The 67516-nt window shown below is 59.9% G+C and overlaps 3 protein-coding genes and 1 long non-coding RNA gene across 7 annotated transcripts in view; 2 read left to right on the top strand and 2 right to left on the bottom strand.

The window, feature by feature from the left end:
- Positions 1-1680: 1680 nt before the first annotated feature.
- Positions 1681-26429, top strand: LDLR (low density lipoprotein receptor). Of its 2 annotated transcripts, none has more exons than XM_005279561.4 (18): positions 1681-1923; positions 12529-12648; positions 12944-13066; positions 13618-13992; positions 14660-14782; positions 16963-17085; positions 17357-17476; positions 18128-18253; positions 18804-18975; positions 19488-19715; positions 19928-20046; positions 20773-20912; positions 21661-21802; positions 21958-22110; positions 22389-22562; positions 23068-23145; positions 23677-23834; positions 24626-26429. In XM_005279561.4, the coding sequence occupies exons 1-18, from the start codon at positions 1848-1850 to the stop codon at positions 24659-24661; spliced, it is 2586 nt and encodes an 861-aa protein (XP_005279618.2). In that variant the 5' UTR covers positions 1681-1847; the 3' UTR covers positions 24662-26429. The 2 variants fall into 2 exon arrangements, with proteins under 2 accessions (XP_005279618.2, XP_005279617.2); XM_005279560.4 differs by having other exon boundaries at positions 1714-1923; positions 12526-12648.
- A 9275-nt stretch (positions 26430-35704) lies between these two features.
- Positions 35705-40366, top strand: LOC135977039 (uncharacterized). The gene is made up of 3 exons (XR_010594361.1): positions 35705-35829; positions 38908-39075; positions 39602-40366. It is a non-coding gene; the product is annotated as an uncharacterized LOC135977039 (long non-coding RNA).
- LOC101942402 (serine/threonine-protein phosphatase PP1-alpha catalytic subunit-like) lies at positions 37061-46123 on the bottom strand. The gene is made up of 7 exons (XM_065575713.1): positions 45948-46123; positions 44441-44572; positions 44008-44238; positions 40266-40370; positions 38866-39089; positions 38249-38383; positions 37061-37908 (listed from the first exon to the last, which is right to left on the bottom strand). The coding sequence occupies exons 1-7, from the start codon at positions 46000-46002 to the stop codon at positions 37798-37800; spliced, it is 993 nt and encodes a 330-aa protein (XP_065431785.1). The 5' UTR covers positions 46003-46123; the 3' UTR covers positions 37061-37797.
- Positions 46124-54054: 7931 nt separating this feature from the next.
- The window catches only part of KANK2 (KN motif and ankyrin repeat domains 2), a 20694-nt gene continuing 7232 nt past the window's right edge, over positions 54055-67516 (bottom strand). The window contains exons 3-11 of one of the 3 annotated variants that reach the window (XM_065575709.1): positions 67341-67516; positions 64153-64252; positions 62568-62780; positions 62010-62097; positions 57674-57890; positions 57292-57434; positions 56593-56793; positions 56180-56278; positions 54055-55482 (exon numbers count right to left, since the gene is read on the bottom strand). The exon at positions 67341-67516 is cut by the window's right edge and continues 1270 nt beyond it. In XM_065575709.1, the coding sequence (XP_065431781.1) occupies positions 55420-55482; positions 56180-56278; positions 56593-56793; positions 57292-57434; positions 57674-57890; positions 62010-62097; positions 62568-62780; positions 64153-64252; positions 67341-67516 (1300 nt within the window). In that variant the 3' untranslated portion in view covers positions 54055-55419. Of the gene's footprint in view, positions 55483-56179; positions 56279-56592; positions 56794-57291; positions 57435-57673; positions 57894-62009; positions 62098-62567; positions 62781-64152; positions 64253-67340 lie in introns of all 3 variants that reach the window. The other 2 variants (XM_065575708.1, XM_065575710.1) reach the window with 2 other exon arrangements.

The following is a 67516-nucleotide window of genomic DNA, read 5'->3' on the forward strand; positions in this document are numbered from 1 at the left end:
AAAAGAGAGAGAGAGATCAAAGAACATTTCAATATTTTGATGCTTCTTGCTACAGCTCGAGTGCTTCACATCGGCCTCAGTCACTATTGCACCTCCCTCTGTGAATAGTAAATGTCGTACATTTCTACAATCCCTTTCATCCCCACGGATCCCAAAGCACTTTAACAAACACAGAAAGACAGGCCGGGATTCCCTGTGTGGCCCAGGGAAACGCCGCTGTCTTGTAACCCGCAGCGACGCTCCATGAGCGTTAGATTCTTGCCCAGCTCCACCTTTGCTGGAAACTGTAACTCCTAGAACCCACCACTGAAAGTTTACAGCCTGAGGCCGCTCAGGGGACCTTTAAGCCAAGGTAAAATGATGAGAACCGAGGGGATTGGTGCAAACCCGGGTTCCTGCACCCCCAGAAAAAGCTCTAGATCTCAGCTTCCCCGCAGTGGGTGGGGAATGGCTCTGAAAAGCCGGGGGGCATGTGCCTGCCGCAGCGTCCCCCACAGAATCACTGGGCCTGGGTCCTGTCTCTCTTACTCCAGTTTTTACATCAGAGTAAGTCCACTGACTTTGGGGGAGTTACGACGAATCTACGCGGCTGGACGTGCCGAGAGAATCGGGCCTGGTGTTTCTTTGGGAATATCTCCGTGCCGGCTGCCTCCCCCTAGAAGAGCGGGCATCAAGGCCCCAGGCCAGGCCCTGGATTTCTAGCATGGCATTATCTAGATTTCAGCAGAGGCAGGAGAATTATTCAGCTTTGCTTCATGCTCTTAGCACATTGAGAAAGCAACCACAGCCCTGGATTACAAGCAGAGGGTAGGGAATGCAACCCCCCTGGGGTTCCTGACTGGCCCCTCACACGTTCGGACTAGATGGGGCTGGGCTGGGATTACCTAGCGCAGGGGTCGGCACCTTTCAGAAGTGCTGGGCCGAGTCGTCGTTTAGTCACTCCGATTTAAGGTGTCGCGTGCCAGTCATACATTGTAACCTTTTTAGAAGGTCTCTTTCTATAAGCCTATAATATAGATCTCCACTATTGTGTGTAAAGTAAATAAGGTTTTTAAAATGTTTAAGAAGCTCCATTTAAAGCTAAATTAAAATGCAGAGTCCCCCGGACCGGTGGCCAGGACCCAGGCAGTGTGAGTGCCACTGAAAATCAGCTCGCGTGCTGCCTTCGGGGGCCCCCTGAATCCTCTGGGCAGCCCTGTTGGAGCCCGAAGCCCGCGGGGTAGGTTGCCTACCCCTGACCTAGTGTGAGCCTCTGAATTGAAGGCTCTTTTATTGAGCTTGTGCCACCCCCCCTTATTCCTAAATCAGTCTTAGGGCTCGGCTGCGTTCCTGCAGCGCTGGGCCGCTGGGGAAACCAAAGCACTTTGCTAGCAGGAGTAAGACACCAACATTACAAATTCACTCCTTGATTTGTAGCTATTGGGCTAGGGGGGATCAGCTGAGACCCGGGGGCTGGTTCGGGGGCCATCAAGACAGGCCATCACCAGGGCTTGTGTTGGTAAATGCCCCAGCCAGGGGAAAACACGGTCCCCACCTTGTTTCTTGTGGCCGGGGAGGGAGGCGCTCAGCACCCGCCCCAAGGCCAGGCTGAGGGTGTGTGGGGGGGTGTGTGTGGAAAGGGTTAAGCCGCCTATGTCACATCGTGCGTTCCCAGCTCCTCCCCCGCCTGTGATGTGGAGCGGTTTGAAAATCACCCCACTTTAAACCCCTCCCCTCGGCAGCCCATTGAAAGGCCGTGACTCCAGCCCCACATGCGTTTGCAATCAGACTGGGATTAAAGCGCACCGGGGCGGGCTGCAGCCTGGGACCCCACGCGAGACGGACAGGCGCCCCCGGGGGAAGCGAGCATGGCACGGGCAGGGGTCGCCGCCTCGCTGCTGGCTCTGGGGCTACTCGTCCTGCGTGGAGCCGCTGCAAGCTCAGGTTAGAGCCCGCGTGGGCCGGGGGGGGCCTCCAAAGGGCCCCGATCAGCTGCAACTTGGGGGTGGCAGCGCCCCTGGGAAGCACGTGGGGCGCTTGGCTGGGGGGGGTCTGGCTCGGTCTGGGGGTTCTTGTTGCTCCAGGGGGGGGGGAAAGGGGGTGTCTGGGCGGTTCCACAGTGTGATGTGCAGCTTGGAGCCCCCCCCTCGCCAGGAATCCCCTCTCTGCTTTCCTAGCATCACTGCAGCGAGATGGGGGGGGACCCCGCCTTTCTCAGGGTGGGGGCTTTTCTACCCCCCTTCATTGCGCCCTATGGGGGTTACTGTCAAACCGCTCCCTCCCTGGTCTGTTTCTCAGTCACTCTCCGGGGCGCACCTGGCCAGGGAGGGGCTGGGAAGTCTGGGGGGGCTCAGCCCCTCTGTGTGTGTGGGGGGGGGAGGGTACAGGTGGATTCACCCCCCCCCCCTTCCTAGCCACCCCTTAACCCAGGTGGAAACATCCAGGGCCCATCGGTCTCCACCTGTTGCTTGTGTTCTCATCCCGTTTACACGCCTGGCTGGACTCGAACCGAGTGATTTACTCCGGATTGACACCCGAGCCCCGGATCAACCCCTAGATCTTGCGGGGGGGGGAGGGGGCGCTCTCTGAAGAAGGAGGGGTCAATCCCCCCCCCATGAGTTACTGATCAACTTTGGTCGGGAGGGGCCCGATGCAGTGGGGACGCGCCGGGGGGTTGAACTGGGGAGTTGGGGTTGAGGTGCCGGAGCCCAAAGCCCTGTCGAGGGGCATTAGGAGCCAGGGCCGCCCGGGGGGGGGGGGGGCAAGTGGGGCAATTTGCCCTGGGCCCCGCAGGGGCCCCCACGAGAATATAGTATTCTATAGTATTGCAACTTTTTTTTTATGGAAGGGGCCCCCGAAATCGCTTTGCCCCAGGCCCCCTGAATGCTCTGCACAGCCCTGTTGGAGCCCGAAGCCCGCTGGGGATCTGGGCCCGAAGGGAAGGGCTGCAGGGCAAGGCGGGGAGGGAGGGAAAAGGGCTGGGGGGGGGGGGGGGATGAGTAGCTGATGACCCCTGGCTGGCCTGGGGGGGGGGGGTGGCATCTCGCCTGGGGCTCTGAGGGGTGCTTGGTGGGGCTGTTCTGGGGGCTCTGAGGGGGTGTATGGTGGGGCTCTGAGGCCAATGGGGGGTGCTGGGAGGGGATCTGGGGGTGCATGGGGGGGTCTGAGGGGTGCTTGGTGGGGGGCATGTGGTGGTGTTCTGTGGGCGCTGAAGGGAGGGGTGCCTGGTGTGTGGGGGCTCTGAGGGGGGTAATGGGTTTCACACAACGGGGGGCACTGTCAGGGTGGGGGGAACTGGAGAACATGGGGAGGGGGGAATTTGGCACCGTGGGTGGGTGGGGCCACTGGATGGGCGGGAAGGGAAGGGGGAGGAGCCACGGGCTGGGCTCTCCCCTCGCTCATTGGCCGTGGCTGCAACTGGCCACCGGGGTGGTCCCTCCCCCTCTGGCCAATGGCAGCTGGGCGCTGCCCAGCCTAGGAGCCCCCCTCTCTCTTATGACCCCCCCATGTGAGCCCCCCTCCCCACATGACCCCCTGACTCCCCGGGGTCTCTCTCAATGACCCCCCCCATAGCGTCTGCATCAAACCCCCTCCCCACATGAGCCCCCCACTGTGTACTCCCCCCCCCCCCCCCAATCCCATTTCCCCCACCCCCACAAACCCAGGGCTGCCTCCCCCCAGAGCCCCATGGTGCAGGTGTCTCTTCCCGGCCCCCCCCCCCACACACACACACACCCCACCCGTGGCCAGAGTTGCACCCCAGCCAGGGGGAGGGGGACCTGGGGCGTCAGCCCCTTTGCTGATTTGGGGTTGCGGCTGATCCCCATACTCATGTCTGTGGCCAAGCCAGACGTGGGGGTGGGGGGGCGGCGCGTGGTCACCCTGACTGCAGCAGGGCCCCGGGGAGCTGCAGCCCGGCTCTGTGCTTAGTCACCGATTCTCAAAATCCATAAACAAGCTTCAGGGCCACGGCCCCGAGGCCAAAGCCCCTTGTCAGGCAGCCTGCGGCGTGTGTCTCCGAGGAGCCCTGCTTTGAAATGCCGAGGGCTGTTCTCAATGTGACCCCTCCAGGCCTGTTCCTGGTGCGCCGGCGCGTTTCCGTGTCGTCCCCAGAGTGCTCGGCGCTTTGAGCCAGGGTCCTGCGTCGCTCTGTCGTGTCCTCACTTACACCAGTGCAAGGGGCTAAACCTTTCCCACCTGGCAGCGTCCTGCACCCGTGTGCAGGAACGGGAACCTGTTCGGAAGGGCTTTGTCTGCACCCAAATGCCTGTTGCTTGGAGTGTCAGATGGGCGTTTCCTTGCTTACCCGGAGTGGTGGTTCACTGTAGTCTTTTTATGACAACCCCCATTTTTGGGCAAAGTCGGGTGGCTGGCAAAATTTCATATTCCGCATTCTTGAGTGTCTAGCAGTGTGGTTTGCACGTTGGCGTTTTGGAGGCGTTTGCTAGATCTCTAAATGCTCCTGGCCGGAGACTTGCATGGTTTTGGGGTGGGGAGAGATCCTGAACCCAGAGTTCACTCCTGCATGGGAGGTTTTTACACCGGCCTCTCCTCAGGCGCTGCTCTCTGCAGCCAGGGGATGGGCACTTGGGCTCTGTCCAAGAAAGCCGAACAACTCGGTTGTGTGTGAATTTGTAGATAGTTGTTATGCCTCTGTAGGGAAATATCCACCTGTATGTTCAGCAGCCAAAGGTGTCTCTGTAGCGTGGCCACGCTCGCCCAGTTATCTCTGTAGCCCAAAATCCTAGTTAGCCGAATCCACAGCCCCTGCTTGGGTACAAACACTGGATCTGGATAGCCGCCATTGCTGTACATTGGGGGGGGGGGTACTGGAATGAAAACTACTGTAGGGGAGCACCTGGATATTTACTAGCTGCAGGTGTTGCTCTAGCATTCATCTAACTAGAGCGCCAGGCGGAGTCACTCCCCTACGAACCCAGCCTTGCCTCTGATTTCCCCAGGGCTCGGTAAGCTGTAGGGAACGTAGGGCAGGAAACTCCCATTGACTGTCAACCGAACTCAGGTGCCTTTGTCAATCTGGTCCTAATTCTGTAGAGTAATTCCACAGTTACTTTGTAATTACTTTGCCTTGGCCTTATGAGCTGTTCCTGATTTCCCTCTTTCCCCCACCCTGGACTCCTGCCATCTGTGCTAATTGCCTCGTGCCCTTGGTCTTCTGGAGTGTGATTCCAGGAAAGCATTCCAGGCCCTCTGGATCCGTTCCCTTGCTTCTCCGCTTCCTTCTGAAGGCTGAATGGAGACACGCTGGGTTTCAATTGCTCATGCTCCAGTGCGACCCACAGCAAAATGCCACTAATGAATGCACATGGCTCTTTGGATCGAGTACAGCCTCTGGAGTGAGTGTTACTCATTCATCCTTCTGGGCGCTGGCAAGGGCACGATGCCGTTGCTACAGGGAGGTGATGCTCCAGACTCCTGTGCCAGGCAAAGGGGCTTTGCAGTTGGCTTTGCCAGCGATTTGAGGAATTTGACTATATGCCAGGCATTCTTACAAACTAGGCAGGGGCTGGAGTGATGTCTTATCCTGAACTTGTGACATGAGACAGCTGAAATGGAGAGTAGCTGTAGGCTTCTATAACCAGGACTTGCGAACAGTCTGTAGCAAAGTGGAACCTGCCGTGGAAGTGGGTTAGAAATCGGCTGTCACGTGAAAGGGTGACTTGAGCTGCCAAAAAAATCCAGTCCTAAATCTACAACTGGAGCAAACAGAACATCACAGTTCTGCAGTGACAAGTATTTAAAGTTTGCCGAGCGTACTGGCCTGCCACACGCATCTGCTGTCCGCACAGAGCGTGGAGAGCAAAAGGAATTCTTGCCTCTTGGTGACATGTATATTTTTCTCAACTAGTCCTAGAAACAAGAAATTAACTTTTAATTTGATTTTTAGGGACGATAATTGAGGATGTCGATTTGAAAAGGAACTGGGGTGGTGGTTTTTTTTGAGTTGCTTAAACTTTTTAATGTAAATTTCAAAGGGTTTCTCAGATGGGCGCCTGCGCTGGCCAATGTGGCAGCGTCTCTTCCAAAATACCATCCGCAAACCACCCAGGCCCAGGGTCAGTTGACCATGGGCCGATGGGATGCGGGCTGCCCCGAGGCTGGGCTCAGAAAATCCGTTCTGAGAGTCTCGTCAGCTGACGCCCCTCTCCTGGGGCTCCGCCGTCGAAATGTCTCCTCAATGCTTTCCAGTTTCCCGTTGGCACGGCGATAAAATGGTGCGGCGCGGTTTAGTTGTACAGCACGTAAATCCCCAGCACCAATGCTGGGGATCGGGCTGCACCCCTCGCTGTACAAAGAGATGTAAACCTCGGGAGGGCCACTCTTCTTCCGCAGTCAATAGCGGACGGGGCCTCCCTGGGCGAAGCCGAATGAGGGGCTTTCTCTTGCAGTGCGTTGACTGAAGTATTCCCTCGAGCGGCCTCCGTCTCTTGCTGGGTTGTGCTAATGGGTTAAAGGGAAGTAGGCTGCCTTGACTGGAAACTGAGCAGCAAATTGTGCCCGACAATCCTTTTCGTAACCTTGCTTGGGCCCTGCCAGTTTCCCACATTCAAGCTCTGTGTGGGCTCAGCATTACCGTGGTGTGGCCGAGCTGTACGGTTCTTGCCCTTTGTGACGAACTGGGCCTGTTCTCACTGTGGTCTGTGGATGCTGACAGGGGAGTGTGCTGGGATAGTCTGCATTGGAGGATGGGATCGGCCCGGGGGCGCATTCCTGGGAGTGTAACATGAGAACCCAGGAAGGGGTTGAAGGCCAGGTGACTCCTTAGCCCGGGAAACTGAACAAAGGCTGTGGGAGGGGTCGCTGAAGGCAGTGTGCTGGAAGCGGGCTGGAGAGATGGCTGGGAGACAGAGATGGCTCTGACCCCCCCCAAAGGGGGGCGGGCTGGGATGCCCTGGGACCCCAAGCTGGACTTAACTGAGGGGGTCCTGTTGTCTGTGCCTGCAAGACCTGTCTTGGACAGTATTCCTGTCATCCAAATAAACCTTCTGCTTTACTGGCTGGCTGAGAGTCATGGTGAATCCCAGGAAGCCGGGGGTGCAGGGCCCTGAGTCCCCCTATACTCCGTGACACCCTTACGGCATGCGAGGGGCAGAAAACGTTGAAATCGGCAAGTGACGCTCCACTTGGCTATGAGCCCCTAAAAGCTCCCCCCAGGCGAGTGGACGTACTCAGGCCCTTCTCCTGAAAAGCCCGAAAGGTGGGAGCAGCCCCGAAGCTAAGCGAGTGCATGTATGTTCCCAGGCAGCATCGAATAGGGAAACCGGGGTGTCTCCAAAGTGAAGTGAAACCAAGGGATGTCTCTAGTGCCACTTTGATGGGTCTGACCTTGTAACAGACAGAGCTGCGAGCTCTTGCTGGCCGTAGGACAGGAGCCCGGCCTCTGATCCCCGAGAGTCTGGCATTTGGCATGGCTGCGTGTGGTTAAAGTAGACCACTTTAGAGGTTGATGTCCGAGACTTTGGACCGCGTTAGGCGACTGTCACGTTGCTGGGATCTGGCTTCCCCGGATACAGATGCTGTTTGTTTTCTTGGATCCTTCTGCCCATCAGCTGACGTCTGTGTAGCAACAACCCCATCTGAGGACTGTCTACCCTTAAAACACGTGTGCAGAGTAGAGAGTCTCCCACCAGCGCAGGTGACCCCCTCCAAGAGGCGGTAGCCTGATGGACGGAAGAATTCATCTGTCAACCTAGTGCTGTCTCCACGGGGACTTGGGTCAGTGTAACGATGCGCTCAGTGGGGTGGATTTTCCCCACCCCTGATGGACGTAGTTAAACTGACCTCCTTGTTTGGTGTAGCCCAGGCCTTTGTGGTGTCTGTTTTTTGCAGCTCCCCTCAAGAGATGCAGGGTTTTGGAGCTGTGTGTCAGTGAACTTCCCTAGAGTGAAATCCAATCCAGCAAAGCCCTGTTTTAAAAACAGAAGGGAAGTCCCAGGTGGCGTGTGGTGCCGGAGAGGAGAGGAGAGGTGGTGTGTGGGTTGCATTTTTCAATGCCTTCCTGCCGGAGCCGCAGCTGCCATTTTGTGTCTCCTCCTTCACAGGAAGAACGTTACCGAGCGCCTCTCGGGGTGCCTTACGATCTGATTGCTCTTGTTCGGATGCCAGGTGAAATAAGCCAGCGAGGCTGGATAAAATGCCCGGCTCACGTCCGTTTCAGTGCCACACGATTTGCAAATCAGTGACCGTTCCAGGCCCTGGGAACAGGGGCGGCTCTAGGCACCAGCGAAGCAAGCACGTGCTTGGGGCAGCCCGTTTGCAGGGGCGGCAGCCGGGGGACCCAGCCTGGGAGCTGAGAACCAACAAGGGGCCCTGGGAGCTGTAGTTCCTTGGTTAGCTCCCTGCCTATAGAGCCAGCCCTGGAGCAGGGAAAGAACTACATTTCCCAGCATTCCCTTGGCCACTACCAACAGGAAAGGGGGGGACTGGGGAGGGAGGGAGGTAGCTGAGACCTCATGCTGCAGCATGCAGTGAATGGAGAGCTGCGCTGGGAAGGGCAGGGAGACCATATTATAACATTAAAAAACTAGGACACTCCACGGGGAGGGAGGGTAGCCCCACCCTGCCCCCATCCACTCCCTCAGATTGCCCCCCACAGAAACCCCAACCCATCCAACCCCCCTGCACCCTGTCCCCTGAGCACCCCCTCCTGGGACCCCTGCCCCAACTGCCCCCCAGGACCCCACTCCTATCTAAACCTCCCTTCTCCTTGTCCCCAACTGCCCCCTCCTGAGACACCCCCCAACTTCCCCCCTAGGACGCCACCCCCTACCTGTCCCCTGACAAACCCCTGGGACTCCCATGCCTATCCAACTGCTGCCTGTCCCCTGACCCATCTAACCCCCCCCTGCTCCCTGTCCCTTGACTGCCCCCCGGAACCCCCTACCCCTTCTCCAACCTCCCAGCCCCCTTACCGTGCCACTCAGACCAGCGTGTCTGGCTTCGTGCAGCGCCAGACACGCTGCTGCATAAGATGCTGCCGTGCTCCCCTGCAGAGCCACAGCCCCCTCCCCCAGCACCTGCCTTCCAGATTTGAACACCTCAAAATTCAGGAGGGCACAAGCTCAGTTTGGGCGGCTGTTACTTCATTTCTCCCCAATCAAATGTACTGATCCACTGGAACTTGCTGTAGAAAAAGTAGGATAAAATTGAGCGAGAAATGCTTCCCAGTGGTTATTAGGACTGGAATTGCTATTTTCAACAGCCTTTGTTTGTTTGTTTGTTTGTGTAAAAGGAAGACAGTGATATTACATTGGCAAATTCCCCATAGAAAGAAAGAGTTGGAACAAAAGAATAATAAAGGCACCTCAACTTTTCCTCATTTATGGAGGACAGTCTTATAATAAGCATCCAGATATCCTCTGGTGTGTGGTATCCACACAAGCTGAAAATGGTTCCACTTTACTGCAGTTCTGTAACCATATGGGAACCAATCCTGTCTGTGTTCTGTGCACATCCAAAATTCCTGCTGAATGACCCGCCCTGGGAGTGAGTAACCAGTGACCCAGGGCTGCAGCGGAAGGAGGATGCAGGTGGGGGAGAGCCCAGGGCTGGGGCGGCAGGAGGTGTGTGGCCGGGGGCAATGGTGTGGGGGTAGGGGGGAGCCCAGGGCTGGAGTGGCAGGTGGGTGGTGGTGGTGGGGTGAGAGCCCAGGGCTGGGGCGGCAGGAGGTGTGTGGGCGGGGGCAATGGTGTGGGGGTAGGGGGGAGCCCAGGGCTGGAGTGGCAGGTGGGTGGTGGTGGTGGGGTGAGAGCCCAGGGCTGGGGCGGCAGGAGGTGTGTGGGCGGGGGCAATGATGTGGGGGTAGGGGGGAGCCCAGGGCTGGAGTGGCAGGTGGGTGGTGGTGGTGGTGGGGTGAGAGCCCAGGGTTGGGGTGGCAGGGGGGGTGCGGCGAGGAGCCCAGGGCTGGGACGGGTGGGCATCCAAAATTTTTTTTTTGCTTGGGGCAGCAAAAAACCTAGAGCCAGCCCTGCCTGGGAAGGGCAATGTGGTCAGGACCGGCTATATCCTAGACTTCTAGAAAGGCTTCAGTCTGCCATTATCCCTCCTCATTGGTGCAATCCAATAAAACCCGTAACAAGGTGTATACTAGACACGGACCAACAGCTGCAAAATTCAGCTGGGGGGGTGGGGAGGCTTTTACTTCAGGCCGTCCGATCGCCGGATTTAAACTCTGGTGACACGGCCGGCTGTGCGTGTGAAGGCAGGGAATAGATTTCCATCTTGTGCCAAAGATGTCCCCATGGCTCGGTTGCCTGATGGTGTCTTGTTTGCATAAGGCTCTGGCTGGCAAACACGGAGGCGGCGGTGGAGCCAGGCAGGAAAAGTACTTGCCCTTTGAGCGCTTATCTCGGAAGATGAATAGCTGGGCCGAGCCCCGGGCGCTGGTGGTGTGATCCTGGCTCCTCCTCGCGGTGACGACTGTGACACCAACTCCCCTGTTCTAAGGGTGTGTGAAGTGAGGTCTTGTGAATCAGCTGAAACTCGGTGGCGTGCAGCAGGGCGGAAGCTGTAGTAACCGTACAAGCAGCCGTGGGAGGAAACCCAGTGCGCCGTGAGTCAGCTCATGCCAGAGCTGTGCGTGTGTCTGTTTCACCGGGCGTGTCGCATGCCAGTCAGGTGCTTCCCCCGGGACTGGTCCATGGGGGGGCAGGAGCCTGCCAGGGCAGAATGGCCTAGTGCCCACGAATCACTGTAGTTCAGTGTAGTTCTCTGCGTCCTGCAGCAGGTTTGAGCATTGGCTGCTAAACCCAGGGTTGTGAGTTCAGTTCTTGAGGGGGCCATTTAGGGATCTGGGGCAAAAATCTGTCTGGGGATTGGTCCTGCTTTGAGCAGGGAGTTGGACTAGATACTTCCTGAGGTCCCTTCCAACCCTGATCTTCTATGGGTCTGTGATCACACAATCCTGAGTTGGGGCCCCATAAAATCATGAGATCTTAAAAGTGGCGTCTCTTGGTGTAGGACCTGGGTGGTCCAGCAGATAGAGCACTAGGTCTGGGTTCAAATCCTGGCTCTGCCACAGACCCCCTGTGTGACCTTGGCCCAGTCTCTGGGCCTCTGTTCCCACCTGGATAATGGCCCTACCCTGCGTCCCAGGGGTGTTTGTGAGGATAAAGACATTAAACTCGGTCAGGTGCTCAGCTGTTCTGGTGCTGGGGGCCAAAGAAGGACCTTGGGTATGGCTGACATGTTTGAGATTCCCCCAGCAGCCAGGGGGCTAGATGGCTTCTCTTTTAAATTAAAGCTGATTTTTGGGGGGGAAGGAATGTAAATCACCAGACTCCAGAAGTTGGGCCTTCACAAAGGCTGTCAAATATCCCAAGCATTGGCAGGGCTGAGCCGTTCTGTTCTCGAGTCCGGCTTCTGTCCCACCAGAGCAAGGCGCCTTCTGTCTCCTAAACCCCATGTTCTCCACGTGCTGCCGTTCCCCGGCAGTGCCACAGAGTGTGGCCCCGTTGGGTCCCTTTTAGACTGGTAGCACGCAGAGTGCTTTGTAGCCGCTAGCCAAGACATGGGAACTTCGTAGCAGAAAAGGTACCCTGCTTTCCTACTAAAAACTCCCGGCTCCTTCTGGTAGCTTTCACAGCCAAGCGGAGAATATTTAAACAATCCACTGAAATTCCCCCTGCAGCCCCTTTTCATCCCGTGCAATAGTACTTCTGACCCTCCTCGATCTGGCTCGGACCCTTCGTGGATGCTGTCGTCCCTGACCCAACACACGCTTCTGCTTAGAAAAGAATTTTGTGGGTGTTTGATTAAACCAGTCGGCAGACACAGGAAGAAGTGGGGGTCTCTAGTCTGGTGACGGTGTTTCTTAGCACTGGTTGGACACCAGCTCCCTGTCTCCTGTGGATGGCGAGGAGCGTTAACTTCCTTTCCTCTCCAGCGATGCTGATGCTTGCGTTGGCGAAAGGGGTCGAGGCTGGAGGAGCGATTCTTCAGTGCTCAGCTGGTGTGGGGAGACTGGGAATTGCTAGGTTACGCTTCACGGCCGCGCTCAGTGCCCGGGTGGGTTCTGTAGCACCATACGGGGACACGGTGCTGTAAAAAGACACTGGTGAAGTCTGGACCTACTGAAGCCACAAATTCACTCCCTGCATCTACCATGACGATCTTTAAAATGTGGCTGTGCTCAAGTGGGGGACCCCATCCCCATGGAAAGTGGGGATCCGGTCGGAGCTGGGATAACAGCTTGCGTCCAAAGATCCGGAGAGAGCTTGGTTTGCCCCTCCCACTCTCGGATGGGTTTAGGGGCCGGATGCTCAGTTGGTGTGAATCAGGATGGCTCCCTTGGCGTCAGTGGGTCTATGCTGACTTAAACCAGCAGAGCTACGTTGCTGCGGAGCGGAGGGTCTGGCCCGTTCTCTCCGGCTGCAGCTTCGCTGGAACTTGGCCTATCGGGTCTAGTCCGTCTCCGGCAATGCAGCCTGGTTCCTGATCAAACGTTCCCGAGCGGCTGCTGCCCCCGGGAGCCCGTCTCGCTCTCCTCTCCGCGGCTAACCCGGTGGTCTCTTCTCTCCCTGGCAGCAGAGGAGCAATGCGGCCAGACCGAGTTCCGGTGCCAGGACGGCGAGTGCATCCCCTCCAAGTGGGTGTGCGACGGCAGCCCGGAGTGCAAGGACGAGTCCGACGAGTGGCTGGAGACCTGCAGTAAGTAGCTGCTTTGGGTGGCCGAGCAGGGAATCGAGGGCCGATCTGGCGGGAGGAGACGCGGAGCTTGGCTGGCTCTGCCTAGCGAGAGGGGGCAGGGGGGACCCCCGGGGAGGGTGAAGAGCTGTTAAAGGCCAAAGGTGGCCCAAGAAGAAATGGGGACCAACTGGCCAGGGATCGGCACCGGCCGGAAAGGAGAGGGAGGGAGGGAGGGTCTGGGCCGGCCGGGGTGAGATGCCAGGGCCGGCTGTGCTAGCAGGGATTGCACCCAGTGCCTGGTCGTTGTCTCCTCCAGAGTCGGTGACGTGCAAGTCGGAGGAGTTCGGCTGCGGGGGCCGCGTTAACCGGTGCATCCCGGCCTCCTGGCGGTGCGACGCCAAGGCGGACTGCGAGAACGGTGCCGACGAGCGGGATTGCGGTAAGTGGCGCTCGGAGACGGGGCCGTTCTGGCCCCTGGAGCCAACGGCTCTAACAGGACGTCCTGCACGCCGGGCTTTTCATGGAGCACGGCCTGGCGTCCGAGCAGGCGTGCGGGAGTTTCTGGTGCTGGAGGGACTGGCTTTGTCTAGGGGAAGACTGGGAATCATGATTGGGGGGAAGCGGGGGGGAGGGTCTGCTCCCAGCTGTAGGAGGGGAGTGGGGGCTAGTGGCTAGAGCAGGGGGAACTGGGAGTCAGGCCTCCTGGGTCCTATCCCCAGCTCTGTTGTGACCTCAGGCACCTCGCTGCACGTCGACCAGGGCTGGTGCCTGGGCTGCAGTCCGAGGTGTGACCGCTGCACGCGTAGACGGAGCTGAGCTCGCTCCGGGAACAGCTCCCAGGCTGTTACAGGGGCCAAGTCTCCCTCTCCAGCCCCCCCGGCATGGGCCACTCTTTTTTTTCCCCCTCCCCTCCCGCCTTGCCTTGCCCCTCTCTCCAGCCCCGCCCCCGGTGTGGGCCGCTGATCACCCCCCGCCTTGCCCCCTCTCCAGCCCCGAAGCGCTGCATGGATGACCAGTTCCAGTGCCACAACGGACAGTGCCTCTCCTTGGCCTTCGTCTGCGACGAGGACCACGACTGCGAGGACGGGAGCGACGAGGCCGACTGCCCCGCCCCAACCTGCAACCCGGACATGTTTCAGTGCAACAGCTCCCTCTGCATCCCCAAGCTGTGGGCCTGCGACGACGACCCCGACTGCCCGGACGGCTCCGACGAGTGGCCCCAGAACTGCGGTGGGCGGGCGGCCCCCACCCCGGGGCCCTGCTCGCCGCTGGAGTTCCACTGCGGCTCCGGGGAGTGCATCCACGCGCAGTGGCGCTGCGACGGGGGCTTGGACTGCCGGGATCGCTCGGACGAGGAGAACTGTGGTACGGCGGGCGGGGCCCGGGAGCTGCCGATTCCTAGCCGCGCGGGGAAGGCCTGAGGCCTGTTCCCTTCCTGCTGGTCCAGTCTCCCCCCTCCCAACTGCCTGTAGTGGGTCAGCCTCGGGCGAGGCCTGGGACCGCCCCGGACACTGATCTGGTGTGGGCGCCTGTTGGCTGAAGCATGGTGGGGGCGGGAAAACCTGGCCTTGCCATGAGAACGGCCAGACTGGGGCAGATCCAGCCCAGTGCTCTGTCTGCCGACAGTGGCCAATGCCAGGTGCCCCAGAGGGAGTGACCAGAACAGGGCCATTATCGTGTGATCCATCCCCTGTTGTCCACTCCTAGCTTCTGGCAAACCGAGGCTAGTGACCCCATCCCTGCCTGGCCGTCTCCTGGGCTGACCCTGATCAGGGGATGAATTGGGAGTGGCTCATCTGATAGTCACGTCGCCCACCTGCCTCCTGGCAAGCGACCCTTCGTTCAGCTGGCGCGCGCTCCCACCGGGACCGGCTCCAGCCCAGAGACACCGTGTGCTCTTTGGGGTCGGATTTAAATAAAGCCCCTCGAACGAGCGGGGTAGAAACCCGCCTTGGCTTTCCCCGGGAAACCCTGCGCCGGCTGCCTTTGCGGCTGGGTCCCCAAATCTCTGCCTTCCTCTCCGTCCCCTCAGCGAAGCCCACGTGCCGCCCGGACGAGTTTCAGTGCAGCGACGGGGCCTGCGTGCACGGCAGCCGGCAGTGCGACCAGGAGTACGACTGCAAAGACCTGAGCGACGAGGTCGGCTGCGAGAACGGTGAGTGGCGCGGGGTGGGCCCAGCCGAGAGACCCACGTGACCTGGCGTTCGACAAGCCCAGGGCCGCCTCCTGTCGGCTTGAGCTGGGTCACCGCTGCTCTCCAAGCTGTTCTGAGACCAATAGTTCCTGTTCTGGCCAGAATCTCTCTAGCTGAACAAGCTTCTGCAGTCCCAAGCAGTGCCTATGGGACGCTGCTCTCTGATTTTATGACCATAGGCTGAGGAGTGTGACTATAATGTAACTGGAATATGCTTCACGCAAAAGGTCTCTTGTAAGGTATCATTACAAAGCTTATAATCTACTGCGTGTGATCATCCTATTTGTCTAAATGTACCACTCGTGTATCTGTCTGAAACTAGAACTAGAACTGAGGGCCTATTGTAGTTATGCAAAGTGGGGGCCATTAATGGTGGTTTGGAATCTTGATGGCTCCCGTTAACCAGGACAATTGACTGTAGATGGGTGTGTTTTACTTGTAAGTCTTCCTGTATACGTGTGTGCTGGCAAGTGGGTAATGAAGTCTTACAGTGACATGTGATCATGTCACCTGAACTGGAATCCATCTTAAACCTGGTGCTTTTCTATTGAGAAAGAGGGGGTAGGACCCAGAGAGGGACAAAGGATTCCCGCCTTATGCAAAAGAGATATAAGTGGGTGGAACAGAACAAAGGGGGCTGCAGTCATGAGAAATCCCCTAGCTACCACCTGAGCTGGAACAAGGGCTGGACCAGGGGAAAGGATTGTGCCCAGACTAGGAAGGTGTCTAGTCTGTGAAAGAAACTTCTTGAAACATCTCTGAGGGTGAGATTTTATCTGTATTCAGTTTTATTACTGTACTAGGCTTAGACTTGTGTGTTGTTTTATTTTGCTTGGTAATTCACTTTTCTGTCTGTTACTACTTGGAACCACTTTAATCTTACTTTCTGTATTTAATAAAATCACTTATTAATTAACCCAGTGTATGTATTAATACCTGGGGGGGGGCAAACAGCTGTGCATATCTCCATCAGTGTTATAGAGGGAGAACAATTTATGAGTTTACCCTGTATACGTTTTATAGAGGGCGAAATGGATTTTGGGGTTTGGACCCCATTGGGAATTGGGCATCTGAGTGTTAAAGACAGGAACACTTCTTAAGTGCCTTTCAGTTAAGTCTGCAGCTTTGAGGCACGTGGTTCAGACCTGGGTCTGTGTTGGAGCAGACGGGCGTGTCTGGCTTAAGACAGGGTGCTGGATTCCCAGGCTGGCAGGGAAAATGGGGGCAGAAAAAGGCAAAAAATATCTGCCGGGGGACCCGCACCTTTTCCCTGGCAGCATGTCTGTTCCAGCGTGCTCGGAGCAGCCTCAGAGACGGGAGGAGGCGCTGGGCGTGCGTTCCTGCGTGATTGGTCACCGTCGGGGGGAGAGGGGTTGCAGGGCTGGGTGCACATGTGTGCTGACGAGAGAGAGAGAGAGAGAGAGAGAGAGGGAGACTGATTCTGTCCCTGTCCCTTGCTACTGCAGCTGGCTGGCACGGCAGGGTCGGGCTGTTTGTTATGCACGAGGCAGGCTAGAGGCAGAAATGTAGCAGCCTGCTTACCAGGAACGTTGTTAATGTCCCTATTGTTAGTTAACGGTTCCTGTTCTCAGTCAATCCTCCAGGAGCATAAACCCTGTGACCGTTTTAAGGCCCCTCCATTGCCAGAGTGATGTAAAGGGGCTTTATCCTACGTGGTGGGAACGGGATCCTCCGCTGGGAAGATCTCTGCGCTTTCGCGCTGGTTTCCGGTGCCATAGTGGCTCGGTGGGGTTGGATTTCGGCTCTGGATTTATTTGACTTACCCATTTACAACAAAGGCTCTGAGGGCAAGTCAAACACTTCCCAAGCAGTCAATAAAACGTCAGGACAGTCGGAACCCAGCACTTCCCAAAGTACCCAGCCAGGTCCAGGACAATGATCGATTAGCAAAACTGTGGGACTTCCATGTGGCGTGAGCTGCTGTGCTGAGCTCTTAGCCGGAGGAGAGGGAAGAGTGAACACCCCAGCCCTGGCCTTTCTCTGCATTGCTGGAGTCCGCTGGCAGCCTCTCCAGCTCTTGCAGATGTGGCTGAGTGGGGAAGAACAGCCATCCAGGGCTCATCTGTCTTGCAAGAGAAGCCCAGCATGAAACTCAAGAGAATCTTCTTCCTTCCTTCCAGTGACTGCCTGCGAAGGGCCTGACAAGTTTAAGTGCCGCTCTGGGGAGTGCATCGCTCTGGACAAAGTGTGCAACCGGCAGCGGGATTGCAGGGACTGGTCCGACGAGCCCATCAAGGAGTGCGGTAAGAGTTTGCTCTGTCTGGCGTTGGGCCAGAGGAGGGCATCGTCCGTTCCGGGGAGCACAGCTGGGATCCCAAGTGTCTTGCAATTTGGCTCTCGCCTTTGCTGTTGAAATGCTGGATATTACCGACTCTCGGGTGGGTTTTGAGAAGGGGCGGTCAGCGCCTCCGCTTCGGGCCAGCGCGGTGTCTCGCCGGCCTTGGAGGGACGGGTGGGCTAGGTGACTATGCTGAGCAAAGCTCTTCAGCTCACGCCGAGTCGGTCTCCTTCCAGATACAAACGAGTGCCTGGCCAACAAAGGCGGCTGCTCCCACATATGCAAAGATCTCAAGCTTGGCTACGAGTGCCTGTGTCCTGAGGGCTACCAGCTGGTTGGCCAGAAGAAATGTGAAGGTAGGTTCTCCACCCCTCCGTCACGCTCCCGCCGACTGCTGGATATGGCTTTAAAATCCACTGCCAGCTGCGGGGACCGGTCCGGACCAGTCTTAATGGCCTCTCGCTGGCCGTGGGGGAGATTTCTGCAGCTTTGAGGGGTAATGTCCGCTTTTAAGCGGCAGGGTCGGAGTCCAGTGACCGTTCCCAACAGCACCGCGGCCGGCCAGTGGAGGTCCTACTCCATCCTGATCTAGGCAGGCCTGTTGGGTGGGAACAGGCGTGTGACGGCCAGTCCCCCCCTTGCTGTGCAGGTGGCTTCGCTCAGCGTAGAGCAGCTGGCTTTCCACAGTGCCCTGCTGATGAGTAAGGCGACCTCTGGCTCTGGCCGCCATCCCTAGCCCTGAAATCGGGGCGAGCCGGTTTTTATTACAGTGGTAAATGTAGCTCCCTTTCTGAAGCCCACTCCCCGGTCTACCTTGGCAAGACCCCTTCCGAGTAACTCAAACTGAAATGCTCCCCTGGGATTGAGACCCAGCAAACGCCTGCGGCTCTCTGCCTCCCGGGAGTTAGAGAAATAAAGTTATTTCTTTTTTATTTAAAATCTCTGCTGGGGCATCCTGTCTCTTGCGTTTCGAGGGGTTTTTAACGGCTTCCTCTTGGGGTTTGCAGATATTGATGAGTGTCTGAACCCCGATACGTGTAGCCAGATCTGCGTGAACCTGGAGGGAAGTTACAAGTGTGAATGTAACGAAGGTTACCAGCTTGACCTCACTACCAAAACCTGCAAAGCCATTGGTAAGTCAGCAACTCCCGGTTCTTGGACGCCTCTTGTGACCTACACTCCTGTGTCTTTTGGCCGGGCTGGGCTCTTAAAAAATACTGCGGTGTTCTTGGAAAACTGGGGTTTGCTTCCCAGTGCATTGCAGCATCTGGTTCCTAGTCCCTCCGTGAAGCCAGCTGTTTCAGGGCTGCCCGGTGCCCACCCCAGGGACTGGTTTTAAGACACTTCCCTGCCTTAAGATCAGGTGGCGCTCGCAGAATCTGAGAGAAGGATGTTTGCTTAAGAAAACGGAGTGGTTAATGAGAAACCAACTGGCTATTTCCCAGTGCCTGGCGGTGTCAGGCGGAAAGCGCCCTGTGGGATGGGGGCTGTGGCCACGGTTGTTGCCATGGTGACAGCCGGTGTCTTGGTATTAGACTGTCTATCGCTGTGAACTTCCAGCTCTGCCTGGCGGTTCCCTCTTCCCGTTCGGGACGGGGACCTGGCACATCTTGCCCAGGTCTAAGCTAGCGTGACTGTCTGGCCCTGTCTCATGGCCCCTCTCTCCCTTCCCGGCCCTGCCAGGCACCATCGCGTACCTCTTCTTCACCAACCGCAACGAAGTGCGGCGCATGACGCTGGATCGCAGCGACTACGGCAGCCTCATCTCCCACCTGAAACACGTGGTGGCTTTGGACCTGGAAATCGCCGAGCGCAAAATCTACTGGTCTGACCTGTCTCAGAAGAAAATCTACAGGTAAAGTTGGGGCACCCTGGCTCTGCTGGCGACGGGCAGGGCCCCAGAGCCACACTGAGCCGTGGGAACCCGCCCCAGCAGGGGGTGACAGCCACCCCCAGCTGATCGACCCTGCAGCGAAGAAGCTAATCACGCTTCCCAGTGGAGGGGGGTCCACATAGTGAAACCATGAGCCCCTTCGTGGTAGCCCCAGCAGAGATGCCTGGGAGGTCTCCTCCCTAGGCTGGGAGGGGTGATGCATGCTGGGGAAAAGCTGGCCCCGCTGCTCCCTTAGCTGTCCTTGTCCTGTGCCTAGAGGCCGTCTGTCTTCAGGACCGTTGGTCTGGTGTCTTCTCACCAGTGCCAGAGTTTGCCCTTGACCCGACGCAGTTCCGTGGAGTTCGCTGGCGCTGCGCCGGCTGGCCCGTTGTCTCTGCTCAGCCACGGCCCCGCTGTGAGGACGCGCTTGGTACCGCTCCTCCAGTGCCGCTGGGGCCAAGCCCCGGCTCTAACCCGTCTCCTCTCCCCCACAGCACCCAGCTAGACCAGGCTGACAACTCTACCCACCACACCACTGTGATCAGCACCGGCCTCCGAGCCCCCGACGGCATCGCCGTCGACTGGGTCCACGGGAACATCTACTGGACGGACTCGGCGCTGGGCACCGTCTCCGTGGCCGACAGGGAGGGCGCCAAGAGGAAGACCCTGATCGAGGAGCCCGGCTCCAAGCCACGTGCCATCGTGGTGGATCCCAACCATGGGTACGTGCCTTTAAAGCCGTCTCGTGTGTAACGGGAGGAGGGGAAGCGGCAGTTTCCTCTGTCTGCGTTGCTGAGGGGACGTCTGATGCCCTGGCAGGAGATGGGCTCGAGCTCCATGCCCAGACTCAGAGCTGTCTCCCCCATGTCGCGCTAGCTTAGCGGGTCCCCGGTGAGCGGTGCTTTCTAATCTCCTTGTGCTTCCCTCCTGGCAGCTTCATGTACTGGACTGACTGGGGGACTTCTGCCAAGATTGCCAAGAGCGGGCTGAATGGCGTGGACAGCTTCCCGCTGGTGAAAGATGGCATCGAATGGCCCAATGGAATAACTCTAGGTATGGAGGGTGGGGGGGTGTCTGTGGGTCCCACTGTTCCCCGACAGAAGGGCACGCACAGAACTGAAAGAACATTCCCTTGAGGAGCGCCTGGGGAGGAGAACTCAGGTGGAAACTGATCGGAAACCCAAAGGGAGTTTGACAGTGTGGTTTCACTGGCCTGGGCACAGGATGCAGTGACCCCTTTCATCCCAGCGTTTCTATGGGTCCGAGAACCACCATCGGGGCTAGAGTATAACTAAGATGCTTAAAGCTCCTTCCAGTCTAACCAGCTTAGTGGGGGGCAGTAACCCACACAGAGGGGAGTTTATTGGCCAAGTTTTCAAATCTGGGAGCCCAAAACTCAGCTCCTCAGGGAGTGAGTTTCTTGGGAGCTTCTGAAAATCAGTCCAGTCCACTTACTTAGGAAGATCTAGATTTAGGTGCCTAAGGCCAGATGTCTGAAGCGAGGCTCCTGAATCGATCGATGACGTGTCCCGTTTCAATCGGGTTCCTTTGACCTCTCGGCCACGCGGCGTACGAGGAGTGCTGCTGGGTGTTTGGCAGCGCTTTGGGGAGCGTTCGCACAGACTGGAGCATAACGTGTTCCTTTCACGTGGCTGGATTCTCCGGGGCTTGGCTGAATGAGGAGTCTGACTTGTTTAGAAGGCCTCTTAGCTGAGTGCTTCAGCTCCCTGCGAGATCTCTGCTGTCCTGGAGCCTTCACCGTGCCCGGGTCTCTTTCAGATCTGGTAAACCAGCGCCTCTACTGGGTGGACTCCAAGCTGCACTCCATCTCCAGCGTGGGCGTCAACGGGGGCAGCAGGAAAACGATCCTCGAGGACCAGGAGAGACTGGCTCACCCTTTCGCCGTCACCGTCTTTGAGGTGAGTCTTGGGTCGAAGCTCCTCTGTCTGGATCAGCCTTGCGAAATCCACGGTGGAAACTTGAACATCCCGGGCACAAAATCTAAGTACCTGCCCCTGGCGTCTCCCCACTTTCAAACGCAGCTAGTGACGTGGGTGCCTCTTTGTGACTGCCTGACTTGACAGGAGGCCTGGCTTTTTCCCCTGCCCCCACAGCGAGCGCTGAGAACCTGCCCCCTGAAAATCCAGCCACTTTAAGGGATCTCAATTAGGACCCGCAGGAATTGCTAGTCACTCTTGGAAAACGTTCACCTCCGAGTTAAGCCTGTCCCAGCACCTGCGGTAGCGACACTGAGATTGTGTTGGTGGGTGACATTGCAGTACAGGCTCCAATGTGGTCTGGCACCGCCCCGTTCTCCTGGGGGCTGTGTAGACGCAATGGAAAAGCCAGTCCCAGGAGCTTACAGCTGAAGTGCTTTGCACGTAGGGGCTGGTCCGAATGGGGACGTCGCTAAATCTCTGGCCTCTCTTCAACCCCTGATTCAGTCCGTCGGGTCGACTATCCCACTTAGAGGAGGAAGGTCGGGGACTGCCCGGACCTTGCACCGTGCTCTGGAGCCAGAGGCCAGGCGTTTGCTGCCTCTTTCAATATTTGCTCGTGTCACTGGCACATGCTGTTCGGGTTTTTTTCGGTGGGTGGGTGTTGGGAGGAGCCAGTGGCTAACGAGGGGGGCGTCTTTTTGATTCTCCATCTCGAATCCCCCTTCAGGATAAAGTGTTCTGGACGGATATCCTCAATGAAGCCATCTTCAGCGCCAACCGCCTGACCGGCGCCAACGTCACCCTGGTGGCGGAAGACTTGTTTTCCCCGGAAGATATCGTCCTGTATCACAACCTGAGGCAGCCGGCAGGTACGGCAGGCGCTCATCCGGTCGAACCGGGGCGTGTGGGCCGCGTGACTCTCTGCCCCCGCGTTGGGATCTCCTTGCAGAATCCCTCCATCCGTCTCCGCAGCCCCACCCCGTCGCTTTCGGTGCTCAGGCCTGTACTCTCTGTGCCCTCCCAGGTGTCAACTGGTGCGAGAACCACCCTCTCCCGAACGGCGGCTGCGAGTACCTGTGCCTCCCGGCCCCCCAGATCACGAGCCACTCGCCCAAGTACACCTGTGCCTGCCCCGATGCCCTGCACCTCGCTGCAGACATGAGGAGCTGCGCCAAAGGTACGTGGGGGAATCAGCCAACACTTGGGGGGCCAGGTGCCAGCTCCATGTCCCGCTGCATCTGTGCCGAGCTTTCTGTAGACGGCCCGGTCCTGTTGGAGAGGGAGAGAATGTTCCCTGGTGGTTAGAGCAAGGGAGTGGGGAGCCAGGACTCCTGGGTCCTATTCTCAGTGTGGTTGTTGACCCCCACCATCACACAAAGAAAGTCACTTGACCTCCCGAGGCTGCCAGTAAAAGGGGCAGAGAAACCTCCGCTAAGCATTAAATTCCCCTCCCAGATCCAGAAGTCCCCACCGCCCCCAGCACCACGCCTCTGGCCCGGCTGCTCACCACGACCAGCACGCTGAAGCAGACAGCAAGGCCACCGGCTGCCACGGCTGGGGTGCCGAACACGCATGCCAGGGACGGCCCTGACCTCACCACGTCAGAGATGGTCACTCTCTCCCAGCAGGGTAAGAATGCCTTTCTATTCGCACACCCCCCCCCCAACATCCTCCCTTGTCCAGAACCATAGCTAGAAATGCTGTCTAGTGGTTAGAGCAGAGGGGACTGGGAGTCCTGACTCCTGGGCTATGCTCCCAACTCGGGGAGAGCAGCATGGTCTAATGGTTAGAGCTGGGTGTTCTTGGTGTCAGGACACCTGTCTTCTATTTTTGGTTCTGGGAGAGGAGTGTAGTCTCACGAGTAGACGCCAGGGGAGAATGGGAGTTGGGACTCCTGGGTTCTAATCCTGCCAAGGCACCAACTTGCCTGAGGTCACTGGGCTTCTGTACCTCAGTTTCCCCACCTGTAAAAGGAGTCTGACGCAATCAGCGGCAGAAGAGCTGGGAGTCAACCAGTCGCTCTGTCCGATGCTGTGACCAGTGGGATTTCTGTGCAGCTCCTGGGATAGACAAGCCATACTTTCCACCAGCCCCATCCTTTGCTGCATGCTAAATGGCTTCTCCCCTCTTCCAGCTCGCAACGATGTTGCTGCTGAGACCAACCAGGACAAGCACAGCGGCCCCACTGCGCTCTCCGTTGTCTTGCCACTGGGTAAGTTCCTGTTCCTAAAACGCTGGCTGCCCCGAGCAGCCTCCTTTCTCTGCGAACGAAATCACCGGGGGCTTGGATCCTGGCTGTTCCTCGCCTTGGCTGCTGAGGCGTCTGGCCGTGGCCATCGGGTTCAGCGGCTTGCCCTGGTCTGGGGTCGGGAAGGAATTTCTCCTAGGAATGCGTTGGGGATCCCTGGGGTGGGCGCCTGCCTCAGTTTCCCCATCGGTGCAATGGGGAATAGCAGCGCTGCTGTGGGGATGAACACATTGTGAGGCACTTGTAGTCCCCATCAGCGGGGTCTCAGTACCAGAGAGAGAGACCTCAGTTACCTCTGATCCTTCCTTCCCTCCCACTGGTGATTCGCTCTGACCTCTGTGCTCCATGGGGATTTCACATCCCAGCATCGTCCGTGGTGAATCGATCTGGACTGTACCATTGCCTCGCGGGGGTTGAATAGAACTTCTCGGGTCTTGTGTTTAATTCCAGCAGTTACAATGTCTCTCTTCTCCCCCTCCCCCTTCCCCCCCCCAGTGCTCATTAGCTTAATCGCCTTCGGTGCATTTCTGGTATGGAAGAACTGGCGCCTCAAGAACATCAACAGCATCAACTTCGACAACCCCGTTTATCAGAAAACGACGGAGGACGAGGTTCACATCTGTCGGAGCCAGGACGGATACACGTACCCATCGGTAAGCCGGCTCCCCGCCAAAATCCAGCTGCAAAACCGAGGACGCGAGCCGGGAGGTCTGCAGGTGGCAAGGAGCCCGTGGTCCAAGTATGTCCCCTGTCTGTCTTCCAAGAGCCGCGGGCGTGGCCTGGATGCAGGGCCGGCAGCCAGGAACGTCTGAGCAGAGCTGGGCCAAAAACTGCGTTTGGTTTGTCAGCAACTCGGAGAACACACAAAATAAGATTCTGGGTTTTTTGTCCACTGCTTGTTCTGAAAGGAATTGCTTAGACAAAAAGCTGTTTCAAACCCAAACATTTCATGTGGGACATGCCAAAGTTGGCTGCTTCAAAAAATGCAGGGAAATTGACTCCTGTATTTGAGACACATATTTGCGGGGTCACTGAATCTGCTTTGTCCAGAGTTTTGGGGGGGTGTTTCCCACCCAGCCTGGGGCTTTGGCAAAGTCCCTGCTCGTCTCACCGATAATATTTCACACCTTCTCAGGAGGCTTGGGAATACACTGCCCCCTACCCAATTGGAATCGGAGTAGCTTAGCTGCTGGCAGTATAGGGGCTAGGACACCGTTAAGGGGAGTTCTGCTTTAGCACAAGCAATTTCTGAAGCAGAAGTTCCTGCATCCTGTTTCCCAATGGCTGATACACCCTGGCTAGTCAGAGCTTCACCCAATAGGGACAAACCCTGAAGTCTGAAGCAGCGGCTTCGTTTGGTTTCTGAGGCATAGCTAGATCCCTGCCCCGTAGCTTGTCCGAAGGAGAAACCTTTGGTAACGGCTGAAATGTGTTTCCTTAACAGAGACAGATCGTCAGCTTGGAAGACGACGTTGCGTGAACCTGGGACGTGCCTCCTGCCAGACTTTGCTGCTCGTTTCACGGGAGGGAGGGACGCGCCACGTCTTTCTCCCCCCGGACTTTTTGATTCTTTAACGACCGTCCAACCCGCCCGCAGTGCCGCACCACTTCCTGAGTAACTTGACGAGCCTCGCTGCTTCTCCCCCAACACACTGGTTGCTTGGCGCTCGGGGGAGGAGACGCATGTGGTTTGACTCTTGGGTTTTTTATGTTTTATATATTTAATACTTTTTGTATCCGATGCCGTCGATTTTTTTCCCCCCGGGGACGTACCTGCTGGTTTTCTTCCGTTTGATCTGGGACAGGAGGAGAATTTTTCTTGCGTGTGAAGGAGAAAAGAAATCTGGCAGGTGGAAAGAAACACAACTTCTCCGGATGTAAGCTGGGAGTCCCCCCGCGCCTACAGCTGGTCGATGTCACTAAAGGACTAACGGCAGGGAAGAAGGATGGAGCCAGATCTGTATCAGGGACTGAAAAACCAAATCGGTGCTACCATCACATCTGTACTCCGTGTCTGTCTGCGTGTGCCCCCTCTGGGGAATGGATGTTTGCTTAGATCTGGAATCCCACCTCCCACCCCGACACACACACATGTACCATCTCCCTTTCCCAAGCAGGATAAGTCTTCAGACCCTCCCCCCGCCCCCGGGCAGATATGGCACAACCCAGGTGCTTCTCTCGGTCGGTGACGCTGGCATGGCTCCTGCTGAACAGGACGGTTCCTCGGAGATGGGCCGGTGGGTGCCGATTGTCATCGCCGGGTTCAAACGCTGGAACGTCTCCCCCACCCGCCTTGCACTTTTTTGGGTTCTTTTCAGGGGGGTTGTGTATTTTTTTGCACGGTCTTTTGTTTTTTCCCTCCCTCTTGCGCTGCAGGGTTGGCGGGGGCCACAAGGAGGAAATCCAGGTCGGGTTCAAAGAGGTGTCGTTGCATTAGCCTCTGGCTGGGAGGGCAGAGAGGAACAGCTTGTGCTGGCCGGGGCAGTAGGGAACGTACGCCACGCGAGCGTGGTCTGACTCTTCTTACCGTTTACAGTTGCCACATGCCTTAGCACTTTGCGTCTTGGTAACGTCTAAGCCGGCTGCGCGCCCCCCTCCCTTCTGCTGTGTCTGAATCCTTTTCACAGCCCCACCCCTGGAACTGCCTTTGTATTTAAAAAACAAAAAAAAATGTGCAGGACTCGAGTCAGCTCGATTCTGCACCCTACCAAAAATACCCAGAACGAAACGTCGTCGAAGCCTTCATGAGCAATGAAGCTTCTTTCTACCCATGCTCGAGCGTGTACGGGCATTCCCTATGCACGTCTATGGACTGATAGCCCGGTCCTGCATTGGAGTGACTCTGCTCACAAACGTTCGTGGGATCGGGGCTTAAATGTGGCCTTTCTGGTCTGAGTTGGTCCCTTCCCCGTTGTCTCTGCGGCGGGGGATTCTGCACGGATGAGTTTTAATGATAAAAGTGCAGGGAGGCCCCCGTCATGTTACGAGATCTAAAGGTTAAAGATCACAAAGGGACAAGGCTCCCGCCTTGGTGTAGCACTCCTGTTCCCTCGGGCCGGGGAACAAGGCTACCCACCAACGCGAAGAACGCGCCCCTTCTGGCCTGAAGCTGTGACAGATTCAACTTCTTCTTCTGTCGAAGGGTGTAAATAGCCGTGTACAGCTATACATAGTATCTATTGTGTGTTTGTATATGTTTGGTCGGAGCTGTTTCCTGTATGTAAAATACGATTTATTTATTTTCTTGATGTTTGCGTTAATTTCATCCTTCATCCCCTCTTTCTATTTTGTTTTTGGGGGGGGTGTCTCCACCTGCCATCAAATCTAAAGGGATGTTTGCACTACTGACCGGACTCCGTGCCACAACCAGCGCCTACTGGGGAAAAGTGCCGCCTACAGTCGAAGTGTCACAGATTTAAAAAAAAAAAATCTAAGTGTTCAAATTTCTAGTCTAATATGATCAATTAAATTTTTGGAATGGAAACGATCCGTAGAAACTTCAGTGTGTCCTTCTCTTTGTAATTAGTATAGAAACTGAGTGAGTCACATCTCCCTTTCTAATGGGGGGGGGGGGGTAATGTGGGGGTGGTGTGTTTTTTCTCTCCCTCCAACCCCCTCTTTTTCCCCCCCCCCCTCCAGTTCTTCTGACTCTCAATTCAGGAAAGCTTGACTTGCATGTGCTCAAAGCGAAGGGCGTGCGTTCCTGAATTGGTTTATTTTTATTGATATATAATATAAAAACTAAAGGCGATTCTTACAAGTTCTGTAGACTGCATGTTTCCAGGTTATCTCCCCATTGGGCACACCTACTTGTAAATTGCCTTGCTGATATTAATCATTAACTGTGTGGCATATATTAATCTATATTGATCTGTCAGTTGCCCTCTTTAACAGCATAATCCGTAGGTTTAAATGTAACCGTCTGGCTCCACAGCCAAAGAGAACCCTTACCCTTGCACTTTTATTGAAAAAACCCAAAGACATTACTTCCCAGCCACTTACCCTTCAGTAAGGGGGTTTGATGGTAGCGTAGTGGATGCAATACGATCAATCATTAGACGCTAGCTACCTGGAGCATGACTTTCCTGCTGATTTAAGCAAGGGCTGCTGCATGCGCTGTGGGGCGGCCTTCATTGCTTGCAGTCAGAGATGGGTCAGAATACGCTGCCGTCTGTTTTATTCCCCTTCTCGCCTGTGGTATCCGTGGTAACCAAACCTGAACTTTATTCTGCAATGACTTTGAATACGTCCCCCCGAAGTCTCGCATGTGACTTCAGAATAAGGCTCAGGTTGGCTGCACTCATATATTTAAACCAAGTGACTTCCTCTTAAAGGAAAGAGAAAACCACCCTCTGGTAACTTCATATCAAAGGCAACAAAGTTTAGAGAGAAAAAAACGACTGCAAACTACCCACAACCTAGGTTGTGTTTTGCAGCTTCTGTCCTCTGTTACCTAAACTAACTTCTAATATTGGGCCTTCAATCCACCGTGAAGTGGTGGCTTTCTCTCAAATACGGAGAGCGTTGTAAGGAGGAGAGTTCTGTACTCCGTATCCTGGGGCGCTGCTAAGAAACTGGGGCTCCAGATGTTAATTCCACATGTGTGTTGGCTTTACCAACCAGTGATGGATGGAAGGAGATATATAATTTTTTATTGTGATGGACAAAGCCTTCCCCCTAGGCTCTGGGTCAGGCCCAGAGGACAGAGCCTGCACTGTGGAGAACGTTCCCTTTCCCTTGCAGAGGTGCGTCCAAAAATCAGCGTACTCTTCTCCCAGTCTCCTCTATCACCAGCTGCCCTCTGTGGGAGTCAGTCTCCTTCTGCCGAAAGCCAGGAGCGCTGCCCTGTCGCAAAGGGAAAGGAGCTTAAACGTTGCACTGATGATTTTCAACGTGGAGACGGGTGCCTGGCTTGCCTGCAGCAGGCTTAGTGAATTGGAATTTTTCTGTTAATTGTGTTTTTGCTCTGGTCTCAGCACGACAGGCCCCAGCCCTGCTCCTGGTGCTCGCAAAGGACGTGTGGGTTTCTGAGCTCTAGCCAAGTCTCCCTCCCCTTTTCTCTTCTCCTCCTCCCCCCCCCCCCCTCGAGGCAAGGGAGAGGAATTGAATAGGGACAAGCTGGGATGTTTCAAAGGAACCTAAGGGAATTAAACACCAACTCCAGTGGGATTTGGGTGCTAAGCTTGGGAAAAACCCTGCCTGAAAACTGCTCAGGTGAGACTTGTCCTACCTCTGGTTCCAAGAGCTGAACCCACCTGCCTTGATTCTGTTCATTTTCTGCCTTATGTGTTTTCTCCTCTCTCCCTCCCCCCCCCTTACCTTCCAGATGTGTGGCCTGTTTCTACACACATTCTTCATATGGTGCTAAACTGGTCACCTGGCACTTGCCTCGTTCAACACCCCTGCTTCTAAATGTTTTGGCAAGTTCCTTTTATGCTCATATAAACAATCAAAATGCAAGAAGGAAGTTCTACCTCCCCGCCCCCCCCCAAGCAGCGGCTCTCCCTTCTGGTAAATTCCTCCTTTCCTGATGGCTGGGGGGAGGGGGGGGGCTGAAGTTGTAGGGCCAAGGACGAGTTAGGATTTCTTAGCTGTGAGGTATTGGAGGGGTAGGGGGAGCTGTTGCTAGACTGGCTTCTTTCTCCACGGAGTAGCCCCCAGGCCCATCTGTCCTGCCCTCCCCGTCACAGTTCAGTCTGTGCCCTGCAAGCCTGAGGAGGAAGGTGTGGTGGTGGTGGTGGTTTTGTTTTGGGGGGGGCGCAAGCTTCCCCTGGAGCTGAACTGCTGATAACAATAACCCTAGCAATATGGGGTGCCCTGGTGGAGACAGGCCTCCGGCGTCCCCAGTGCTGTTCTCTAAGGCAGCTTGGACCAGGTTTTGCCGTCCCTCCCAGTTGGCACTGCCCTGGCTTCCCCTTTACACGGTGGAGTTTGAACCGGTGACCTCGGGGGGGTAAGACACTGAGCTGGGGCAGGGAGCAAACGCAAAGCTGGCAAAGGGCTTCCCTCTCCTGGGCGTTTAGCTGGTGCGAAAATCCCAGGGCTCTTGCCCCAGATCCCCTTGACTCCAGTGGAGGCGAGAGGCCACTTGCTGCTGCAGCGCTGGGTCTAGACTAGCAGGTTCTTGGGGGGGGGGGGCGCAGCAGACTGCAGTGCGCTCACCGAGCTGCTGTGTGTGGCTGCACCTGCCAGAAGGGCCGTTTGTTCCCCCCCCCTCCTTTCATTTCAGGCACTTTCTGCTGCCAGTCCCACATGCAGGGCCTGCTCCCCCTCCTGCCAGGGGCCGCTGGGAGCCGGGGCAGAGTCAGGGCACGGGGCGGAGGTCCAGGCAGAGCCGCTGAGGGTGAGGTGCTTGGCCCGGGAGCAGGGTTTGCGGAAAGGCTCATGTGGGACTCTTCTGCCGGCGGGGAGATGTCTCAAGCAGGGCCCGAGTCCCCGCTGGGTGGTGGCCCCGGGGGGCTTTCAGGGCCGGCAAACGCCTCGGGGCTGGGTTTGGGTCGTGCTCTGTGGGCCGGGGCAAGGAGGAACCTGCTCGGAGGGAGGTGGCCTGGCCTGGCCTGGCCTCAGCTGTGTTAAAATCCTGCCTTAGGACCCCCCCCCCCATCCCCCTCCCCCTCTCCCTACCCGCGGGTGTTTGGCTGTTTCCAGACCCCAGTGACTGAATAAAACTTTAAATGCACCAAACCAGCCCCTGGTTTCTTTCCTCTTTATTGAGCTGACGTTCCCATTTGCCTGGGGAGGGGGGGTGAGGAGCTCAAGGGGGGAGCTCAAAGGGTCCTTATTCCCCCTCTCCCCTGCGGTGCTGTGGCATGAGCCTGAGCGTTCACCTACCACCGTGCTTGCCACAGTAGGCCGGTAGGGCCAGCCCCAGTTTGTAGAGGGGGAAACTGAGGCACAGAGAATTGGGAATTGACTTGCCCAAGGTCACTTGCAGGCTCATGGGAGCTCTGCTGAATCAACAGTGTTTCGGTTGAGGTGGGCTGGGCGCAATGAACCTGCTTCGCTTTCTGTCTCCATGGGCGAGGTGGGTTAACACGTGGGAGAGCTGCAGTTTGATGTAGGTTTGCTGCTGGGGGTGGGGGGGGGGCAATTAGACTCTGCACTGCTGTTGTGCAAATATCTTCTGCAAATGATTTTATAGGCTAGTTTGCAAAGGGCGTGCACGGCATGGAGGTGCAAACATAACCGCGCCTGCTGGCAGCCTGCAGCCTAACACAGCTTTCTGTTTGAGAATCCCAAACGCCACCCCCACAAATCCAAAACCAGCGAGAGACAAAGCAGGCTGCTCCCTCTACGCTAGGCTGGGATACAGATCACAGCATTTCCTACTGCGTCTCCCTGCCAGCAGCACCCGGAAACCCCCCACCACGCACGGTGTCAGCCTGCAATTTTAATACGCTTTGCTCTAGGCCAGGCAGCGCCGGGTGCCTGCTTGCCTCTCCCTGCTGCCAGAGAGGGAGGCATATAAATAAGGCTTGAACTTTGTGTCAGTGGGCACTGGACCATCCTGGGCATTGCTCCCTGCCAGGCAGCCTACGCCACAGGGCAGGGGACAAGGACGCTCACCAGCCATCGCTCCCACTGGGGCTTGTCCGTGAGCCATGTTTGAAGAGCGAGAGCTGAAGGGACACCAGAGCCAGCCCCCCAGCTCGCTCGTACCTCTGAAAGGGCCTAGGGCTTTGTCAGCAGAGACAGCCGGGGAGCCTGGGAGTCAGGACTCCTGGGTTCCATCCCAGCTCTGGGAGGGCAGTGGGGGTTACTGGTCACAGCCGGGGGGGCGGGTTGAGAGTCAGGCCTCCTGGGTTCTATCCCAGCTCTGGGAGGGAAGTGGGGGTTACTGGTCACAGCCGGGGGGGGGGGGGGGGGGCGGGTTGAGAGTCAGGACTCCTGGGTTCCATCCCAGCTCTGGGAGGGAAGTGGGGGTTACTGGTCACAGCCGGGGGGGGGCGGGTTGAGAGTCAGGACTCCTGGGTTCTATCCCAGCTCTGGGAGGGCAGTGGGGTGCAGTGCTCAGAGCAGGGGGTCAGGACTAGATCCGGGAGAGATGTTCTGGGAGTTTGGGTTGGGCACGGGCAGGGTTATTCGCAGCCGCGATACCCCTGAATGTCAGACCCCCACCCCTGAACCTGAGCCTGGCTGACAAATGCGGACTTGTTTGAGAGAGAGAGAGAGAGAGTGTGTGTGATGCTCTTTTCTCCACAACCAAGAGAGTGAAAATCAAGTCTGCCGGTCTGGGGTGTACCCAGCCTGTCGCCTCCTGCCCCATACCCCCGAGTGCCTCCCCAGACCATGCCACTGGCCACGACCAGCCTGCGCTCTGGGTACTGTGCAGCCCTAGGCCAACACGTTGTGGGGTCCTGGAGCCTGGGTACCTGGGCCAGCGCCTCCCCACTTGCCCCAGCCCCAAGCCGTGTGTGTGGGACAGGCCAGCCCTGGCCGGGAACACTCAGCCGGCCGGTCACATTCATTGCCCCTTGAAGGCATTGCTAGTCAGCAGTTTATTCCTTTAACCGTTGTTCCCAGGCTGGGCTGTTCCCACGTCGCTCTGGGCTGGGGCAGAGTGAAACCAACCCCTGGAGGAGTAACAAGCGGAGCCAGGAGTTTGCGTGAATTCCCGGCTCAGACACACGCAGCGAAACGTCTTGACCTAGCAAGTCTGGGGCCCGGGCTTTGCTCATGGCGGCCGTTACCCCCCGGCGCCTGTCCCCTCGACGCCCGTTCCCTCGGCCCGGCGCCCATCCCCCCGGCACCCGTCCCCTCGGCCCGGCTCACGCCCAAAGACCCTGGGGCCTTTGGCTCCATAGGTGAAAGGGGTTCTCGGCCCCTGTCTTTTATAGTCCTGTGAGCCGCTGGCATCTTCCCCAGGGTCCCCGCGAAAGACAGTTGAGTCGAGCTGTGACAAAGGCAACGGAAAGACGGCTCCGGGCTCTTCAAATGCAAATTGCTCCGTCTCCTGCCAGCGCCTTCCCGGCCGCCTTGAGGCCCCTATTTAACCCCCCCACCCTGCCCGTGTTTAGGCCAGGCCTGTTGGCCGGGGCACCGCTGCCGGGTTTTTGAGCAGATGCTAATAGTGTCGTACAGGGAGCGGCTGAATTCCACTTATAATACGGCCACGGCCATTTCACCATCTGGGCAGCAACCAGCGGGGTTGTTAGTTTTCAAACGAGCCCTCACAAGGCAGGTCGTGTGCGAAGACTATTGCAATAGTGTGTAGGGGTCAACTGGGGGGCGAGAGGTTCGGTCACACTCGCATAATAACGTGACTCCAGGAGCTGGGGCTTTAGGAAAGCCAGGAAATAGTGCAAGACTTGATGTACAGGCAGTCAAGCGGGTGGCACTGCATCCCCTGCCATAGCTGGGGTCAAACCCAGGAGTCCTGGCGCCCAGCCCACTGCTAATAGCCAGCACTTTAGGGAACTGCTCTGTTCGTTCAGTGCTGGTAAAACCCAGAGGCTCCAGCTAACGCTAGGCCCAGAGAGGGCAGCCAGTATCCAGGTGGAGGGCTAGGACAGTCCATGAATGGCATGAGGGCACCCCCTAGCGGTGGGAGACAGGGTAGCCCTGCTTTCCCCCCTGGGCAGCCAGCCAGTGACCCTGGCAGGGTAGCAGGGTCTAGTGGTTAGAGCAGGGGAGGGCTGAGAGTCAGGACTCACGGGCTCTATCCCTAGCTCGGGGGGGGGGGGGAGGCGGGTGGGATCTACTGGTTAGAGCAGTGTGATCTTGAAGCAATTGCTAGACCATTCTGTGACTCAGTTTCCCCCACCAGCAATGAGGCTGAGCCCAATGACCTCCCCCTCCCCTTTCAGTCACTTCAGGTGATTTGTGAACTCCCTGCTAAGGCCAGCCTGTGCCCCAGCGACTTTCAGTGGCACGTAGGCACCTAAGTCACTTAGGCTCAGGTGCCCATCCCCCATTGCTGGCACCTAAATCCCACGGAGGTGCCGGGCCTGGGGCACATCCGAAACTGGTCCCGCGTGGGTGGCGGGGATGGGCCATAGCATGGCAGCAGCTCCGGGCCCCTGGCCCTTTGCCCTCACCCCAGGGTCTCCCTGTGGCTTCGGGACGTGCTGCCCCCAGCTGGGCACGCGTGGCCTGGGGGTTTCCAGCCCTGGCCGGTGCTGGCTCCTGGCAGCCCGTGTGCCCAGTCCAGGCGGGAGCTTGTGGCTTTCTGTGCCCTGGGCAGTGAGTGTAGCTGGCGCGGGGGGAGCAGAAGGGATCGGGGCTTGGGACCACCCTGATCCATGGGAAAGGACCTTGGTGTGAATCTGCAGGACTCCTGGGTTCGCTCCCTGGCTCTGGGAGGGAAATTGGCATCTTGTGGTTACAGCAGGGGAGCTGGGAGCCATTTCCCCAGCTGTGTGATGGGAGGTGCAGGGGATGATGTCTGTGCCCCCTCCCCACCCCCAGTCCTTCCTGGGCGTCTTCCGCTCGCTGCCCTCCCTGGAGAAGACGGTGGAGAAGGGTCTGATTGCCCTGAACCCCTGGGCACTGCAAGGGGAGTGAGTGTCCCGCTGCGGGGGACCCCCCCTTGTGGGGTGGGAGGTGGGCTCCGCTGGGGCGTCCAGGGAGCCCCATTAGCGGGCTGGGGGAGGGCGATTAGGGAGGCAGGGGGCACCGCAGGGGGCCTGGGAGCCAGGAGGGCAGAGGGGCCCTGCAGTGCATGGTATGGGGCAGTGGATGGGGGCAGGCCGGTGAGGTGTACTGGGGCGGATCTGCAGGTGTGGGTCCCTGCTGGCGATGGGCCTGATGCGGGGGGCAAAGGCGGCCCAGGCCTGGAGCTACCCAGGCCCCACAACCTGTCAGGCCGTTTTCACCCAGGCGCTGCCCCTGCCCCGGTGGGTGGGCTCTGCCGCATGGGGGGCCAGGCATGGGGTACAGCTGAGGAGTTCGCAGCCCCCCTGCAGGCTATAAAAACACCAGGGCCCGGGGGAGGCCGCCAGGCTTTGGCTGCCAGAGCAGGGGCTGCTTCTGGGCGGGCGGGGCTTTAGCCCCGTGGGGCTGGGACTCGGGGTTCAGGGCTGGGACTCGGGGTGGGGGCGGGGTTCGGGGCTTTAGCCCCGTGGGGCTGGGGGCTTCTGCCTCACGGGGCACCAGGGCTCAGGGCTGGGCGCTCCAGGCTTCCGGCTTCAGCCCCGCGGGGCAAAGGGACTTGGGGTTCCGGGCCCAGTGGACCCCGGAAACCAGTTTGCAGGGCTCCCCCCGGGGTGCTGTGGCCCCTTGGTTGAGACCCACAGGTATAGATGAGGGGGGCACAGAGGGATTGGGAACACATGCTGGCTCCCTTGCGTGCTAGTTTGGGGTGGGAGGATGGGGGGGGGCACAGCCGGCTCTCTGGGGCGCTCCGTTGGCGCGGAGAGGGTGGGAGGATCGGGGGGGGCAGAGCCGGCTCTCTGGGGCGCTCCGTTGGCACGGAGAGGGTGGGAGGATCAGGGGGGCAGAGCCGGCTCTCTGGGGCGCTAGGTTTGCATGGAGGGGGTGGGAGGATCGGGGGGGGGGGGCAGAGCCGGCTCTCTGGGGCGCTAGGTTTGCACGGAGGGGGTGGGAGGATCGGGGGGGGCAGAGCCGGCTCTGTGGGGCGCTCCGTTGGCACGGAGGGGGTGGGAGGATCGGGGGGGGCAGAGCCGGCTCTCTGGGGCGCTAGGTTTGCACGGAGGGGGTGGGAGGATCGGGGGGGCAGAGCCGGCTCTCTGGGGTGCTAGGTTTGCACGGAGGGGGTGGGAGGATCGGGGGGGGCAGAGCCGTCTCTCTGGGGCACTAGGTCGGCGGGGAGGGGTTGGGAGGATCGGGGGGGGGCAGAGGCGGCTCTCTGGGGCGCTAGGTTGGCACGGAGGGGGTGGGAGGATCGGGGGGGGCAGAACTGGCTCTTCCACAACACCCTGGATGAGGTGCCAGGGGAGCCAGCTCCACCCTCCATGGGCCCCGTCCCACAGCGACACAGCTCGGCCCAGCCCCCTGGATTGGTTGGGGGTCCCATGTGGACTCCCCAGCCCCCTGCTGCAGCTCGCTCTCTGTACACACCCTGGCTGTCCCTGTAGAGTCCTGGCCCTCCCGCCCCCATCTGTCTCTGCAGGCCCTGCAGGCCGGTCCGCTTCCCGCTGCCAGACCTCCTGCTGGAAGTGCACCTGGTCCTGCCCCCCCTGTCAGACCCCCTGGTCCGCTCCACAGCCTTGCAGACCCGGGTGGCCAATGGATAAGCAGGGCCCTGAGGGTTCGACAGTGGCACTCACCGTTGTCATTAGAGTTCAGAGTGAACAGCCCCATCGGACTGGCTGGCTGCCACCTCCCTCGTGGGGCTGCTGTTGCAGGCTGTCTGCAGACTCAGGCAGCAGTTTCTGTGGGGAAGCTTAAGGGTGGGAGAGCTGGGATACTGGGCTGGCCACGGGGGGGGGGGTAAAGACCCCAGCTCCAGAGGTAGGATTTGACTCTGGCCCCAGCCCCACTCCCTTCTCCCCACAGGGCCTTTCCCCCAGCTAATGACTTCACGGGTGATGGCACTGATTGCCATGGAGACCACATGTGAGGAGGGGCCAGAGCTGCCCTCCAGCCCCACCTCTCCCCAGAGACACCCCCATCCGGGCACTGCCCAGGAGTCAGAGAGCAGCGACCTGGAGGGGGCTGTGCCAGGGACCACCCACCTTGCAGAAAAAGGTATGTGGTGGTGACGCGTCGGGGCGGTTCTGTGGAGGGGAGCTGTGTGGTGGGGGTGTGGCAGGGGCTGTCTTGGAGCCTGGGGGGAATGGGCCCATGTGGGTGGAGGGGAAGCTGGGGAGTCCCCACGTCTCTCTCCGTTCCGCGCCGTGTGCTTTGGGTCGGTGCTGAGTGAGGGCAGCGAGGGAGAGGCCTGAGACGTCACCTCTGCAGCCCGGCTCCAAGCCCCCTCCCCGCAAAAAGCCCCCAGGAGCCTGCGCGGAGAAGCTGGACTTTACAACCCCATCACCTGTGCCGGAGCAGATGCTGGCCCTGTAAAGAAAGCTTTTATTAAGACGATGTTTAAAAAAAAAAAAGGGCCCAGTAGAGCGTTTCAGCGCAGAAATTTCTGGTGATCAGGGAATGACGCACAGCTTCTCAAGGCGTGCGAAGGTCGGTTTCAGATCGGCTGGCGTAAGGAATACATCACCTGCAATAGCCCCGAGTGGGGGTCAAAGGTTAACGGGGAGATAGGCAGGTATGTTGGTCATATGATGGCTCTGTGCGGGTGTGGCGCATGAATGGATACGATGCTGAGGATGGATTGACCCTCATTTGGGGAGATTTAACGTTCAGGGAGTTTCTGGTTCCAGTTCATATGGTCCCACGGACAAAGTCTCTCGGTCTCTTTCTCGTCGTCGATGCACAATGGCGCTCCGGCTCACGCCTCCTGGTATTGTCGGTGTTTGGGGGAGTGTCCCTGGACCATCGGCTGGTGTCTGAGACCAGGAGGCGCTGCACGAGCTGTGCGTAGCGTCGACCGATCCCGCAGGGCCGCAGCACACGCTCGTTGCAGGGGTCCCGGGCGCCCAGGGCGTCCGTCTGCACCGCGGAGCCCTTCGCTCTCCGGCGGTCGGCCGGGGGGGGTGTCCTTCCCAGCGTCCGAGCTCGGGCTTCGCGAAAGGCGACCGAGACGGCGACGAGGACGAGCTTTTCCTCGGCCTCGGTGGTGACGCCGCCGTCAGGTCGCAGCTGGCTGTCGGTGCCGGGGATGGCGCAGCTCACGGCGACCCCCCCAGCCCCAGGCGCGGGGCGATGGCGTTCACCAGGGAGTGCTGGACGGTGCTGGGTCATAAACCAGGCTGCTGCCTGCACAGCTGCTGCTGGGGCTGGAGGAGAAGCTCAGCTCCCCCTTCTTCCCCCCCACTCCCTGCAGCAGTGCGGCCGCCCCCCACCCCATTGCAATGGCTGGGATACCCCCTCCCAGGAAGTTGAGTTCGCCCCCGAGATCCTCTGCTACAGTGACCCCCACATTGCCAGTCTGGGCTCAGCTCCCTCGACACCCCCTTCCGGGCACGGGCCCCTGGAGCCATCAAGGGCCCTGCAGGGGCTGTGGTCCCCTGCTCGCCTCCATTGCACCCAGAAGATAGATCCCAGCATAGCTCGTGGCCCCACCATAACAGCCCCCCAGCCGCAGTGGAGGGGCAGCACCGCTCTCCCCAGAAGTGGCTGCACTTCAGCACTCCGCCCCTGGGCGGGTCAGGCACCAGCCGTGGGCTAGGCCCTGCCATGGCATTGGCTGGAGCAGGCAGGGGCTGAGGGGAGACACTATTCTCCACCCCCAGGGGCATTAAAGTCTCAGCCTGGGGCAGGAGGGGGTATTCCCGGCAGAGCCCCTCAGAGAACCCCCCCTCCCGCCCCGGGGAAGAGTTTCTGGTAAATATTTATTCAAGAAGAAATCGTCTCAGCATTGGGGGGGGAGGGGCTCAGCTGGCAAAATAGACTTGATCCAAAAAGATTAAACGCACTCCCCCCAAATCAAGAGCCCAGCCTGGCCCCCTCTCCTCGGAGCAGGACTTTTGCCATCAAACCCCAGGAGTTTAAAAATAATAATTCAACTCCGCCCCAGGCAGGCAGGCACTGAGAGAGCCGGGGGCAGGGCAGTGAGGGGGGGCCCAGTCCATGGGGCAGGGCAGGGGGAGCAGCCGGTTACTTCTTGGCCTTGGCCGCGTTGCGCGGGGGGGTGACAGGGCGCCCGCCGGGGTTCACGCCACTGAACTGCCCGTACTTGCCCTTGGTCTTGTCAGCCGGTTTCAGGATCTGCAGGAGAAGAGGCAGGTTGGATGCAGGGAAGGGGGTCCCAGCCCCCCAAGCCAGGGCCCATGCCAGCCTCCACAGCCCAGGGGATGTACCCCACACACCCTTCAGCCCCTCAGAGCCCAGACTTGGGGTCCCCACAGCTCCTCGAAGGCCCAGACCCTTCCCCACCTGGGCTGTTACAAGGGGGGTTGTACTCTGCAGGAGGTTTCCTCCCCCTCTCGCCGTTACCCCAGCCGAGGTCTGACACCCCTCCCAGCTCCTGCCCCCCCCCACCCCGACAGGGAGCTGCCCCACGATGCTGGCGCCGCACGCCCCCTGCCCTGCCCTGCCCCGGGCTCACCTGGAAGGAGCACATGAGAGTCTCGTCCACACTCATCATGGCGCCCGCGTTGTCAAACTCGCCGCAGTAGTTGGGGGCTGAGAAGAGTGTCACCAGCTGGCGCTTGGCAAAGAACTCGTAACCATCCTCCACCACCTGGGGCAGGGAGCCAGGAGGGAGTGTCGGGCCCTGCCCACCCCAGTGCCTGCCTCCCAAACTGGCACAGCCTGGCCCCACAGACTAACCCCTCTCTGTCACCTGCACGGGACGCAGGGGCCAGGAACAGACTGATCCAAACAATGCAAACCACCCCCAGCCAGGGGAACCCCTGCCAGCAGAGCACCCCACGATCCCCTGCCCCCTCCACCCACTCTGCCGATGCTCGTCCATGACGACCCCCAGCCAGGGCCGCCCAGAGGATTCAGGGGGCCTGGGGCAAAGCAATTTCGGGGGCCCCTTACATAAAAAAAGTTGCAATATTATAGAATACTATATTCTCGTGGGGGCCTCTGCGGGGCCCAGGGTCTGGGGCAAATTGCCCCACTTGCCCCCCCCGGGAGCCCTGCCCCCAGCCCCTCAGCTCTCCCAGCCCTTCTGATGCCCCGCAATCCCACCCAACAGCCCCCCCCGGCTGGTACCTGGTGTGCCCGACAGATAAAGTCCAGGTCGTGTTTGTGCAGGAACTTGGCGACCACGTCAGAGCCGAAGGTGAAGGAGACACCGCGATCGTTCTCGCCCCAGCCCTGGACATCCTTGTCGGGGTCGGACCAGAGGAGGTCGCACAGCAGGCCCTGATCCGGCACGTCTGTGGGGCGCATGATCCGGCGGATCTGCTCCATCGACTGCAGGTCTGGCGAGAGCCCTGAGAGGAGGGGGGAAATTAGTCTGTTAGACTCCGCCCCCTCATAGGAGCCCCACCCACTGCAATAGCATATTAATAGGGCCCTTCGTTTTCAGTTTTTATTTTATTTAATTTTCCCCAGGGATTTATCAGTGTTTATTACCACAACAACAAAACCAGGTGGAAAAAATCGGTGCAAAAACCTTAATTTTTCTGAGTAAATATCGGGTTTATTTTGGTGGACGGAAGGATGAGGGGAAGTATTCAGTAGATTGATGCCGTGAATTCCATTCGTCAAAGTGGTTTGATCTCTAATCCCCAAATAAAACTTTTCATTTGAATGAACAGTTTCCTGGTGTAGACTTGGAGCTCTCAGCCTATAAATATTGACAGTTAATAACTGGGCCGCCCCACCTGGGGCGCGAACACTCCGCTTCGTCCTTTTCTCCTTTTCGGGTTTCTGAAAACTTCGGAATATGTCCTTGTGTTCCGAACCGCGTTCTGACACAGATTTCATTTGCTTCCCATTTCAGCGCGTCCGATCTCTGAACCGTTATCTGCTAACGGCTTGAACCGGGTACGTGGCGCGCATGAGATTCAGCCGTCCGTTCAGATGCCCAGCACTTCAGCACGTGTGTGCGGCCTGTTTCTTGTGTGTGTCTTCTAGACCAACACACATACACACAGACGAATGTATTATCGTGATACTTAGAGCTCATGCAATGCTTTGGATTTTCCTGATCAAACACGTTTTTTATATATATTTGAATGATACAAAAGTAGAGTGAAAATCAGGAACAACGGCCTCTCACTTTTGTAAAACCTGGAGATTTTTTGGTAAAGATCAGTTTAAACTGAAAAGGAAGGGGCTTACATCTTAATTATCCCACCATACACAGCTCATATAGCAACTCCCTGCTCCCCTAATATCTGCCTTGCAGCCCCCCCAAACCCAGATGTTTCCCCCACAGCCCTTCCAGCGTCCATTAGCCCTGCCCCAGCCCCATGACAACACCCCGCCCTGATCAAGTGCCCCCAGCCCCAGAGGGCCTAGCACCCTCCACCTTCCCCAGCAGCGCCCTCAACGGGACAAAGCCCAGACTGGAATTCCTGAAACACCCCCTATGGTGGCGCCGTCCCTGCCGGGGACAGGGGCACGGGGCACTGCCCCCCCACACCCTGCGGCCCCTCCCACACCTCCATGGCAGCAGAAGATCTTCTCGTCCACAATAGCGGCGACGGGCAGGCAGTTGAAGCAGTCGGTGAACGTCTTCCACAGCTTGATGTTGTAGCGCCGCTTGCCTGTGGGGGACAATGGGGGGGATGGGGGCCCAGCCACTGAGGGAGACAGGGGAGCGCCCCCCCCCCCCCCCCCCCCCCCCCGGCTGGGCCCTGGCCTGCTGGGAGAGACCCGGCCATGCAGGGAACCAAGTGAACTGTGCAGCCACGGCACACGGGGCCTTAGACTCATAGACTATCAGGGTTGGAAGGGACCTCAGCAGGTATCTAGTCCAACCCCCTGCTCAAAGCAGGACCAACCCCAACTAAATCATCCCAGCCAGGGCTTTGTCCTTAAAAACCTCTAAGGAAGGAGATTCCACCACCTCCCTAGGGAACCCATTCCAGTGCTTCACCACCCTCCTAGTGAAAAAGTGTTTCCTAATATCCAACCTAGACCTCCCCCACTGCAACTTGAGACCATTGCTCCTTGTTCTGTCATCTGCCACCACTGAGAACAGTCTAGATCCATCCTCTTTGGAACCCCCCTTCAGGTAGTTGAAAGCAGCTATCAAATCCCCCCTCATTCTTCTCTTCTGGAGACTAAACAATCCCAGTTCCCTCAGCCTCTCCTCATAAGTCATGTGCTCCAGCCCCCTAATCATTTTTGTTGCCCTCCGCTGGACTCTTTCCAATTTTTCCACTTCCTTCTTGTGGTGTGGGGCCCAAAACTGGACACAGGACTCCAGATGAGGCCTCACCAATGTCGAATAAAGGGGAATGATCACGTTCCTCGATCTGCTGGCAATGCTCCTACTTATACAGCCCAAAATGCCGTTAGCCTTCTTGGCAACAAGGGCACACTGCTGACACACTGCTGACTTCCTCCGTAGGGAGCACCAGCCTGACCCCAGGACCATGGGCTATGGGGCGGAGGCTGCCCTCTGCCAGGGACGCTGGCGCACTCATGGCTGGGGTTGTAGGGGATACGGTGGTCAGGGCAGAGGGGGTACAAGAGTGTAGATGTGGGGGGGAGATGGAGGGTACAGGGGGCAGAGTAATGTGGGCACACTCAGCGTAGAAGCCGTAGAGGCGGTTAATGCTGGCGCACTCGTGGTAGGAGTGAGGGGAGTGGGGGGAGGGGAGCAGGGTGGGGGGACTCGAGGGGACGGGCGGTGGGGCGGGGGCACTCTCACACTCGTCGTAGAAGCTGTAGAGGCGGTTGATGCTGGTGCACTCGTGGTAGGGGTGAGGGGAGCGGGGTGAGGGGAGCAGGGTGAGGGGAGCAGGGGGGGGACTCGGGGGGGCGGGGGGGGCACTCTCACACTCGTCGTAGAAGCCGTAGAAGCGGTTGATGCTGGCGCACTCGTGGTAGGGTGAGGGGAGTGGGGTGAGGGGAGCAGGGTGGGGGGACTCGGGGGGACGGGCGGTGGGGCGGGGGCACTCTCACACTCGTCGTAGAAGCTGTAGAGGCGGTTGATGCTGGTGCACTCGTGGTAGGGGTGAGGGGAGCAGGGTGGGGGGAGCAGGGTGAGGGGATTCGGGGGGATGGGCGGCGGGGGGGGCACTCTCACACTCGTCGTAGAAGCCGTAGAAGCGGTTGATGCTGGCGCACTCGTGGTAGGGGTGAGGGGAGCGGGGTGAGGGGATTCGGGGGGACGGGCGGCGGGGGGGGCACTCTCACACTCGTCGTAGAAGCCGTAGAGGCGGTTGATGCTGGGGCACTCGTGGTAGGGGTGAGGGGAGTGGGGTGAGGGGATTCGGGGGGACGGGCGGCGGGGGGGGGGCACTCTCACACTCGTCGTAGAAGCCGTAGAGGCGGTTGATGCTGGTGCACTCGTGGTAGGGGTGGGGGGAGCAGGGTGAGGGGAGCAGGGTGAGGGGAGTGGGGTGAGGGGAGCAGGGTGGGGGGACTCGGGGGGACGGGCGGCGGGGGGGGCACTCTCACACTCGTCGTAGAAGCCGTAGAGGCGGTTGATGCTGGTGCACTTGTGGTAGGGGTGAGGGGAGTGGGGTGAGGGGAGCAGGGTGAGGGGAGCAGAGTGGGGGGACTCGGGGGGACGGGCGGCGGGGCGGGGGCACTCTCACACTCGTCGTAGAAGCCGTAGAGGCGGTTGATGCTGGCGCACTCGTGGTAGGGTGAGGGGAGCAGGGTGAGGGGAGCAGGGTGGGGGGACTCGGGGGGACGGGCGGTGGGGCGGGGGCACTCTCACACTCGTCGTAGAAGCCGTAGAGGCGGTTGATGCTGGTGCACTCGTGGTAGGGGTGAGGGGAGTGGGGTGAGGGGAGTGGGGTGAGGGGAGCAGGGTGGGGGGAGCAGGGTGAGGGGATTCGGGGGGATGGGCGGCGGGGGGGGCACTCTCACACTCGTCGTAGAAGCCGTAGAGGCGGTTGATGCTGGTGCACTCGTGGTAGGGGTGAGGGGAGTGGGGTGAGGGGAGCAGGGTGGGGGGACTCGGGGGGACGGGCGGCGGGGGGGGGCATTCTCACACTCGTCGTAGAAGCCGTAGAGGCGGTTGATGCTGGGGCACTCGTGGTAGGGGTGAGGGGAGCAGGGTGGGGGGAGCAGGGTGAGGGGAGCAGGGTGAGGGGACTCGGGGGGACGGGCGGCGGGGGGGGCACTCTCACACTCATCGTAGAAGCCGTAGAGGCGGTTGATGCTGGGGCACTCGTGGTAGGGGTGAGGGGAGTGGGGTAAGGGGAGTGGGGTGAGGGGAGCAGGGTGAGGGGACTCGTGGGGACGGGCGGCGGGGGGGGCACTCTCACACTCGTCGTAGAAGCCGTAGAGGCGGTTGATGCTGGGGCATTCGTGGTAGGGGTGAGGGGAGCAGGGTGAGGGGAGCAGGGTGGGGGGAGCAGGGTGGGGGGACTCGGGGGGACGGGCGGCGGGGGGGGCACTCTCACACTCGTCGTAGAAGCCGTAGAGGCGGTTGATGCTGGGGCACTCGTGGTAGGGGTGAGGGGAGCGGGGTGAGGGGAGCAGGGTGGGGGGAGCAGGGTGGGGGGACTCGGGGGGACGGGCGGCGGGGGGGGGCACTCTCACACTCGTCGTAGAAGCCGTAGAGGCGGTTGATGCTGGGGCACTCGTGGTAGGGGTGAGGGGAGTGGGGTGAGGGGAGCAGGGTGAGGGGAGCAGGGTGAGGGGATTCGGGGGGACGGGCGGCGGCGGGGGCACTCTCACACTCGTCGTAGAAGCCGTAGAGGCGGTTGATGCTGGGGCACTCGTGGTAGGGGTGAGGGGAGCGGGGTGAGGGGAGCAGGGTGGGGGGAGCAGGGGGGGGACTCGGGGGGGCGGAGGGGGCACTCTCACACTCGTCGTAGAAGCCGTAGAGGCGGTTGATGCTGGGGCACTCGTGGTAGGGGTGAGGGGAGCAGGGTGAGGGGAGCAGGGTGAGGGGATTCGGGGGGACGGGCGGCGGGGGGGGCACTCTCACACTCGTCGTAGAAGCCGTAGAGGCGGTTGATGCTGGGGCACTCGTGGTAGGGGTGAGGGGAGTGGGGTGAGGGGAGCAGGGTGAGGGGAGCGGGGTGAGGGGAGCGGGGTGGGGGGACTCGGGGGGCACTCTCACACTCGTCGTAGAAGCCGTAGAGGCGGTTGATGCTGGGGCACTCGTGGTAGGGGTGAGGGGAGTGGGGTGAGGGGAGCGGGGTGAGGGGAGTGGGGTGAGGGGAGCAGAGTGGGGGGATTCGTGGGGACGGGCGGCGGGGGGGGCACTCTCACACTCGTCGTAGAAGCCGTAGAGGCGGTTGATGCTGGGGCTCTCGTGGTTCCCACGCAGCAGGAAGAAGTTCTCGGGGTATTTGAGCTTGCAGGCCAGCAGGAGGCAGATGGTCTCCAGCGACTGCTTGCCCCGGTCCACGTAGTCGCCCAGGAAGAGGTAGTTGCTCTCAGGCGGGAAGCCTCCGCACTCGAAGAGCCGCAGCAGGTCGTAGTACTGCCCATGGATGTCACCTGGGGCGGGCGGGAGATGAGGGACCAGCTACCACAGCCAGGCCTAACCCGCCGTCCCCACAGGCCACGGATCCACCCCTGGCCTCCCCACCCAGCCCAGCCCAGCCCCAGACAGCGACCCCCCCAGAGTGAACAGGGGGTGCAGGGAATCCCCCCATGGCCGCTGGGAGGACGGGTCCCACCCCCGACCTCGCTCACTCACCGCAGATCTTCAGCGGAGCCTCCAGCTCCAGCAGGATGGGTTGGCTCAGGAAGATTTCCCGCGCCATGTGGCAGAGGTCCCGGATCTCACGCTCCGCCATCTGCACGTTCTTGCCGGGCCGGGAGCCATGCACTGCAACACAGCACAGCGGGCGTCTCTGCCGGGCCGCGGTCAGAGCCCCCGGACTGCTCATAGACCCCCCGCAGCTCAGGGCAAGGCCCACTCCAGCTGCGATGGTCCCAGGGGCCTGAGGCTCTGCTGGGCAGGCCTGTGGACCCCCCGCCCCCCCCGGGCAGGGTAACAGGTGACTCGAGACCAGCAGAGGGGGAGGCCCAGCCTAGGGCCTCACCCGCTCTGTGCGGCCGGCTCCAGAGGCGCAGTGAGGCTGGACCCAGACCCACCACGGGCCCTCGGCCAGAGCCCAGATGGGATCGTCAGACACTCAGCCAGGCAGCGGAGACCCGCCCCCCCCTACAGCGGAAAGGCCCCGCGCCCCATTCCCTGGCCCCTCTGAACCAGCCAGTCCCCCACCCTGGGGCAGGATCAGAGCCGGTGCCCACTAGAGGGCCCACCCCCCGGCTCCTGGTCAGACGCAGGGGTGGCCCAGCAGTTGATACTGGCCCGTGAGGCCGGGCACCTGGGTTCTTTCCCCATTCTGTAATCTTGGGCTCCTCCCTTCCTCTGTGCCTCAGTTTCCCCACACGACACACAGGACTGATGCTTCTGCTTTGCCTGTGTGACGCATGGAGATGTGAGCTCAGATAATCTGCCGCTCAGCAACTGTTCCGGTCCAGGGTGCAGCCCCAGGGGTCAGGTGCCACCCAGAAAACATAGCTAGGGTCACCCCACAACACCCCAGTATTATAAGTGTGCAGGGACGTAACAGCTAATCTCCCCCTCCCTCCACAGCACTGGGAGAGCAGAGTTTGCACTGGGACGACCACCCCCTCACTCCCCCCCAGGTCTCCCGTCCCTCCACAAACTCCCCCTCCAGCTGAGATCAAGTCCCCGCCCCGGCCCCGGGAACGGAAGAGTCCCTAGCTCCTTGGGGGCCGAGGAACCGCGTGGCCCACCCGGGACTGCCGGGAACTGTACAAGCCGTGGGGGAGGCAGCAAGCGGCAGAGCCGCTACCGGAGCCCCGGTCCCCCCCTCCGCGTAGGGCCAGCCCCACCCCCCGCCCCGGCACGCGCTGCAGGCCGGGCGACCCAAGCGAAAACAAAGGACCCCCACAAAGTCACCACAGAACTGCCCTGAGGGCCCGGCCCGTTCCGGTCCCCCGCGGCCGCCCTGCCACAACCCAGCCTGTGCATGGTGGGGGGCGGGGGCAGGATCCAACCGGACAAGCCCCCCCCAGCACTGCCCCACGCCCTCAATTAGGGTGACCAGATGCCCTGATTTATAGGGACAGTCTCGATATCTGGGGCTTTTTCTTACATAGGCCCCTATTACCCCCCCACCCTCATCCCATGCTAGACTCCCCCCACCCCCCGGGGCCCCCCCTTGCACCTTCCAGTAGCCGCTCGATGAGTGAATCCAAGTTGAGTTTCTCGCCCTCCAACATGGCGGCTCTGCGGGAGGGGACCTGGTCTCATAGGCACCGACTTCACCTCTGCCCGGGAGGTGCTCGACTACCCCCCCTCGCACCCACACCTGCACCTGTACCTGCACCTGCACCTGCCCCGCCCTCACCCCGCCCCCCAAGTCCCCGCCCCCCCGCACCTGCACCTGCACCTGTCCTCGCCCCGCCCTCAGTCCTCCTGTTCCTGCCTCTTCTCCTCCCCCTCCCCCCGAAAGTCCTAAGCCCCGCCAAACAGCTGTTAGGGGGCAGGCAGCGCTGGGAGGGAGTGGGGACGCGGGACGCTGGGGGGGCAGAAGGAGGTGAGGAGGGGGGGAGCTTGGCTGCTGGTGGGTGTGGAGCACCTGCTCCTTTTTCCCCGTGGGTGCGCCAGCCTCAGGGTTCTTCACACTGCACTTCCCTCCCCCCCCCCCAAGGTCCGGCCTGAGACTGCTGCTTTCAGCCGGGGGGGGGGGGGGGTGTTCATGGGCAGCCACCCGCCTAGAGCCCCGGGAGAGGGGCAGGGCTCTGCAGCACGGCCTCTGCCAGCAGGGGGCGCTGCAGGGAGCGGGATAGGGTCAGCGGGGGGGGGGGGCGCTGCAAGGGGCGGGGGGGGCCAGCGGGGGGGCTGCAGGGAGCAGCATGGGGCCAGCAGGGGGCTAGGTGGGGGCCAGCAGGGGGCGCTGCAGGAAGCGGGGTGGGGCCAGCAGGGGGCGCTGCAGGGAACGGGTGGGGGCCAGCAGGGGGCGCTGCAGGAAGCAGGGTGGGGCCAGCAGGGGGCGCTGCAGGGCGCTGGGTGGAGCCAGGAGGGGGCGCTGCAGGGAGCGGGTGGGGCCAGCAGGGGGCAGGGTGGGGCCAGCAGGGGGCGCTGCAGGGAGCGGGTGGGGGCCAGCAGGGGGTGCTGCAGGGGGCGGGGTGGGGCCAGCAGGGGGCAGGGTGGGGCCAGCAGGGGGCGCTGCAGGGCGCTGGGTGGAGCCAGGAGGGAGCGCTGCAGGGAGCGGGTGGGGGCTGGGTGGCAGCCAGCAGGGGGGCACTGCAGGGCGCGGGGTGGAGCCAGGAGGGGGCGCTGCAGGGAGCGGGTGGGGGCTGGGTGGCAGCCAGCAGGGGGCGCTGCAGGGTGCAGGGTGGAGCCAGCAGGGGGCGCTGCAGGGGGCCGGTGGGTGCCAGCAGGGCGCTGGGTGGAGCCAGAAGGGGGTGCTGCAGGGCGCGGGGCAGGGTCAGCACGGGCGCTGCAGGGGGCGGGGTGGGTCCATCAGGAGGCGGGGCAGGGTCAGCACGGGCGCTGCAGGGGGCGGGATGGGTCCATCAGGGGGTGCTGCAAGGGGTGGGGGCGGGGTCAGCAGGGGGCGCTGCAGGGCGCGGGGCGGGGTCAGCACAGGGCGCTGCAGGGCGCGGGGCGGGGTCAGCACAGGGCGCTGCGGGGGGCGGTTTGGGGCACGCTTCCCATGGTCTCAATCCCTCCCCCGTCTCACCCCGGTCCGGTGCAAAGGGAAATGGCAGCAAAGGGGAACCCAGTTTGCAGCCCCGGACTGGGGTGTTGGCAAACGACGGGTGCCCAGCGGTGCCACCTGGGCACTGCCTGCTGGGAATGGCCCCAGCACAGAGCACGACCCAAGGCGATTGGGCACCTTGACATGGGAACGAGGGACCGGAGGCCGGGGCGAGCTCCTTGGGGGCAATGTGGGGAGAGGCCCTAGGAACCCCGCGAGCCGTGCCGGGGGTCCAGGCCTGGCGACAAGGGCTGCCCAAAGTCGCCCCCCGGGCTAGACACCCGAGAATTGGGGTGGGGGGCTCTGGGTGAGGGTGTTACTCACGCTCCCTGCCCAGAACTCCCCCCTGGATTCCTCCCCCCAGGACAATGGGGCTGGAGGCGCTGGGGGAATGGAGGTGTGGTTTCCTGGGCTGGAACCTGGGGAATGGGGACGGGGGTGTGGGGCCCTGGACTAGAACCAAAGATGGGGCGGGGGGAGGAGCCCTGAGTGGGACAGACCCTGGGGGGGGGTGTCGGGGGTGCGGGTCCCAGCGCGGGGCAGACCTGGCAGGGATGGGGGTGCCGGGCCCTAGACTCTGGGGAGGGGGAAGGGATGCGGGGTCCTGGGTGGGGAAGACCCTGTGGGTAATAGGAGTGCGGGGCCCTGCACTGAGCAGACCCGGGGGGAGGGGTTGGGGGGGTGCTGGGCAGGTCTGACCCTGGAGTTGTCTCCTGGGGTGTTTGGTTCTGGGCTGGCCCCTGTCCCTGCCCCCCCCCCGGTGCTGGGCCGCTACTGGAGCAGCCCCCCCCCCCCCCCGAGCGCGCTGCAGGCAGGGAGACCCCAGTGAAAACAAGGACCCCACAGAGTCACCACAGAACTTCCCGGAGCGCCCAGCCCCCCGCAGACGCCCCGCCACAGCCCGTGCATGGGGTGGGGGCAGGATCCAACCAGACAAGCCCCCCCAGCACCACCTCACGCCCTCAATCGCCCCCACTCGGGCTCCTCCCACCCTGGACCCCCACGCTAGGGCCCCCCCGTCCTCAGGGCCCCCCTGCCCCTTCCAGCAACTGCCCGTTGAGTGTCTCCCCCTGCCCCATGGCAGCTCTGCGGGGGGGGGCCCAGACGCTTCAAACCCGGCCTGGGCTAGCTGCGGGTGGGGCAGCTGGTCAAGAGTGAGGGGTGTGACGAACTGGGTCTGTTCTTACTGTGGTCTGTGAATGCTGACAGGGGAGTGGGGCTGGGATAGTCTGCATTGGAGGATGGGATCTGCCCGAGGGCGCATACCTGAGCATGTAACATGAGAACCCAGGAAGGGGTTGGAGGCCAGGTGACTCCTGAGCCCGGGAAACTGAACAAAGGCTGTGGGAGGGGTCGCTGAGGGCAGGGTGCTGGAAGCGAGCTGGAGAGATGGCTGGGAGACAGAGATGGCTCTGACCCCCCCCCCCGAAGGGGGGAGGGCTGGAATGCCCTGGGACCCCAAGCTGGACTTAACTGAGGGGGTCCTGTTGTCTGTGCCTGCAAGACCTGTCTTGGACTGTATTCCTGTCATCCAAATAAACCTTCTGCTTTACTGGCTGGCTGAGAGTCATGGTGAATCGCAGGAAGCCAGGGGTGCAGGGCCCTGAGTTCCCCAATACTCCGTGACAACTGGTGGCAGCGGTGGGATCTACTGCACCCCGTGGACGGCGCTTCCTGCAGTAAGTGACTGGGGAGCAGTAAAACGAAGGGGGATTGACGGGGACCAGGCCTGCTGAAGAGTGGGAGAGAGACGGTTATTACCCCTGGGAGTGTGTGATCAGCGAGAAGGACTTTTGCAGTAACAGGGTCCCCCGGGGGGATCGCAGCGAGTGGTCCCAGGGGCGGAGGAGTCTGCAGCTCGACCCTGGCAGAGAGGTGGTGACCTCGAGAAGGGCTGGCACACTAGGGGTCCCCCTGGGAACTGTGGGGAGCTGTGAGCAAACAGGCCGGTGAGTGGCCAGCAGGAAGATGTATGCCAAGCGGCTTAAGAGCGACCTGGTGGAGCTGTGCAAGCAGAGGCGGCTGCGCATTGGGAGGCTCACCAAAGAACAGCTCATTGCCCAGCTGGAGGCGGAAGATCGAGCGAATGAACTGATCCCTGTGTCTCAGGGAAGCAGCCTGGCAAATGCAGTGCAGGCACCAGTGTCTGTCCCAGCTGGGAGTGGTCAGCCGGCTGCTGAGGGCTTCCCGAGACCCCTCCTTCCTATGCCTAGGGGAAGGGTGGGGAGGAGCCCAGCAAATACCGAAGGCGCCGTGACCCCCCCGGCCAGCAGGGGATCCCCCCGGCGAAGCCCGCCGGCCAGCAGAGGATCCTCCCGGCGAAGTTCGGCATCCGTGGAGCGGAATTGGCTGGAATGGGAGAAAGAGCTAAAACTGAGAGAGCTGGAGGATCGTGAACAACAGAGACAGCATGAACGGGAGGAGAAAGAGAGACAGCGTCAGCGTGAACGGGAGGAGAAAGAGAGACAGAGACAGCATGAACGGAAGGAGAATGAGAGACAGAGACAGCATGAAGAGAGACAGAGACAGGAGAATGAGAGACAGCGTCAGCCTGACCTGGAACTGGCGAGATTGAAGGGCAGCGAACCCCCGGCTGCGGTGAGTGAGGGGGGACCCAGGACTGCACGGAGCTTTGATAAGTGCATCATGGCCCCATACAAGGAGGGGGAGGACATGGATGACTTCCTGGAGGCCTTTGAGACGGCTTGCGAGCTGCACCGGGTTGATCCCGCGGACAGACTCCGGGTCCTTACCCCCTTACTGGACCCCAAATCCGTGGCATTGTACCGCCAACTGGGAGAGGCAGAGAAAGGGGACTACGAACTATTCAAAAGGGCCCTGCTACGAGAGTTTGGGCTGACTCCTGAGATGTACCGGGAGAGGTTCCGGAGTCAAGATAAAACCCCTGAGATCTCATATCTGCAACTAGCCGTCCGCATGGAAAGATACGCCAGCAAGTGGGCTGGTGGGGCCCAGACGAAGGAGGACCTGATTAAACTGCTGGTACTGGAGCAACTGTATGAGCGGTGCCCATCCGACCTGAGGCTGTGGTTGGTGGACAGAAAGCCAGAGAACCCGCGACATGCCGGGCAGCTGGCTGATGAGTTTGTAAAGAGCCGGTCAGGGGGTGGCAGGGAGGAGCCCCAAAGGAACAGGCCCGCCGCGATGCAGAGAGAGAGTCACCCTGGGACCTCCCAAAGGGGGAATATGGGGAATCCCCTCCCACGGGGAATGCCCAGCGTCAGGGACAACTGACCGGCTCGAGGGGACCCACGGGACCTGAGCTGCTATTACTGCGGCCGAAGAGGCCACGTTCGGGCCCAGTGCCCCAAGCTCAAGGACAGACTGAGCAGACCGAACCCGCACCGGGTTAACTTGGTAGAGGCCCAGACGGACGAGGGGCAGGCTTCTCACGCAAGAGGGGCTGGCAGCTTATCAACGGCTCAAGAGAGAGAAGGGCCCCAGGCCAGCTTCTCTGGGGGGCCAGATGCTCCGGATTCAAAGTTCTCCGTTTACAGGGTTGGCGCGGGGCTGTCCCTGCGGAGCGAGTGCCTTGTTCCCCTGGAGGTGGATGGGAAGAAAGTTTATGGATACTGGGACACGGGCACAGAGGTGACACTGGCCCGGCCCGAGGTGGTGGCCCCAGATCGGGTGGTGCCCAACACCTTCCTGACCCTGACCGGGGTGGGCGGGACCCCATTCAAGGTTCCCGTAGCGAGGGTACACCTGAAATGGGGGGCCAAGGAGGGCCCCAAGGACGTGGGAGTGCACCACCATTTGGCCACTGAGGTGTTGATGGGCGGGGACCTAGAGGACTGGCCAAGCAGCCCCCAGACCGCCTTAGTTGTGACCCGCAGTCAGAGCCGGCGAGGGGCACTGCGCCCTGGCCTCGGGGGGGGTGCCTTGCCTGAGGCGCAGGACCCTAACCTGGTGGGGAGGGAACGCCCAGGGACACGGCTCAGGGAGGCTGCAGCTTCGGACCCAGCGGGCGAGAAAGAGCAGGTGGCCATCCCTGTCCCAGCTGCTGAGTTCCAGGCCGAGTTACAGAGAGATCCCTCCTTGCGGAAGATAAGGGACCTGGCCGACCTCAATGCGGTACAGACCATGGGACGAGGTGGCCGGAAAAGGTTCCTGTGGGAGAAGGGGTTCCTGTACCGAGAATGGGCTCCCCCAGGGAAAATGGAGTCAGGGGGGATCAGGAGGCAGCTGGTGGTACCCCAGAAGTATCGCCGCCAGCTGCTGTGCCGGGCCCATGACATTCCTCTCTCAGGGCACCAGGGAACCTGGCGTACCCAGCAGAGGCTGCTACGGAGCTTTTACTGGCCTGGGGTCTTTGTTACTGTCCGACAGTACTGCCGATCCTGTGACCCCTGTCAGAGGGGGAGGAAGGCCTGGGACAAGGGGAAAACAGCTTTAGGACCCTTGCCCAGCATAAAGGATCCTTTCCGGAGGGTGGCCAAGGTTAAAAGGGCGGCTCTGAACCAAGAGAGCCCAAAGCACAGACCCCCAGACTGGAGCGCTGGGAGAAGACCACAGCCCAGTTGGAACCCCAGGGGTATTGGGGTGGGAAAAGGGCACAGGCCGCAAAAACCTTCCCACATGCGAACTGCGAGTGCCATCAAGCACCCCGACCTAAGGGAGGGGCGTGAAACTGGAGGGGCCTGGTGTAATTTTCACCAAGGAATGGAAGGGATGCGGGGGCATCCATGGGAACGGGGGTAGGTTCGAACTTCCCCGGGTCACTGGCTAAAGTGACCCTGCTCAGTTCGGTCTCGAAGGGGGGAGAGATGTGACGAACTGGGTCTGTTCTTACTGGGGTGTGTGAATGCTGACAGGGGAGTGGGGCTGGGATAGTCTGCATTGGAGGATGGGATCTGCCCGAGGGCGCATACCTGAGTGTGTAACATGAGAACCCAGGAAGGGGTTGAAGGCCAGGTGACTCCTGAGCCCGGGAAACTGAACAAAGGCTGTGGGAGGGGTCGCTGAAGGCAGAGTGCTGGAAGCGAGCTGGAGAGATGGCTGGGAGACAGAGATGGCTCTGACACCCCCCCCCCCCCCGAAGGGGGGTGGGCTGGAATGCCCTGGGACCCCAAGCTGGACTTAACTGAGGGGGTCCTGTTGTCTGTGCCTGCAAGACCTGTCTTGGACTGTATTCCTGTCATCCAAATAAACCTTCTGCTTTACTGGCTGGCTGAGAGTCATGGTGAATCGCAGGAAGCCGGGGGTGCAGGGCCCTGAGTTCCCCAATACTCCGTGACAAGGGGCACTTGGGGGGGGGAAGAGCTGGAGGGGGGGGGGAATCAGGAGAACTGGGGGGTGGGTGGGAAGGAGACCAAGGCCGGAGCCTGCCACGTTTCTGCCTGGGGCACGCCTGGCTCAGGCCGGGCCTGGTGAACACCCGGCGCCTGCGTGTGGACAGCGGCTGCCGGGCCCAGGCGTTAGCAGCTGCTGAGGGCTTGTGCCGGCGTGACCCACCCGGGACTTTGCCAGCACAGCGAGGGCGGGCGCTGGGGCTTTTCCGGCCCAGGCTGGGCTGGGCATGGAGCCGGGCACCAGCCGCTCTGCCTGGACCAGGGAAACGTGCCCTCCTGAGCCCAAAGGCCAGTGCGTGCTGTACGGGCTGCAGTCCCCGGGGCGGGGCGGGGTGGGGGGGATAGAGCCGCACTGTATTAGCGCCACACGGACCAGCCCGACGAGCACCGACTTTATTTCAACCTGGGCAGCCGCTGGCCAGTAGGGGGCGTCTGGCACCTTCCTCTGCAGCAGCTGGTGGCTGGTGGAGGCCAGATACCGGGTTAGATGGGCCCCTGGAGCCTGGCCATTCCTTTGCTGTGACGGGCCATGCAGGGGTTTTGAGACGAGAGCTTAAAAGCCGAGTGTTGGCTGGACACTAACGCGCCCCAGGTGAGGCTGCGATTTCACGGCTGGACGGCCCCGTTAATATTAGTTGTATTACGGTAGCAATTAGAGAGAGAGAGAGACTGAGATTGCCCACACACAGCGTGCGGGGCACTGCCCAGACCCCGGCCGAGACCGGGGCCCCGTCGCGCCAGGCACTGCCCAGACCCCAGTCAAGATCAGGGCACCGTCGCGCCAGGCGCTGCCCAGACCCCAGTCAAGACTGGGGCCCCGTCGCGCCAGGCGCTGCCCAGACCCCAACCAAGACTGGGGCCCCGTCGCGCCAGGCGCTGCCCAGACCCCAGTCAAGATCAGGGCACCGTCGTGCCAGGCGCTGCCCAGACCCCAACCAAGACTGGGGCCCCGTCGCGCCAGGCGCTGCCCAGACCCCAACCAAGACTGGGGCCCCGTCGCGCCGGATGCTGCCCAGACCCCAATCGAGACTGGGGACCCATCGCACCAGGCGCTGCATTGACCCACTATGAGACAGTCCTTGCCCTAAAGAGCTTACGGTCTAACTAGACAAAGGTAGGGAGGGGAAACTGAGGCACGGAGGGAAAAGTGGCTCACCCTAGGTCACCCAGCAGGACAGGAGCAGAACCGGGACCAGACCTGCCGCACGCCCCAGCCCTGTCACTGCCCTGATGTTTAACAGACCAGCAGCAGCGCATCGTTTTTCCAATAGCTTTATTTTTAACAGGTTACAAATGGGATGAAGGTAATACTGACATCAGCGAATACACCTCTTGGTATGTGCGACTAAACAGCCCCCCCAGGTATAAACCAAGTGCTGAGCTCACCGGCCCCCGCCCCCGGATACTGCCCCAGTGTGCGGGGGGAGGGGAATTATACAATGTTCATAAACATGGCTGGTGGGGGGGGTCAGACAGCAAACAGAAACTAAAAAAACAGACAGATTTGTACCGCGGCTTTGACCCAAGCCCCAAATGTTGGGGGGGGGGGAATAAGACATCACCCTAAAAGCCCAACTAGATCCGCTTTCCACGCCGGCTGGCTGCGTCCACCTAGGCCCTAAATAACTTCGAGCGTTCGGGGTTTTCTTGGCGTATATTAATATATAGATTTGATATAAAAATAGGAATGTTTCCTTTGCTATTTGTTGCTTTTTAAAAGCGATTGCCACACACTTCGGTTCCAACGTCTTTCCCGTCCTTTGGCCGGCGAGAAAGGCCTTTTTGGAGAAGGTTGGTACTAAAAAAACGTTTTGTTATTGCAATTAAAAGCTATATAGAGACAGGTAGATACATAGAGAGAGGAGGTGCTGCCCCCTACTGGCCAGGTAGGGTAATTAATCCATGCAAATTTACCAGGCTGGCATTTTTAGGAAAGTTTTTTTAAAAAATCTGCTCCCTTTAAAATCGATTCCAGCTGCTTCCATCATAGAAATAACACTGAGTAGAGCGAGCTTTTCTAAGTGTGAAAAAATCCAGAGGGGAAACTGAGGCACGGAGCGACAGACTGTGACTTGTCCAAGGTCACACGCACAGGAGGAGTCTGGGTCTGTCACCTGAAGATGGACGGAGTACCCACAATGCACCAAAGAGCCCCCCCCATCTCCAGCCCAATGGGGGGACGGGAGGGGAGCTCCCGGCTGACGTGGAAGAATGGTCCCCGATGGGAATCCGGTGTCTGCCGGAGGCAGGCCGGGGTGATGCAGCTGCTGCTGGAGTGGAGCCTATCAAACCAGCCGTGGCAGGGCCCATGGGACCAAAGCCAGTGGAGACTTAGAAAACGCAGCTGCCAGATTTTCGCCGCCGAGCTTGTCTCTGGCTTCCTTCGTTTCGTGTCCTTGCTGACCCCCGACATCCATCCCAACGCCCACCAGCAAGCAGCAGCCGCCCCCCAGCTCCGGCTGGGACAGAGGCTCCAGTGGCTTGGCTCGGACCGCAGGAGGGACGAGTTTCAGTGCTTGGGGTGGACGGCGTTCCCTCGCGACCCACCCCCTTCCTCCCCCCACATCTCAATCGGTGTCTTCGGGGGGCGGGAGGGGGGAACACGGCAGGTCCCTCCTCCGCTACTGAGCCTCGGGGGGCAGGACGGCTGCTGCGGTCTCGGCTTTCGGCTGCTTTGGGGTCCCCTGGAAAGAACATTTCGGCTTCAGTGTCGACCTGGCCTTGGCCCCGTCCACCCGCTCCCTGTCCCCATTTTACAGATGGGGAAACTGAGGCCTGGAGCGGGGACGGGACTTGCCACTGGTCATGCACAACAGATCCAGAATTCGGACCCAGGGTGTCCGCTCAGCTGTGCTCAGGGAGCCTCTCAGAGAGCCGGGGATAAACGCCCAGCCCAGGGGCCAGACAGCTCTAAGCTGCAGGTGTCTGTGTGTGCGACACGCCTCGGGCTGCTCCCCACAGACCCCCTGGGTACTGCCTGCCCCCCCCCCCAAGACACTGTCCCCCCCACCCCCCTCCCTGGAGGTTCCATCTCCCAGGGGGCCCCAGGCTCTGAGCTGCCCCACCCGCTCCCGCCTGGCGGTGACCCCTGCAGCCGTGCCGAGGGGCTGCCGGCCCCCAGCTCTGCCTGGCCTGCTCGCTGCCCCATCCCCGGGGCTCCCTCTGTCGGGGCAGCGCTGCCCCACGGCTCCCCCCTGCTACAGCCACTAGGGGCTGGGGGAGCCGGCGGAGGGCACTGAAAAACAGGACCCAAGCCCGGGAAAGCTGGACACGGCCCTTGGCATGGCCCTGCTCCATCTGCGTCAGTGTGTGGGGGGGTGTTCCACGCCCCGGGCCAGGCTCTGTCTGCACCCGGGGGGCTCTGGCGCACCCGTCACTTACCGGGGAGGGCGGCTTGGCGAAGTTCAGGTGGGCGTACAACATGACGGCGATGTCGTTCTGCCCGGCCTCCAGTGCGATGGACAGGGCCGTGCTGCCGTCCTGCCAGAGGGGATGGGGTTAGGGGCGGCCAGCGGGGACTGGATCGCCCGGGGCAGGGGCTCCCCGATGCACTTGTCCCCTCTGGCTGCCCCAAAGCAACGAGCACCCCGCTGGCCCGGCCCGAGGGGGCTCCTGCCCGTCGGGGAATGGATACGCAGTGGGCTGATGCATATAGGCCAATATGGAAATCAGGACATCGCCTTGTTTGCATAAGCGCCCCCCACCCCCCTCCAGAGTATCTGCAAAACTGGGTCTCCCCCCGCCCCCAGCTCGAGGGCCCCCCTTTAAGCTCCCCAGGCCGGCGTGGCACTCACGTGGTCGGCCAGGCCCACGTGGCAGGCGGGCGTGGCCAGCAGCAGGCGGGCGATCTCGGCGTGCCCGTGTTCGCAGGCACACATCAGGGCCGTCGAGCCGTCGGCGTCCTGCAGGTTCACGTCGGCCGCGCAGGCCAGCAGAGCCCGCACCATGTCCTGCCGCCCGTGGCTTACGGCCAGCATCAGGGCCGTCTGCCCGGCCTGCAGGGAACCGGGGTCAGCGGAGCCGGGGCGCGGTTGTGGGCTTGATTCGTGGGGGCAGGTGGAAAGGGGAAACTCAGTGGGAGGGGAGAGATCCATGGGGCAGGGCTGGGGGAGAATCTCAGGAGAGATCTATAGGGGGGAGGAGTCCACAGGGGACAGGAGGGGTGGAGGGGTGTCTGTGGGGGGAGGGGTTGAGGGAGGAGTCCGTAGGGAAGGTGGGTGGGGCGGGGGCCGTGTGGGGCGGAAGGGGTTGCACCCAGGCTAGTTCAGCCCCCACCCCGGCCGTTCACCAGGGCGCCCATCGCGGCCAGGAAACGGCTCCTAGCCACAAGCCAGTGCAGGGACCCCAGCCCCCCGTGCTCCCAGCCAGTCCCCAGCCCCTCGTGCTCCCAGCCAGCCCCCCCGGCCAGTCCCCAGCCCCCCCGCGCTCCCAGCCAGCCCCCTGCACTCCCAGCCAGATCCCCCCCACTGCTCCCGGCCTGCCCCCGCCCACACCTGGCTGGCTTTGGCGTTGACGTCCCCCAGCTGCAGCAGCTGCCGGATGATGGCCATGTCGTCGTCGGAGCGGGTGGCGGCCAGCGCCGTCAGCATGATGGCCGTGTAGCCCGCTTTGTTCTGCTTGTCCACGTTGCACAGGCCTGGGGAGGGAAACAGAGTCAGTAGAGGGGAGACCCCCCCGGGCTGGAATAGAACCCAGGAGTCCGGGCTCCAACCCGCCCCCCCCCCCCCGCTCTAATCACTAGCCCCCACAACCCGTCCCCCCCGGCTGGAATAGAACCCAGAAGTCCGGGCTTCAAACCCCCCCCCCCCCCCCGCTCTAACCACTAGCCCCCACAACCCACCCCCCAGGCTGGACCTCCCCGCCGTGGCCCCTCACCGGTCTCCAGGAGGCGCTGTACCACGGGGAAGTTGGAGTGCGAGACCGTGTAGTGCAGCGCCGTGTTCCCGTTCCCATCCGCCATGTTGAGGACGAACTCCAGCAGCTGGGGCGAGAGGGCGCGGTACGCGGCCAGGTGCCCCCCCACGGCCTCGGGGGCAGCCTCCCTGTGGCAGGACAGCTGCAGCCAGTCCTGCAGCACCAGGGTGTAGGCGGCCTTCTGAGGGGAGACGGGGAGAGGGGTGTTGCCTGCGGCCTTTGGGAGGAAGTGACATGGCCCCTGCTCCAACCACTAGACCCCCCTCCCCCTCCCAGAGCTGGGGCTAGAACCCAGGAGTCCTGGCTCCCGGCCCCTCCTGCTCTAATCACTAGAACCCACTCCCCTCCCAGAGCCAGGACAGAACCCAGGAGTCCTGGTGTGACGTTGCACTCCATATGTTTATGGAAATATGCTAATAAGTGTGACTATAATGTAACTGGAATATGCCTTAGGCAAAAGGTCTCTTGTAAGGTATCATTACAAAGCTGTGCATCTCTCTCCCTTAATGTTATAGAGGGTGGACAATTTCTGAGTTTACCCTGTATCAGCTTTATACAGAGTAAAACGGATTGATTTGGGGTTTGGATCCCACTGGGAGCTGGAGACAGGTGACCTGCTGAGTAGTTTTCAGTTAAGTCTGCAGCTTAGGGGGTTCAGACCTGGGTCAGTGTTGCAGCAGGCTAGCATGTCTGGCTCAACGAGGCAGGGTTCTGAAGTCCCAAGCAGACAAAGAAAACGGGCTCAGAGGTAGTTTTAGCACGTGAGGTGACAGTCCTAACGAACCCGTCACAGTGGCGTAGTCGGCAGGATCTGTGCACAGCTGATTGCTTGGAGACACTGGTAGCGATTTTAAGTGAACTTTAAGTGTGGTGGCCGGAGAACAGACCAAGTGGTTACTGGTTTGTTGTTTTCTGTGTGTTTATTTCGGGGGAGGGAAATAAGCACAAGAAAGCAGGAAAGTGACTCCCCGGGAGGCAGCTACAAATCTAGAGCTGGCCAGACTGGAAGTGGAAGAGAAGCCAAAGGACCACGAGTTTCAAATGTGGCCGGCAGAAATGAGGCTCAAAGCAGCAGGTGCGGCCAGGGAAACCATGGAGGCCCGGACACAGTCTCAAACTGAAGCCCAGAAAGCTGCTCACAAAAGAGCCCTGGAGTTAAAAAACCAAGAAATTGAGGCCCAGAAAGCTGCCCAGGAGGAGACGGAAAGAGAGAGGCGGTGAGCCCTGGAGTGAAAAGACAGAGAAATACAGGCCCAAATTGAGACCCAGAAGCATGAACTGGCTGTAATGGAGTGGAAGAGACAAAACCCTTCAGCGGCTGGGTCCATTTCCCCAGAAATCCCCAAATGGGAACGATTATGTCCGCAGTATGATGAATCCAGTGATATTGCCGAATATTTCATCACCTTTGAGAGACTGTGCACTCTCCATGCGGTTCCTGAAGATCAAAAAATGACCACTTTGGTTGCAAAATTGACTGGCAGAGCTCTGGCCATATTCAATAAGATGCCTATTGATGATGCTTCAAACTATGGTAAATGTAAGGAACTGGTTTTGAAACAGTTCCAGATTACACCTGAAACCTACAGGGTTAAAATTCAGGAGTTTTACAAGGGGATCTGGATTAAGTAATGTGGCCTATGTAAATGTAATAAGGGATTTGGTGGACAAGTGGGTGAGGAGGAAAGGCATTACAAGCTTGGAAGAAAGGTGTGATTTGCTTACTCAGGAACAGTTCCTGAATATGTGCAGTGATGATGTAAAACAGTATTTGTGGGAGGAAAGGGTGGATGCAGTGGGTGAATTAGCCGGGTTTTCAGACTCATACGAGCAGTCACAAGCTACAATTAAACATAAACCACTGGCAGAGGGGTACAGGGTCGGAGGAAAGCAGAATCACCGTTTTACCCCTGGGAAAAAGGAGGCTGGGTGGTCACCTCCCCATTCTCCGATTACTTGTCCCAAGTCTCCTGTCCAAACAGAGGAGCCCAGAGGTGCTCTCATTGTAAGTCCACTGAGCACCTGAGGAATAAATGTCCTTGGCTGAGTGGCCTACATTGCTGTGTGGAAGGGGAAACTGAGGCACCTGCCTCATGGCATTGGTGGCTAAATGCCAAGACACCTACGCTTTAACAGATATTGCTGTTAGCAATACTACACCCCATCCTGTTTTCAGGCACCTGCGGACCTGAAACCCAGAACTTTGCAAGAACACCTATGAATGACATCATAGGGTTTAAAGGTACTGGGAGGGTGTGTCACCAGAGACGACCAGGGATTTTACATGAACTGCCTTCACCATGGACAGTGTCCAAGATTCCGGCAGTAAGTTCAGGAGGAGGGTATGACGTCGCACTACATATGTTTATGGAAATATGCTAATGAGTGTGAATATGATGTAACTGGAATATGCTTCGTGCAAAAAGTCTCTTGTATGGTATCATACAAAGATAATAATCTACTGAGGGTGGTCATCCTATTTGTATGAATGTATCATTCTTGTATCTAAACTAGGAATATGAAGTATAACTCTGAGGTCCTATTGTGATTATGCAAAGTGTGGGCCATTAATGGTGGCTTGGAATCTTGATGGCTCCCGTTAACCAGGATAATTGACACTAGATGGCTCTGTTTACCTGCAAGCCTCCACTGCATACGTGCAGGCCAGTCCTGGAAGAATGGAGGGGGGGGGGGCTGACAGGACATGTGACCATGTCATCTGGTTCTGGAATCCATCTTTAACCTGGTGCTTTTCCATTTAGAAGGAGGGGTGGGGAGCCAGAGAGAGAAAAGATTCCCGCCTTGTGCCAAAGCTATAAAAGGGAGTGGAACAAAGGGGGCTGGAGTCATGAGAAATCTTCTAGTTACCACCTGAGCTGGAACTAACAAGGACTGTACCAGGGGAAAGGATTGGGCCCTGACTAGGAAGACGTCTACTTTGTGAAAGAAGCTTATTGGAACATCTCTGAGGGTGAGATTTACCTGTATTTAGTTTCTTAATGTATCAGGCTTAGACTTGCGTGTTTTGTTTTATTTTGCTTGGTGACTTACTTTGTTCTGTCTATTATTACTTGGAACCACTTAAATCCTACTTTTTATACTTAATAAAATCACTTTTGTTTATTAATTAACCCAGAGTAAGTGATTAATACTGGGGGAGCAAACAGCTGTGCATCTCTCTCTATCAGTGTTATGGAGGGTGGACAGTTGATGAGTTTACCCTGTATAAGCTTTATACCGAGTAAAACGGATTTATTTGGGGTTTGGACCCCATTGGGAGCTGGGTGCTGGAGACAGGAGCACTTGCTGAGCTGTTTTCAGTTAAGTCTGCAGCTTTGGGGGGTCAGACCTGGGTCAGTGTTGCAGCAGGCTGGCGTGTCTGGCTCAACAAGGCAGGGTACTGGAGTCCCAAGCTGGCAGGGAAAATGGGCTCAGAGGTAGTCTCAGCACATCAGGTGACAGTCCCAAGGGGGTCTCTGTGACTGACCCCGTCACTCCTGGCTCCCAGACCCCCCGCTCTGCCCCAGGACAACGGGGCCCTGGGGTCTTTACCCTCTAACCCTAGTACAATGAATTAACGGGAGCAAATCTTTGCCTGGCACCTGGTTTTGCTCTGTTTACATCCCCCCACCCTGTTTCGCTCAGCTGACATGAACGAGGCGCCTCATTTCACTTTGAGGCCACGTCAGTTTCGTCTCTGCTTCGCTGGCAGAATCCTGCCGGGGAATTTCCCGGTTGTTTGAGCCCCTCTGCGGACCCTTCGCCGGGCTTCGCGTTGTATAACTCCTGGCCCTTCCCGGGGTGCTCCCTGCAGCTAGCCAAGAGGGCAGTGCGAAGGGAGGCAGCGTGGCCTCAGGCGCCCGGGGATCTCCTCCCAGCTCTGCCCCAGGCCCCCTGGGTGAGCTGGGGCAGGTCATGTCCCCTCCCCGTGCCTCAGTTTCTCAGCTGACGAACCTGTGACCTGCTTTGCAAAGGGACCTGAGCTCTAGGGATTATTCTTATTAATTCCTCTGCGTCCATTAAACCACCTGCGGGGCAGGAAGCCGGGCCGTGGCGGGGTGTGTTCTGGGCTCGCTGAGGCAAGCCCTGTGCCAGCAGAAAGCAGCGAGAACCCAGGAGTCCTGACACCACCCACAGCCTGCACCAGGATGGTTCACTGTTTCCCTCCTCCCCCCGGTGGCTACTCTGTGAACAGCAGTTGGTCTAGAGCCTGCAGCTCAGGCAGCAAGAGCCTGGGCTGTCACACCCTGAGGTCCCAGGTTCTAGACCCGCGCACGGGCCCCGTATCGCTCCGTACCATCTCCTTGTCCATGAGCATGTCCGGGCTCTCCAGGTACTTCTGCAGGGTTTCACAGGCTGCTAACAGCTCCGGGCTGAGTCCTGTCCTGCAACGAGAGGGGGAGCAGGGGGCTAGTGGGGTCTTCCCCATTGGGGGGGGGGGAATCCTGAAGCCCTGCAGAGGTGGCTGGTCACTGAAAGTGGCACCCAAGGGGTTAGGTCGGGTCTAACGGGCAGCAGGGCCAGGGCAAGGCGACCGGAGGTGAGAGGGTGCAGGACAGACAGAAGCCAAGGGGCCAGTCGCTCAGGGCATGATCCCGGCTCAAGCTGCAGCCCTGAGAGCCCAGCCTGGGCCTGGGGTAGTCTCGGCTGGGCGGGGGCAGAGCCCAACCAGGTGCCGAAGATGTTAGCCCAGCTGGGATCCAGACAATTCCCTGGCACAACATTCCCCTCCCACAGCTGGGAGAGAACCCCGGAGTCCTGGCTCCCTGGTCTAACCCCTGCACCCCCACCCCCCCTGCTCTAGCCACTAGACCCCACTCCCCTTGCACGAAGGCGCAGACCCCTGTAGAGTTACCCAGTGCCGCTCCCTGGTGCCGCTCTGGGGGGTTCCCCTGCCGTCGCCGTGTCGCTTTCCGCAGGGACTCTCTGGGGAGCCGTCGCCGGGGGCCTGGGGGTCTCCGTCTGCCCCGCAGGGGGCCCCTCGCTGGCCTCATGGTACTCGCTCTCCGTGCTCTCATTGTCGGAGGAGTTCTCGGCCGTGCTGGAGCCCGAGGAGGTGGACTCGTACCTGAGGTGGGGAGCGGGCTCAGAGCTGGCAGGGCAGCACCAGAGCTCGCGCCCCTCCCAGAACCCAGGAGTCCTGGCTCCCACCCCCCCTGCTCTAACCACTAGACCCCACTCCCCACCACAGCTGGCAAATAGAACCCCGGAGTCCTAACGCCCAGCCCCCCCTGCTCTAACCATTAGACCCCTGTGACGGTATTGACATGAACTGTGACCGTATAGATCATTGTTGCAACCACTGTTATATATTTGCAGCAAGTATCATACAAAGGTTGTCGTGTGAGGTGTCTATACAGAGGTTATGATTTGCTGGTTATGACGATGCTGTGTGTGTGTGTGTGTGTGTGTCATTTGTGCAGTTTATTGGCTCTGTACTTGTATCTCAATGTGTTTGATTCTACGTAGCCTCAGTGAAGCATCTGGTCGGCTTCTTGAGACAGGACAATTCTCAGGAAGTGCCCAGTCAAGAAACACTTAACAGACGGACGATGGACTTTGGGAGACACCAATCCTCATCTGAGCTTTCCTGGGAACCTTCAAACTAACATGGAAACAAAGGGCTGCTGTGATTTTCCACAGTGAGAATGGAGGGGTCCTTCCACCTGGCAGAGAATATAAAAGGCCCTGGAAACCCCTCCATTTTGTCTTCAATCCTGCTTCTGACCTCTGGAGGGACTTTGCTGCAAACTGAAGCTCTGAACAAAGGACTGAATGACCCATCCCAGCTGGGGATGTTCCAGAGACTTGATTTAAATCTGCAGTTTATGCTATCACTGCTACAAGCCTGAACCCAGAACTTTGCCATCACTGTATGTAATTGATTCCATGTAACCAATTCTAACTCTCATCTCTATCTTTTTCCTTTTATGAATAAACCTTTAGATTTTAGATTCTAAAGGATTGGCAACAGCGTGATTGGTGGGTAAGATCTGACATATATCGACCTGGGTCTGGGGCTTGGTCCTTTGGGATCAGGAGAACCTTTTTCCTTTTATTGGGGTCTTGGTTTTCATAACCATTCGTCCCCATAACGAGTGGCACTGGTGGGAATACTGGGAAACTGGAGTGTCTGAGGGAATTGCTGGTGTGATTTGTGGTTAGCCAGTGGGGTGAGACCGAAGTCCTCTTAGTCTGGCTGGTTTGGTGCCTTAGAAGTGGAGAAACCCCAGCTGGGGCTGTAACTGCCCGACTCTCAGCAATTTGTCCTGAATTGATACTCTCAGAAGTGTCCCACCAAAGGCAGCATCGTTACATCCCCATTTCCTGAAACGCAAATAGAACCCAGGCGTCCTGGCCACCAGCCCCCTCTCCTCCTGCTCTGATCCCCTACACGACATGGCCACCTGGGGCGGGGGCAGCTCCGCAGTTCCCCTTACCCGCCGTTGATGCCCACAAACTGGAGACTTTTCTTGCCCACCAGCTCCGGGGCCTCCTCCTGCCTCTTCGTGCCAGATCTGACGCCCCCCTGAGCCGAGGCTGCGGGGAGACGAGCAGAGAGGCCAGGATCAGAGACCGGCCCGGGCCCCCCATTCCTGAAGCCCCTTGGCTGCCCCTAAAGTCCCTGGCCCACCACACCCCTCAGCTGGGTCCCCCGCCTCACTCGGGCACGGTGCAGCCGGCTGAGCCGGGATGAGGTCCGGGGCCACTGGGGCCTCTGGCTTCTGGGGGGTTCTGGTGAGAGGGGGACGAAGGGGGCAGGGTTACAGACACAGACCCATGCCTGGGTGGCACCGCTGACCCTGGGCTAGCCGGCGGGGGAGGGGAGATGCTAGGTTGCCAGCTGGGCCCGGCCCGATACAACCGGGGCCTGGCAAGGCCTGTGACGGGTGCCCGGCGGGCCGGGGGATGGTGGAGTGTGGGGGAGGGGTTGGTTGGGAAATGGGATCAGAGATCCCCCCGCCACCCCTTAGCAGCAGTCCTTGCATCCATGGGCCCAGTGCCCCCCCAGCAGGTCCCGTTCCACCCTCCAGCCTGCCCCATGTGGGGCAATCTGGGGTGGGGCTGGGTGACACAAGGAGCATGGCTAACGAGCATGGCTAACGAGCACGGCTCATGGTAACTGCTAATCAAATCTCAGGATCCAGCCTCAGCTCCAGCGTCGGCAACCCAGAGCCCCCTCCAAGCCCCCAGAGGAGCCGGGAGAGGGACCCAGGGGTCCGGGCTCCCAGGCCCTGTAGCCGGGAGGGGGACTCAGGGGTCCGGGCTCCCAGGCCCTGTAGCCGGGAGGGGGACTCAGGGGTCCGGGCTCCCAAGCCATGAAGCTACAATCCCGGCTAGGGCTGGGAAGGGACCCAGGTGTCCTGCGCTGCACTCGCTGTCTTGTGTGGTTTCCCAGCCCTGCACAACCCTTGCCCCCCCGGTCCCTCCCAGGCCTTCCCCCCAGCCACCCCCCATGTCCCCTTTCAGCTCTGAGGCTTAGGCCAGCCGCCCCCCACGTCCAGGGGGTCCCCCTCACAACTCCGCTTGTGAGACCTGAGATCCCTCAGTCATCACAAAGGGGCCTGATTCTCAGTGACTCTTGCCCAGCTTCCCTGCCCTCCCACCCGGGTGGGAGTGTCCCTCCAAGGTCGCTGCTTCCTGGCGTAGGGGGACGGGTGGGGGGCATGGCCAGAGCACACGGCATTGTGGGTATTCTCCGCTTGGCCGTGCATGAGGTAGAGCAGCCCCAAGGCTGCTGGAAGTGACACCGGCTCTGGACAAGCCAGTGGGGAGGGGACGGAGCTAAGGAGACTCAGACACCACCCCCCAAGGACCGGCCGGACATTTGTGGAGAGAGCCGGGGCCCCAGGAAACAAGCCTGGAGCCACCCCAGAGTCACGGGCAACGGGACTAGCGGGCAAGTGGGTTTGTCCGTCTGGCCGCTGGGAAAGGACTGAAAAGAACCAGAACTCCTGGATTCCCAGCCCCCTTTGATCTCCCCAGGGAGGAGCTGGTTAAAGTCTGTCTCGCCTGCTCTAAGCAGCTGGCCCAACCATCCTCTCCAAACAACCCCCGCGATTTCGGCCAGGCGGGAGACAGGGGACAGCCAGCGGTGTCCCCCCGTGATTTCGGCCAGGCGGGAGACGGGGGACGGCCAGCGGTGTCCCCCCGTGATTTCGGCCAGGCGGGAGACAGGGGACGGCCAGCGGTGTCCCCCCGTGATTTCGGACAGGCGGGAGATGGGGGACGGCCAGCAGTGTCCCCCCGCGATTTCGGACAGGCGGGGAATGGCCAGCGGTGTCCCCACAGGATTTTGGACAGGCAGGAGACGGGGGACGGCCAGCGATGTTCCCCCCACTGACCCCCAACTTGGTAAGGCAACTCCCATCTTTTCATGTGCTCTGTCTTTATACCTCCCTACTGTCTTTTCCACTCCATGCATCCGAAGAAGTGGGTTTTAGCCCACGAAAGCTCATACCCAGATACATTTGTTAGTCCCTGAGAAAAATCGACCCTTCCAAATCTGGTTCTAATCGATGGACCTACGAACTCAGGGCACGTGTTCCCTGCAAAACCCAGCTGAGTTCTTCCCCTTAACTCGAGAAAAGATCCTAGTGAAGCCCCCACAAATCAGACGGTTCCGATGAATTTGGAGGTCCCGCTAAACCCCAGACGCCCTTATGATTTTGACCTTGATCTGCTAACTCGTGTTCGAATCCTACCCGCCTCTCACTCGCCTGAGCGGACACCAGTTAGCCTGCACCTCGTAGCTGGGCTGTGTAGACGTGCCCCGTAGCTGGGCTTTCAAACCAATCTAGATTGGGCTGGTTGGACGAGTGCAGATCTCACCAGAACCCAGCCCATTCGGATCACCTGGCGCCAAAGGCCGTGTGTGGATGCTCCGATGCCGGTTTGAGCCGGGTTTATTTCGGCTTAGGGCAGGCAAAGAAGAGTGGCCGAACACAGAATTTTGCTACAATCCAGCTGAAAACCGGGCACAGCTTCCTTGTGGAGACTGGCCAGGGGCAGCTTTGGGGGTTCATGGGGCCAGGGGCTGCCAGGGTGGCTGCAGGGGCGGTGAGTGAGCCCACTCAGCGCCTGCCCCACAGTGGTGCCACCCGTCCCGTGACGGAGGGGCAGCCAGACCGAACCCGAGCAGCACAGGGACCCTACATCCGCTTGGCAGCACTGCTCTGTCGCTCGGCCACCCCGCCGGGCTGGGATTAGGGGGGTGGGGACGGTGCCCCCATTGAATCTGGACGCCCCTGGGACAGGCTGGCCTAGCAGGCTGGGGAACGGGACACGGGGCCTTTCCCCTCTGGGGGGGCTGGATGGGGGGAGCCTGGCTCAGGGGGTGGGGAACGGGACATGGGGCCTTTCCCCTCTGGGGAGGCTGGATGGGGGGTCCCTGGTTCAGGGGGGTGGGGAACGGGACACGGGGTCTTTCCCCTCTGGGGGGTACTGGATAGGTGGGGGGGATGGGCTGGCTCGGCGCAGGTGAACGGGACACGGGGCCTTTCCCCTCTAGCTCTGCCCCCGAGAAATCCCCACCCCAGCACTGACCAGGGGGGCAGGGAGCCCCTAGCCAGACAGGGGAGGAAGGACACAGGGCGCCCCCGCCCCCGATGCCTGCGCTGGGTCGTACCTGGGGAGGCTCCACCGCCCAGGCCCGTCTCCTCCCCGCCGGGTTCGGCCGCGATGCTGATCTTCTTGACGCCGTGGATGGGGGCGGCGTGGGGCGCAGCGGCGTGGATGGGGAAGGCCGTTTCCACCACCACGGCCTGGGGCGGCTCCCCCAGTGTCAGGGCCCGCAGGCTGGCG

Source organism: Chrysemys picta, chromosome 22, assembly GCF_011386835.1.
Source record: "Chrysemys picta bellii isolate R12L10 chromosome 22, ASM1138683v2, whole genome shotgun sequence".
Taxonomy (NCBI): Eukaryota; Metazoa; Chordata; order Testudines; family Emydidae; genus Chrysemys; species Chrysemys picta.

Bases quoted from the DNA above. Each gene is read 5' to 3' on its own strand.
- LDLR (XM_005279560.4), top strand. From the start codon at position 1,848: ATGGCACGGGCAGGGGTCGCCGCCTCGCTGCTGGCTCTGGGGCTACTC. The intron at 20,047-20,772 runs GTATGGAGGGTG...GGTCTCTTTCAG, and splicing joins GCCCAATGGAATAACTCTAG to ATCTGGTAAACCAGCGCCTC. The intron at 22,111-22,388 runs GTACGTGGGGGA...TTCCCCTCCCAG, and splicing joins CATGAGGAGCTGCGCCAAAG to ATCCAGAAGTCCCCACCGCC.
- LOC101942402 (XM_065575713.1), bottom strand. From the start codon at position 46,002: ATGTTGGAGGGCGAGAAACTCAACTTGGATTCACTCATCGAGCGGCTA. The intron at 44,573-45,947 runs GTGCAAGGGGGG...GCTGTGTTGCAG, and splicing joins CATCGAGCGGCTACTGGAAG to TGCATGGCTCCCGGCCCGGC. The intron at 44,239-44,440 runs GTGAGTGAGCGA...CGCCCGCCCCAG, and splicing joins GGCTCCGCTGAAGATCTGCG to GTGACATCCATGGGCAGTAC.